Raw genomic sequence first — 72089 nt, forward strand, 5'->3', positions numbered from 1 at the left:
CATGGAGTTATATCTACTATGTTCAGTTGCTCTTGGTGTCTGTTTTATGTTCCAAAACCACTTTGTTTCAGATTTTTATTATTTGTATTTAAAGATTATCGCTTGAATGTTTATGTCATTGAACCTGTTGATTGATGACGCTTGGTAGGATGGCCATTTTCACAACATTAATTCTTCTCACCCATGAGCACGGGCGATCACCCTATATTCTACCATCAGCCTTAATTTCTCTTTTCATTATCTTAAAGTGTTTGTTTATCACATTCTTCAGTTTACTGCTGGGTATTTTGTTTATTTAGTTGCATATTTGTTTGCGCTTGTTGTGAATAGGATTATGTCAGTGATTTCTTTTCCCATGTGTTTATCATTGATATATGGGAAACTGCTGTTTTTCTGTTTGTTAAATTTCTGCCCTCCAACTTTACTGAAAGTGTTTATCGGCTCTGAGACTTTGTTGGTGGGGTCTTTGGGGGTCTCTCATTCATAGACTCATAAGGTCTGCAAAAAAAAGAAAGTTTTGATTTCTTCCTTTCCCATTAGTACTCCTGTATTTCCTTCTCCTATTTTATTGCTCTGCATATGGCCTGAAACACAATATACAGAGTGGAAAGAGTGGACATCCTCGTCTTGTTTTGGAGCTTAATGGGAAAGGCTTTGAGATTTCCTCAATTTAGGATAATGCTGGTTTAGGATTGGAATATACCGCCTGTATTAAGTTGAGGCCTGCTCCTTCCAGCCCTAGTTGCTCCATGATTTTCATCATATAAGGATATTGACTTCATTGAAGTCCTTTTGTCTACTGAGATGATCTTGTGATTTCTGATTTGGGATGCGTTTTCTAATTAGTGAATTGAGATCATTAGTGCTCAGAGTTATTACTGAAAAGTGTGTATAAATACCTGTCATTTTGATAAGTCTGTGGTATTTCTCAGTCATCTTTGATTCACTGTTTGATATTATTTATTTGGTTTTGGGTTTCCATTCTGTTTTGTGGCCTCTCCAGTGTGTTTGTCATTTTGTTCTGTCTAAACTGTTCAAAAGCTTTCCGCTGAGCTTCGGGTTGACTAATTGAAATTTGCATTTCCAGCTTCATTTTAGTTTGCATTTTCTTCACTATTTATATTGCTTCATTGAGTTTAGTTTTTCTATCCTAAATTGTCTTCCTTATTTTGTCCAGCTTGTGTTTTCTTGGGTTTCGTTCAGTTTATTTTTTTTTTCCTCAGTCCAGTGGGTGTTTGCTCATCTCTTCTTTAAGTCCTTTTAACTATTTAAACTTGTTTATAATTGTTCTTTCGAGTTTTGTGTCTTGAATTTCATCCAAGTAACTGTCCATGGAGACCATTGCTATGGGCTCAGTGCTTCTAGGAAGAGGCAAACTATACTAGCTTATCATGCTATTTGTGAATTTCCAATAAGACATGCGCATCTGGAGTTAAGCTGTTGGTTTTCTCTTTTGCTATATTTTTTTTCAACTCACAACATAGATGCTTTAAGTGAGTGCAGACGGGGATGCTTAGGGGAACCTAGAGAGAGGAAAGGTGCTTTGCAGTAATGGAGCTTCCTTACTGAGTCCCTCTTAGGCTTGGCCACTTATGACAAGTTGCCTAGAATAAGCTACCTAAGCTAGGAAAGAGACAAAGTCGTTTGTTTTACAAGAATTGCTTAACCATGTGAAGCTTGGCCTCGGGTAGTTGTTCAGCTGTGGTGGGATCCTTAAGTGGTGATGAAGGGAAAACTTGTAGAAGACTGTAATGGGCCAGGTTGTGTGTGATGGTGCAGCTAGAAAGAGCTCTCAGGCTAGAGGAAGTGTTTCAGATCGTCTAGACTAGGGGGCTGCCTGACGGAGTCTGTTACCCTGAGGGTAGCATGGAGTCAGAGCAGATGGATTGTGCGTCTTTTGCTCATATTTTCTTGAATATTAGCATCTTTTTAAATGCTCAGAGTTACATCCTAGGTGACTAAGAAATAGAGACTGTCTTTATTTCTGATGTGTCTCCCTGATTTGACCTGACTTATTCTGTTCTAGATATTTTGATACAAAAGTAAATGACTACTCCAGGCCCATCAAAGGTAGCTGAGAATTCACTATCACGCTCCTGTGAGGCTCCACCCTTCTGCAGTGTAGTACAACATTGTCCCAGTGATCTAGGAAATTGCCAGTGAACAGCAGTTCTCACAATTTTTCCAGCAAGCTCATTAGCTTTCTCTGTCCCATCCCTCTGTAACAGTCTTCATTCTTCTTTTTCTCTAAGAGTATCAGGGAAGGAATGGCCTTCTGGAGAAGGTAATGAATCCAGGCTTGCCAAGTGACAAGATAAAGTTTGTGATATAGCAAAAATCTTGCATACAATGCAGTATTGGTACTTTGTATTTTCAGGATATAAAAACATAGTCCTTTTTGTGTCTATATTCCTGGTTTCCTTTATTCATTTATTCAGAAAGCAGATATTTAAGGCTCTATGTCCTTGACCCCATATGTTACTGCTTACTAGCTCCCTTGATTTCTGGGTGAAAAGGGGAAGAGGAGTAGAAGTTGAAGCCAAGGTCTTACAGATCACTAATGCCAATCTATTCCTGCAGCCTCACTATGTATCATTTTTTTCATACTTACTTTTTTTAGTTAGTATATAAAACAGCGAGTTCTATTACTTCATTTTCACATTTATATTTGTACTTTGCTCATATTCACTCCTAATACTCTCTTGTAGCTGGTCTCCTCTCTCTACCAAAACAATCCCATTTCAACTTTCATGCCCTATATACATACTTAAATCCAGTCTCTACATAAGTTAGAGTATATTTGTTTTTCTTTTTTTCTCCTGCTGTTTTCCTTTCTCCTTGACCTTTCTCATGCTTCACCTTTAGACATCCCCCACATATTTCCTTTACATTTTTGTATCATGTGTGTGTATATGCTTATCTTAAAGTATGCCTATGAGAGAAAGCATGTGATATTTTCTTTCTAAGTATGGCTTATTTCACTTAACATAATGATCTCTAGCTCTATCCATTTCCTGAAAGTGATGCCACTGCATTTTTATGGCTGAAACATATATTCATACTAGATAATATAATATATATATACATTTCACCTGTTCATATTTATCCACCATCCATATATATGGGCACATAGACTGGCTCCATTTCTACATTAAAATTGTAGTAAACGTGCATATTATCTTGTGGTATGATGGCTGAAATTATGTCAGGCTCTTATTAAAGTGTGATCAAGTTTTTAGCCTTTGATTCTGTGCCCCATAATCTAAGCCCAGTGGTGACATTTTTCTAGTACTGTATAATTTAAACTACAGGGAATGGTCTGTTCTTCCCTCTCGTTGTTTTCTTTGGGTTTTGTCTTCACCCTGGTCTCCATCTGAAAGGCCATGGCACTCAAAAGTCTTTCAATAGCCTACCTTTAAGCAAATGCCAGCCTTTTGCTCATCTGTTTCCTGTTTACCAACTAAAACTTTGTTCTGGCTTCTCTCAGACCTAAAGCATTTTATCTCTCCTGTAAAGGTTTGCATTTTCTATTTCTGCACTTCAAAGTATCCAATGCATGAATTATTGGCTATTGTAAAATATCTGATCATTGAGCTCCGGGCTCATCACTGAGCATGGTTGCAGTTTAAAGGGGCTTCTACAAGGTCCTCTACTATAAAAACAGATGCATGTTTCAAATAGGAAAGCCCAATAAACCCTATACAAACATTGCAGAATCTCCTTCCCCTCTATTTTCCGAGTGTCTGGTCCTCAGTACACTTAAGCAAGTTTTACTCTACTAAAATCTCATGTATCTTCTAGAAAGATTTCTGTTAGACATATCTGTGGTGGTTTGAAAAGAATGGCTCTGTGTGCTCGTTGATTTGAATACCTGTCAACAGAGAGTGGTGCTATTTGAAAGGATTAGGAGGTGTGGTCTTGTTGGAGTAGGTGTGTCCCTGGGGTGGGATTTGAGACTCTTTCACTTCCTGTTGTCAGATGCAGAACACTCAGCTACTTCTCAAGCTCCATGCTTATCTACCTGCCACCATGCTTACTGCCATGATCATGAGGGACTAAACCTCTGAATTGTAATCAAGCCTGAAATAAATGCTTTTCTTTAGACATTTGCCATGGTCATGATAAGTCTTCACAACAGAACACTGACGAAGACAGTATCTTATTATATAAATTTTTTGGCACATGATATATAACATTATGAATGCATTTAAAGAAAAAATATCTGCTACAGTAAGCCAGATTCACACATCTACCCATCTATACCTTACTTATTTATCAAAAACTTCAGAACAAAACAATATGTTTACATTAGATTCATGGCTTTACTTTGTCTGCTACACTGTGTGCTCTCACCTACGTCTGCCCACTTTTTCTCCACCCTTGAATAGAGTGACAGTTTTACTAGAGAAGTTTCTGGGTAAATGGCAATAAATACAAATTAATTTTCCCATGTTTTGCAGCAATGCTACTGGGCAGATTTCTCTGCATTTGTGGGGGTGTTGTTGTTATTGTTGTTGTTGTTATTGTTGTTGTTGTTCTTTTGTTTTGTTTTGTTAAAAATTTATCTTGGAAATCTTCCCAAATCAACACATAATGTACTATATTTTACTATGTAAATATAACACAGATTTAAGGGTAATTAATGTTTTTTATAAACTTGTTACCATGATGAATATCATAATGAATAAGCTTGTATGCATAGCATTTTCTTATATGTGAACAAATATATAGATGTTGTGGGGTGTGTGTGTGTGTGTGTGTGTGTGTGTGTGTGTGTGTGTGTGTGTGTATCCCAAGAGCCAGAACTGGTTGCTCAAAGTTTATATGCCTTATAAGTTTTGATAGATAACTTAGAAGTGATATTCCCAGAGAATGTAGCAGTTTACAGTTTCAACAGCAAATGAATGAGATATCTTCCCCCCAAGGAATTAATAAATGTGTGTTAAAGCTCTCAGATTTCCGCCAAGCTGATGCTGAAACACACAATCTCAGTCTTGGCTGTGAGTCAAAACACCTGATGAGTTTCCAACCATCTTTTCTCAGGTTCATGCTAACCATCTCCATATTACTGCAATTTTTAGTAAAATTAGCCTAAGTGGGTACTCTGAGTTTAAATACATGTTTTCATATATTTAAAAACCATTTACTTTTTTGTTTCCCCATAATAACTTTTTTGTTGCTTCTCTCCAAAATCAATCTACAAGAAACCTTTATATCAGAGGAAGATATGCTATGCTGTATTCTTTTTCCAGTTTGCTATATCTTTTTTGGTATTTAATGGTGTGTGTTTAATATATGTTATGTATAAATGTGTGTATTTGGTAGCCAGAGGCTTATATAAAGTTCAGTGTCCTTTATTGCTCTCTTTATGTTCTAAGATAAGGTCTCTCATTGAAAATGGAATATGGACTCCAAGGGAGCATCGCCACAGCCAGATCTTTTACAGGTGTTGTAGGTCCAAGCAGGTCCTTTTATTGGTGAAACAAGAGCATTGCGAGCCATATCTCCAGTCCCCTTACCACAGTTATCTTACCATAGTCAGGTCATTTGTTTGTTTGTTCGTTGTTTTTTTTTTAATATACAAAATCTAAGATACAGTCTTTTGGGGTAGAAAAAGATAATCCTTTTTTTACTGAAGCCCTCACTCCAGGAAACAAAAACTCCCATGAAGGAAATACCAGAAACCCGACATTTTCTTTCTTTCTTTCTTTTTTTTCTTTTGTTTTGTTTTGTTTTTTTTTGTTTTGTTTTTTGGAGGTTACTTTTTTTATTAATTTATTCAGATTATATCTTAATTTTTATCCCCTTGCTTGTCTCCCAATGGCCAAGATCAAAAACTAAGGTGACAACACAGGCTGGCAAGGATGTAGAGAAAGGGGAACACTCCTTCATTGCTGGTGGGAGTGCAAACTTGTACAACCACTTTTGAAATAAATCTGGTGCTTTCTCGGAATACTGGCAATAGGACTACCTCAAGACCCAGCTACATCACTCCTTCGAATATACCCAGAAGGTTCTCCACCACACAACAAGGACATACGCTCAAGCATGTTCATAGCAACCTTATTCGTAATAGCCAGAACCTGGAAAAACCTAAATGTCCCTCAGTCCAAGAGTGGATAAAGAAACTGTGGTACATTTACACTATGGAATACTACTCAGCCATTAAAAACAAGGAAATCTTGAAATTTGTGGGCAAGTGGATGGAACCAGAAATGATCATACAGAGATGTACCCTGAAAGTCTTCACTTACCCGGAGATTGGGATAGATGCAGGGACATCCTATTGGGACTCTAGTGAGAGAAGTATGGGGGAATAGGGAAATAGAAGGATCCACAGGGTCCTAGAAACCTACAAAAAGAACATCATGATGGACAGATCTGGACCCAGGTGGATGGGGTCTGCTCAAGCTACTGCAGCAATCAAAGACAATACATACAGTCAACATTGAAGCCCTACTCAGATCTAGCTGAGGGACAGGACGTTATCCACAGTCACCACGTGGAGAGTGGAGACTGACTCTGAGGTGAGCTCTGGTGCCCCTATATTTGACCACATCCCCTTAATGGGGAGGCCTGGTGGCACCCAGAGAAAGAATAGGAAGGTTACCAAGATGAGAACTGATAGGCTGTGAGCATGTGGTAGGGGAGGAGGTCCCCTTCTGTCATAAAGACAAGCAAATTAGGTCATTTTTACCAGCGAGAAACACTTGTTTTGATGGACTCTGAATTTGAAGTCATAGAAAGGCCCCTTTCCCAGTGAGGCTGAAAGCGCTCCCCTGTGACTCCACTCACACTCAGCAGCTTTTACAAGCTCATCGCTTTGCGAGAACAGAGCCTACACAACAGTCAGAGCCCACGGAGTTCCTATATGCAGTCCATGGGTAGTCCAGTCTACTTGTCCCATAAGATACCAATACACAAGCACCAGTTACTAGTGTTTTATCACTATCACCATGGAATAAACTTTACCACGTATGAGGTTTAACAGCTTGCATCTGATGTTTGAAATTTTTAAGACTTATTTTATGTTTAATTATGTGTGTGGGAGGGGGTGGTATTTACATCTTGTTTCCTCCAAGTTCATTCTTTATGTTGAAGCTGTACTGACTCCACAGTGTCTCCCTCTTACAAAAGTAAACTTGGTTGGCTTCTGCTTCACATTCCCCGGTGTCCTTTCTGCTCCAGCCAAGCCAGTGAGTGGTCTTTGCATTTGTCAAACGCTCTATCTCCATTTGTCATCTTAGAAATCTACACATGCTTGTGCTCCTCTCTTCTTGGAAAAGATGGACCTTCTAATTCATTTATTACTAACTTCCCAGCTTAAATCCGTCCCCCAAGCCTACCTCCCACACAAGCTTTGTCTTATTAACTTTCCTTCGACCCTTGGTTAGCGCTCATCACTCCCTGAGTCAATTGAGTTCATGTAAATGTAATTAAATTCTGTGGTTATCTGCTGTGTAAGAATGCTGCCTCAGTGCAAGCCTCTGTGGAGTCTGCCACTCCGTCTCACATGCAACAAATGTACATACACAGCTCACAACATTAATACAAATTATCAAGAAAAGCAATATGTATTTGTAAATATTATGTCATGTCTCTTTATATACTAAAATTCCAGAACCAGTTTATTATTTGTCAAAGAGAATTAAAAGTCTAAAAGTCAATTCTAAGTTTAGTATTGCAACTTAAAAAGAATGATTACTTAACAACTCCTATGGGTACAACTATCTGAGCATTTGGACTCATAATAGTATAGATTTCCAGTTTATATCAAATTAGTTCTATATATATGCATTTACAGATTAATATTTTAATATTTGTATATAAAATTATGTACCAACACAAAACTCCTAAAATAAAGTATATACATAAAATAAAGTGTACACATTTATACAATCTTTATTTGAAATCAATACACAAAACTTTTATAACAATGATAGAAATAGCACCAAACCAAATGAAAAGTGATATGTTAATAAAGAAACATCTTTTTTAAAGTATGCATAATAAAAGATAAAAGAAGTTTAAAATGTGCAGTATTAATATACTTTGTATTACTATAATAAAATACATTAGGCAGACCATTTTATAAAGAAGAAAATTTAGTTTGACTCACATTTCTGGACCAAACGAGATAAAGGCTATAATAAGGATAGTGCTTTCAGCCCAAAGTGATACTGGGAGTCACCAAGCAAGAGAAAGAGTAAGTATATTCATAATGTCTTCTGATCGCTTTCCCTCTTATAAATCTATCAGTCATAGGCCTCCACCCTCATAGCACTATATTATCCTAATAACCCCCAAGATGCCCTGGCTCCAAGACACCACTGTCATGCAATATGCGCTCTCTTAATATCTAGCAGTGAAAATTAAATGATATTACATGATCTTGGATAAAGCATGTAACATATGTTATTGTATGGAGATAAAACAAGCAAATGTTCTTATGTATTATATAAAATCATTGCGATTTAAGAGATAGCCACTAAGAGAATGACAGATGTCTTACTTGTAGAAATAGTTATGATTTAGGAAAAAATTCATATAATATCACTGTAACATTCTGTGATCATTTTGACTGTTGTAATAGTCATATAAGTAAAACAAAATGATATATCACTTAACTGATTAACTATGGCTAAGCTAATAATATGAGACAGATTTTAAATAATATGTTAATAAAGTTACAGAACAACAAGAAATAGATTGTATGTGGAGAAATAGACATTTCATGCAACAGTGACTGAGTTATAAATTGAAATAACCTTTGCAAAGAGTGAGGTAGCATTATGAATTAACAGCATGCAGAAGGTCATACTCTACTCAGCTCTTCCTCTAGAGTAAAACCTAAAGCAGTTTTCAGGAGATGCAGATGGTATTTGATGTGAGCCCTTTTGTGACCTCCCTGCAGGAGTGACGACCTTGTGATCTAATTTAATAGGAGCCATGTTGATGGCATGTACTTCATTTCCTTTTCTCTTTGCCTTTTTATTTCTTGTGGCTTTTTAATTTTATAAGTCATGCTATATACTTACAAATGCTTCTAAAACAATGTAAAATGTAAATAAACATACATACCTCTTTAATATTTTTAGTCTGGGGAATGCAGAAATGGCTTCGTGAAAACAGTGCCTGCACAACAGTCAGAGCTCACAGAGTTCCTATATGCAGTCCATAAGATAGCAATACACAAGCCCCTTCCATTTGAAAAGAAAACTACAAAATGATATATTACCCAACAAAGCTGTCATCTTACTGCCCCTTACTGCCCTTTACTGCTTTACATTTCAGCTAATGTAAATCCAGATTTAGAATTCTATAGAATGAACACATTTTCAAACAATGAATCTGAGCATCCTAGGCTAGGTGAATGACTTGATTTGTGGAAGTTTCTGAATGAAATAATCAATATCACCTTATATGGTAAAGCAATTCAAATAAAACACATGTAATGTTTTGATTTTAGGGATTTTAAATAAATATGGTATTCTATTGCTTTGAACATTTTCATTCTATGTAAAGCAGATATTTTTAATAAGTCATAACTGTCAGCAGAGAGGTAACATAAATACATGAGAGTGAAGATTAAAATGAGCATTATCACTCTGCATAGGCCTGAAGAAGTTTACATACCGGAAATAGAGATGTTTGGCTGGCTTCATTCCATAAAACATGGAACATTCTGAAATCCTGGGCCAAATCACCAATATGCAGTAAAGACATCATGTTCAATGAAGCTCTCTCTGTGCCTGAAGAGACCAAGAAAATGCGGTACATTTATGCAATGGAGTACTATTCAGCTATTAATAACAAGGGCATCAATATATTTGCAGACAAATGGGTGGAACTAGAAAAGATCACCCTAAGTGAGGTAATCCAGACTTCAGAAAGACACACATAGTATATACTCACTTATAAGTGGATATAAGCCATAAAGTACAGGATGACCATGCTACAATTCACAGACTCAAAGAAGCCCGAAAGCCCAAGGGATGATGCTTGAATCTCACTCAGAAGGGGAAATAACATAGACATCTGCAGTAGACAGAGGGAGGGAACTGGATGAGAGACTGGGTGCAGAGGGAAACAGAGGTGGGGCTCAGGCAGGGCAAGAGCAGAGGTGAGGTAGGGAAGGCTAGGAGAAAAAACAGAAATGGGTGGCAGGGGATAGGGAAGCGGGCGTCTCTGGGAAGGAGGAAGATTGCTGTGAGTCTATGGGGGTGATCTTAGCTGAGACTTTAAACAGCATGGGGTGGGGGATTTGGAGCACTGAAGTGGCCACCCCCTGGAACCAGGTGGGATTTCCAGTAAAGTTAGGGGGACACCAACCCATCCACAATTGCTTTGACCCAAAATTTGTTCTGCTTACAAGAGGTGTAGGTGTAAAGATGGAGCAGAGATTGAGGGAGCTGGCCAACCAATGACTACCACAACTTTAGACTCACTGGAAGGATCAAAGACATAAGACCTACTGAGAAAACTAACCTAGGCTCATGGGGGCTCACAAAGACTGAAGCACCAACCAAAGAACATGAGTGGCAGATGTACAGCTTTGTCTCCATGTGGGTCTCCTGACAATTGGAGCTGGGCTGTCTCTAACTCCATTGCCTGCCTTAGCATTCCTTTACAATAGCTGGGATAACTTGTCTGGCCTCAGCGGGAAAGAAAGCTCAGTCCTGCTGCAACCTGGAGTGCCAGGATGGGTTGGGACCCTTCTCTGAAGAGAAAGGGGATGGGTAATGGGGGGAGGGAGATGTGAGGGTGGGACTAAAAGAAGAGAAGGGAGGGGGTTGGTATCAGGCTGTAAAATGATTAAAAATTTAATTAATAAATACATAAAAAGAGTTTTGTACTATAGGTTTGAGGACTATTGTAAGTTTGCTTTGTTGTTGTTAGTTAGTTAGTTAGTTAGTTAGTTAGTTTTGTTTGTTTGTTTGCAGGAGCTAAGTGTTCTATTTATTTTGAAAATTTAGAGTGCTGCAGCACCTGTTCCTTTTGAGTCTCACCCTTCCCCCGCCCACTCTTACAGAAGTTCTTATTTTTTTGTTGGTTTTCAAATTTTGTTCTTTCCTTTGATAGTTTTATATAGGTATCTAATACATTCTGGTTAATTTGAAGACCCTGAAATTTGCCTTTTCAAAGATTCATTGGTTGCTCGTGACTTTAACTGTTTTTGGAATTTACTTGGACAAATGTGACAATATCTGATAACTCTAAATTTCACTAGTTAATTCTAAAATTTATATGTAAGGTTAAATTAATAAAAAGAGCTAAGATACTTTTAAAGAATAATGGTTAGTAATTTATTTAGGCCATATTAATTAATAGTATATTATGAATGCTAAGGAAGACAAAGTCAAACCATTAAAGCAGAAAAACACAGAAATAGTCTTGGACAAAAAAATAAAAAAAAATGTGTAACATCAACCACTTTGGAAATAAATCTAGCACTTTCTCAGAAAATTGGAAATAGTGCTTTCACAAGACCCAGCCATACCACTCCTACGAATATATTGGAAAGATGTTCCACCACACAACAAGGATACTTGCTCAACTATGCTCATATCAGCTTTATTCATAATAGAAAGAAATTGGAAACAACCTAGATGTTCCCAAGTAAAGAATAGATAAAGAAACTATGGTACATTTACACAGTGGAATATTACTCAACTATTAAAAATATGAACACCATGCAATTTGCACCCAAATGGATGAAAGTAGAAAAAATGGTCCTGAGTGGGGTAACCCAGACCCAGAAAGACACACATGGTATATAATCACTTATAAGTGGATTTTAGTTATATAGTACAGGATAACCATACTACAATTTACAAATAGATTGCTTAATTTCTTTATAGTGGTACTGTAAATTAATACTGGTTTTCATCAAATTATGAAAGAGATGGTAAAATCAGACATATATGCACACACATGAGCTCACATACACATATACACACATACTACATGCTCACACTCCCACTTTTAGGTCCTTCGTAAAAATTCTCTATAACTGAAAGAGATTGAACACCTATGTGTTAGAAACTATGCACAGCATAGTTTAATAATAGCGTAGTATGGAAACCACTATAACTGCCTATATCTGAATAGGATTAAGCATCAAAACATGTTCAGGTGATGGAGGTCTACATAAGGGGTAATGAAAGAGAACTGCATGGGTCTATAAAGATACATTCTAAAAAATTATACCCTCACATACTCTGGTGCCTCACCTTTGACCATGTCCCCTAGAGGGGGAGACCTGGTGGCACTCAGAGGAAGGACAGCAGGTTACCAAGAAGAGACTTGATACCCTATGAACAGCTTTTTTATTAGAGAAGAAATGTTTTACTTTCCAAATTTTGGGGACTTAAACATTGCTTATGTTTTCTCATTTATCTTCTCCAAATACTGTTTTCAGAAAAGATCAGATCTGTTAACTCAGATTATAATACTTATATGAAAATATGATAGTTGTTGTTTTCTCTACCACTATCATTTGCATATTATAAGAAAAACCAAAGTTCTGAGCTGTAATAAAGGAATGGTAAGTATTCACAGAGAGGGATAGGCAGTGTCTTGGATGCTGCTAGTGTTGCACTATAGCTACGGAATCCTTATAATTAGTATTATGCATGTTAAGAAAACAACTACCTCACATACCTTAGGAATGAAGACAGAGGATGGTCATGGGGGTAAAGCAGAGACAGAAAGAGAACAAAACAAAAACCCCTCCAACAAATAGCATTATGGTGTTGTCTTGGTAAGTTTTTATGGATGATGTAGTACAAACTAGAGGTCATCTGGGAAAAGGATACAGCAATTCAAGAATCACCTCAGTCAAATGGGCTTGTGGCCAGTTCTGTGACGGATTGTCTTGACTGGTGATTGATATGTAAGGATTCATCCCACTGTGGGCAGCAGCATCCCTAGGCAGATCTCCCTGGGTTGTATATGGAAAACCAGCTGAGCATAAGGCAGGGAGGAAGCCGGTAAGCAGGTTCCTCCGTGATTTCTTCAGTTCCCTTTTGAGCTCTTGCCCTGACTTCCTTCCCTCGATAATGTTTTGTGTGTGACTTGGATGTAACACCTGTCCTTCCCAAGCTGTTTTTGGTCAGAGTGTTTTAGTATAGCAACAGGAAACAAACTAGAACAGAAATAGTATTGATATACTAATTTGCAGCCTCAAATTGCAAAAAATCAATTTGCAATTGATTTGTCAAAAACTAAGTCAACTTAATATCCACACAACATTGTTGTGATCTTGTTATTCTCTTGTACTTGGGAGCTATAGATTAGTAACTGTAATCTCTGTAGGCTTGGACAAATTACTTAATGAAAGGCACATTTGTTTTAGAAGTAAGCAGATGGTTTGTTTCCCTATACATTCACTTTCTACAGCTATTTAGGAACTCAAGGCTACTTTTGGAGCCATGAAATCTGTACAATGTTTATCCTGTTATGAAAATACACAACTTAACAGTTAGTTTATTATAAGTGAATCTTAATGTTTCTTTCTTTTGATATTAAGTTGATACTTTTCTTCTTTTCCTAACTTGACCCTGAATTTTTATGCAATAAGAAAAATTAAAAAGATAAGTTTGTATTTTATAATATTTTCAGCAAATTGCTGTCTTTCCCCTCACTTTCCTGCTTCTTCCTTCCCCACCATTTTGTGGTTTGTATGTAACTCATGCAGTCTCCCCAAAGATGAAATGTTCCTCAACTTCAAAACTGTTCACATACTAACATACAAAAGTATCTCACATTTACTAACTGAATTTATCAATTTATATAACTTGCCCTACTTCAGCCATGTCCAAATTGAGGCCCATGGGCTGCTTATGGCCTAGGATACCTGTATATGTGCCCCAACATGAAATCATGAGCTTACTTAAAACATTGAGTTTTTGTGTAAGTTTTGCTGAAACTAGTTAAGTTTCTTGAACATGAACAGTATAAATGATGTCACTTAGCAATATCAAGTGACAATAAATGTACACATGCCTTCATCACATGTAGAATAAACTACATTTTTGCCTATAATTTCATTTTTCTAATATGACATAATATATTTAATTAAAACTTTATTGATATGAGGCATTAATACATATGATGTTAAGTGTCCTTATATAATCTAATGTTTTGATTCAGATTGACTATTTTTCACAAGACCTCTCTTTTCCAAGTCTTTTTGTTCTTCATTATTTCTACTTTCCTTGCAAGACAGTCATGTATACAAATAAATGATAACAAAACATAAACAGTAAGGCAAACCTAGTGAGAATAATAGTATCAGAGGCAGATAATGTCAGTTATAATCAAAGTTCTGCTCGTTATAGCCTATGGACAGCGTTTAACATTCCTTCACTATTGGTGGGCTCACATATTTGTAACAGTGAGACTTATATAAAGAATATCATTTCATGCCTTTACTCATCCTATAACTGTGTCTGATTTTTACTTTTAGATTAATTTTGTTATCTGAACGTTTCACACATGTATATGGTATTTCCTAACTACCCTCCCTCACCCTAACCCTCTGGTATCTCCCTCCCATCTTTATCAACAGCATCCTTACCTCTCTCAGTCTTTTTCTCAGAGCATGACTTTTAAAGGTGTTTGTTGTTGTTGTTGTTGTTGTTGATGATGATGATGATGATGATGATGATGGTTTTTTGTTTTGTCTTGTTTTTTGAAGCATTGAGGTGTTATAGGGAGAACCAGTAGTTAGGAAAAGAGCAAGAAAGCTAAGCAGTGGAATACAAAGTAGCTAAACTCTTTCCTCTAGAGATTCTATAGGCTAAATGCTTATACTTCTGTGAAAGAGAAAGGTGGTAACCTGAGAAATATTGTTTGGGATTTTTTTTTTCTTTTCCAAGTCTCTTTCAGTGGGTGACACTGCTGATGTGGAACATGTGTTTCTTTGCTGCTCTTTCTCCAAGCACTACTGTTTCCTCTAAAGGGTGAGAAATGAGCAGACATTATTAGACAGCATGCCTTCACTAGTGCACCGAGGGAGCAAGATTTATAAACTCGTTATTTATAAATCTCACCAGGAAGAATATGTTAACAAAATGGTTTCATAACATTTTAGTATATTCATTTTATGTGTATAAGTGCTTTGCCTGCATGTATGTATGTGCACCATCTGTGTCTGGTGCCCACAGAGGACAGAAGAAGGTGTCTTATCTCCCAGAGACGGTTGTGAGTTGCCATGTGAGTGCTGAGAACTAAACCCAAGTCACCAGCAACAGCATCAAATGCTCTTCACTGCTGAGCCAGCTCTCCAGCACCCATGAACTAAGGAATTTTGACCACCCCTAAAAGTAAAGTTTTAGAACAGGAAAGTAACATGAAAATGGCTAGGGCATCTCTTTCATGGTGCCTTTTTGATGAAGATATAGTGAGAAGCATGCTGTGATTTCTATGATAAATACGAATAATGGCTTCTTTGATAGAATATATCTAATTATCTAGTAAACTTTTTTTTTTTTACTTTACATCTGTCCTGTTAAAAGTACTTTTAAAATCGCTTTCATTCCTTAACCCTGACTTTCATTCTTTTTGTTCTCAATAATGAGTTTAGCTTCGAAGATACTTCACTAATCTTGCCAAAGATGTAACGTCGGTTGTTATTGGTCCCCCTCCTCCCCCTGTAACAGGTGTCTTGCTGGAAAGGGCTTGGAGACTCACAGTGAGGCTTTGTAAATCCCAGGGTTGCTTTACTTCTACACGAAGTCACCCTCTGTCCCTTTACAGGCTGGCTTTCCCTTTCTTCTTTTTCCCAGGTAACTTAGCAACTGGTCAGCTCTCTGTAGACATACTTGCAGTCAAACAGTGTGGGTGAGCTCTCCCTTGACTCTCCTTGGAGCTGCTCTTGAGAACTGGATATCTATGGCACACAAAAGACTCCAAACCAAATGGGGCCCATTGGCTCATCGGCACTCTACAATCACTCTTCATATCCATCCCTCCCAAATGGTGTTAAATGCCTCACAGCAGTGGCTAGCCCTGTCAGTTAGGGATGCATCCCTGCCTTGTGCAGCAAGGGCACTCCCCTAACCTAATTCGTAGAAGAGAGTATGTTCACTATGACTATAGCATTCGGTTGTTCTTTCGTCTTTAGAGTTATTTCCATTTTCCAATAGAAGAGGGAAAATATGCACAATCTGGTTTGGTGTTTGGGATTTTTGTTTTTTTTTTTTTTTGGCACTTATATTCAGCATCTGAAGGTGGAGGTGTGAAGCAGCAGCTGAGAACCCATAAATGATGTCTGCCTCCCACTTCTCCTGAATTCTTGCTTTACTTGCTTCATCTTTCATCCTTTCCTTGATTACATTGCAGTCTGCTGCAGGAGATAATTAGCCCTGGGTGTTTATGGGAGTGTGTCGCTTTTCCTTACAGCTTTATGCCTATTTGGTAGTTAACCAAAATGGTGATGTGTAAGCATTGCTGTGTTCCCGTGGAGAGTTCTAATCCTCTGGGAATGTCCTCCTCTCCCAGACTCATGTGGCTCTCTTTCCACTGCTCTTCTGTATGGAGTTACTAGTATTATTTTGGAGGATGTTGCTTTTTTAATCCAACACTTAGTTCACTTTCTAACACCCACTAAACAGAGGTTGGAGTGACTTGGACTCTCCCAAGCCAAGCCAGGTTGATATTTGGAAAGTACTGTTCATATCATTTACTATCTTTTAATCATTTTCTATAATTAGGTGGTACAATGTTGCTGCACTTGTATTTGCAAACTGTTTCTTTAATCTTATCATTTAGCTTTATTGGTGGAAGTTAACTAACTAAAATTTAAAGTCTGGAAGAGATAACTTTCAAGATAACTAACTAAAACAAGTGAAAATTCCAGACTCAGAATGCCTGATGGTAGCCCTAGAGGGACTGCCCTTAGGAGCTACAATTTTGAGAAGGAAAAGTACACTATCTCATCAAGGGACAATTTATTCTTTCCATCTCTTTAACATGGCTTAAGGTAAATTCACTTTCATCTGGGATGATCTCTTGCCCATTGACCTGCCCAATTTGATTAACTCTTAAAGGGAGGCTACAGTGGCATATTTTCACATAGAAGAAGATGCCATTCTTTTTGTTAGAAAGAAGCAGTTTTCCTTAATGGAACTTCAGTACTACTGTAACCTCAGGAATGACAGTAATGCCCCACAAGAGACAAGTGCTCCCCTTTCTGTATAGTCTATCAAGCCTTTACCTTAAGTGGAATTAGGTAAGTAATTTTGGCTGGTTAGGGACCATTCCTGCATAGGATCTACAGTTGTTCATACTGTTAAGATTTCACTGTCAATACTACTTACATTTGGAAAGCAAATTATGTTATTATCCAATGTAACATGCACAAAAAAAGATCCTTAAACAGGAAGAACCATTGAAATTTAGTGAGGCTTGAAACCTATTATCTGAGAGGGCATTTTAAAGAAACAATACACAATTACATATACAAAATTAAGTAGAAATAACATTTGTTCAGAGAGAAAAGTAACTCAAAATCTAAAACTTTTAGTGTTGGCAAATAAACCTACAGGCTACAAGAGCCCATTATTTTGTCATACATTTGTTGGCTACGTCTCTAGGACAATTTTATTAACTATATATAGCAGAGTTGACTGAGCTCTTTTTATTAGTGGTGGTTTCACAAATTTATCAAAGCATCACAAATTGTTTCTGATGCCAAGGATACTTTTAAGTGTTAAATCAAAAAAGAGAAAGGAAAGAAGGAAGAGAGGGGGAGAGAAAAGAGAAAAAAATAAAAGAAAATCTCTGTCAAGTATTTAACATTTTAGGGAATTTATAGTTCAAATTCACTTAGCTACATTAATTTATGTTTTAAGGTACAATCAACTTCAGTAGACATCTAGAGTGCATTTTAAGACAATTAAGATGACTATTTAAATCAGGGTACTTCATTTCTTGGGAGAAAAAGACACATTAACAACACAAAAACAATACACTCTTTGTATGCCTTCTTTTTAAATTTTTCTTTTATTGAAAATAGATCATTTTCTCATACAACATATCCCGAGTTACAGTTTCTCCTCTTTCTACTTCCAGTTCCTCCTCTCCCCGCTGGATCCATTCTTTTACTGTCTCTAATTTTGAGAAAGAGCAGGTTTCTAAGAGATAATAACCTAACATGCCAGTCCCCACATGCCTCGAATCCATCCATAAAAATCTATTCTATTTCCTCCTCCCAGGGAGATCCATGTGTCCCTCTTAGTCCATTCCTCCATACCTAATGGCATTGTGTCTATGGACTGTAGGATGGTTATCACTTATATAATATCTAATGTTCACATGTAAATGAATATATATCTTATCTATCTTTCTGGGTCTGAGTTACCTCCCTTAGGATGATTTCTCCTGGTTCTGTTCTTTTGCCTGACTATTACATAATGTTTTTTAAACAACTGAGTAACATACCACTATATAAATGTTCCACATATGTGTTTTTTTTTTTCATTCTTTGCTTGAGGGAGATTAGGTTGTTTCCAGTTACTTGTTATTATAAATAGAGCAGCAATGAACATGGTTGAGCAAGCATCCTTATGGTAAGAGGGAGCAAGCATCTTTATGGTAAGAGGGAGCATGCATCCTTATGGTAAGAGGGACCAAGCATCCTTTGGATATATACCAAGAGTGGTATAGCTAGGTCTTGAGGTAGCTCACTTCCCAGCTTTCTGAGGAACCAGCCACAGTGGCTGTACAAGTTTTTACTCACACCAGCAATGAATGAACGTTCTCCTCATTCCACATCCTCGCCAGCATGGGCTGTCTATCATTTGTGTTATTGATCTTATTGGCTACAATAATTCAAATATTCTTTATGTTGTCAACATAGCTGGCATTGAGTTTTGTTGTCTTTGTTAACGTCAGCACTTTATGTCAACTTACAATCATACAAATAAGAAATTTAAATATTTTTCTCCTCTGTATGTCTCAACTGTATTATCAAATAACCTCAAGATTATGTTACATGTATGAGACATATATCTTTCTTCAGGACTGACTTCTTTAGTTATATGTATTACTATCTTATCCACACACCCAGGTTTGAAATAGTAAAGAGCTGTCAGATACACCAAGAGACGATCTGAAACATGGATGCCGAACACATTCAGCTTCACACAAATTGCTTACTGTTTAGTATTTCTGAAAATTTGTTTCCTACAAAATCAGAAATTTTAAAATCTCTATTTTCCTATATTCTCATGAAGAAGAAAGGAAGGAGTCTAGTTACTGTTGTGGCATAAAGACCGCCCCTGGCAGGCAGACATCTTTGCATTCATGCAGTGTCTGTGGAAGCAGTGTCCTCTGCTGACAATTTTTCCTGTCCCATCATTAGACATGCTGTTGGAGTACCAGTCATGGTATCTACTTTTCAAATGCTGCTTCGTATCCATTACCCTTCTTTTCCCAACCATGGCCATGTTATGATCCTGTCTAGCAGATACAAAGCTAGCATCCTGGCCCTGGGATTCTTACATTATCTCTACCTCCTCTTTCGTGATGCCTCTGAGTCTTAGGTGTAGGTGTAGGGGTATGTCAACTGAAAGGGGGCTCCCCCTAGTCACTTACTATCTGCATTTTTACCAATGTGGACCTTGGTAATAGCCTGTCTGCTATAAAAAGAAGCTTCTTCACTGAGGGGAAAGAGTTACATTTACCTGTCAGCATAAGGATAATTGTTCATAATACAGTTAGACATTATATTGTCTTAGGAAACTAGTAATAGTAAGTTCTCTTCTAGGGTCAATGATTTCTCTACCACAGGTACTTGTCTAGGTTTATAGTACCAGACATTAACACCCTCCTTTTGATCAATCTTTAACCCAATGAGACAGCTGTTGGTTATCTCCAAAATATTTGTGTCACATTGTGCCATATCTGTTATATCTTGCCAGGCCAGTCATTGTTCTGGTTCATAGGCCTTAGAGCTGAGTGGGACTATTGACTTTTCTTCTTCCCCTTGTGGCTTGAGTGCTTCCCAGTGGTCGGAGAGCTAGCCTGACCAAGGCATCAGGGACAAGGCTTCCAGGTAAGTGTGGGGTGTCTTCAACAAAAAGATCTTAGTTTCCAATTCTGGGAGGCAGCCAAAGGCAGCAGCAAAGCCTATACTGTTTTGGAGTCTCTTGGACAATTTGTAATAAAATAATTCAAAGTAAGATTTGTCTTGTTTGGCAGAAGGGTTTTTCTTAAAGAGTTATTGCTCTTGGTTTTGCTTTGTTGTTGTTGTTGTGTTTTATTTTGTTTTGTTTTTGTTCTGTTTTTCAACACAAGGTTTCTCTGTATAGCTTTGGCTGTCTTGGACTCACTTTCTAGACCAGGCTGGCCTTGAACTTACAGAGCTCTGTCTGTCTCTGCCTCCCCAAGTGCTGAGATTAAAGGAGTGTGCCACCACACCCAGCAGGTTTTGCTTGTTTTTGCTTGCATCATCCCAAGGGCCTTACCATGGAACCACCTCTCAAATTCAAGCTTGGTTTTTCTTTTTTTTTTTTCCTTTTAATTTTAGTCATAAAAGTTTTCAGTCATAGCAAACATTTTCAAACTAAGAGTTAAAAATACAGAAGATAACTTTTTGCAATTTTAAAGGACAAGATTGATTTTAAGACTCAATTGTCTTTGACATAATGTATCTGTGAGTATTTCTAAATGCATTAGGAATGATTGAGTAAAACCTGGCTACAGACTTTAGTTCAGCAATAAAAATTACATTTTGCATTATTTGTTTTTAATAAGCCATCAATCAAAAGTGGCTTTTGCTGGCAATCGCTTTCCTTTTCCATTAAAAAATAACCAGAAGTTATTTTCATCATATTCTTACTGCTACCATCTAGAAAATAGTTCTTCATACTGTTGCCATTATATTGTTAATTAAAATAAACTATCTTAAAGCAAATGTGGACAAGATATGCAGAAAAAGAAAGTGCAATAAGTGTTAGAAGAAAAACTCACCACTACTATATATTCATCAAAAATGTTACATTTTTCTGATCTTCCTATAATCCCAAGACATTCTAAAACATGATTAATTTTCATTCATTGAGTTTAATGTGATATAATAATATCATGTTCTAACATAAAATCCTCCAACACATTTCTCCATATTCTGTTATTTCCTACAAGCTACAAATTAACCAAGTTTCTACATGTTCTAAGACGTCAATGCCTAAAATTATATAAACTAGGGTGTATCATCATGTTCTCTAGTACCTAATAAGAAGTCAAGAAGCTTTAAGAAAAATGTTTACTGAAGAATAATTTACATAAGAAATATGGCAAATGGGCCACCACATTTGATTACTGTTTTACAAGCTAAACACACCCATGGACTAAACGTCTGAGCCAAGAAACAATTTTTCCAACCTGGAGCAAGTGCTCATTAGAGTGCCTGCAAAGCCTTGTTAGCACTGGTCCAAAAGCCCTTCTCACTTACATCATATATTGGGTTGGCTAACTCATTCCTTTAGGTAGAGTCTTAATACATAAAAAACTATTATTGGATTATCTTGCCAAGCACTACACTTGCAACACTAATCTGCATTATTGACAACAGACTTGTTTCATGTCATTGTCATTTCTAGACAGCATTTTTTGTTGAAATCATATCAAGTTATAACCCTCTGCACACTCATCCTGGTAGGTATTTGACACAATTCAATTTGGGATTATTATGAACTTTGAAAGAGCAAACATTTACCAAGTCATTTGGTGAATATATGTCCACATTTCTTTTGGGAAAGAGAGGTTTAGCTGATAATCCAGATAATTTTCCATAGGAATCTATTATCTCATTAATTTATACGTGCAGCCAACAGTAGGTATGACTTTTGATTATTCTGTTTTCTCGCCACACATAGCAGTGTGTGTCATCTTTCTCATTTTGTTGGATATGTTGGAAGAAGCTTGCTTTTCTGTCCAGTAAAGGTTCCTGTTAGTCATCACATTTCCAACATTTTCTTGTTCCATTGTGGCTGCTTCACTATCTGAAACCATTGTGTTCTCTCTGTCCAATGAAGAAGCCTATACATAACATTATACACACATAAAACTTGTTCTGTGATTCAAAACACTCGATGTTTACATGCAACCATAGCCTTTTAAATATTAGTCAACATTATTCTAGCAATCATCAGACAGATGCATTAAATTCTTAACCTTTTATCTACTTATGAAATTTCCCCTCATAAGCCACAACTATTTTTTAAACTGAATAGATTTAAATGAGGAAAATGTTTAGACCCTCCCAAAAGATGCATTTCCATACCTTATATAAACACATGTTTCAAGTTATCTAACAAAGTCCTCTTGGTTAATAGCTTTTGTCATGGCCAAAGATTGCCCTAGTTTGTCTCATATTGCTGCAGTAAACACCATGGCCAAAATCATCTTTTGGGATGAAGGGGTTTATCTCAACCTACAACTCCCAGATTACAGTTCATCATGGAAGGAAGTCAGGGCAAGAAGTCAAGCAGGACGGGAACCTGGAGGCTGGAACTGAGGCAGAGACCATGGAGGTGTGCTGCTTACTGGCTTGCTCCCCATGGCTTGCTCATCCTGCTTTCTTATACAACCCAGGCCCGCATCGCCAAGACTGACACTCACAACAGGACTTTGAACAACCACCTCCCGATAATGACACAGACACTATTATTATTTACTATAGCTTGGGTCTTAGCTTAGGCTATTTCCCAAGTAGTTCCTATACTTTAATTTACTAATTTATTCTATCCACATTTGGCACATAGCCAAACCTCTGCCCAGTCATTGTGTGTCTAATTTCCTCTATGTCTACCTGGAAAATCAACCACCTCTCAATTCTTCACACCATTCCTATATTTCCCAGAAGTCCTGCTTATCCTACCTTCCTAGCAATAGGACATCAGCTCTTTATTAAAGCAATCAGAAGGTGTTGGAGGTACATGTTTACAAAATACTCAGGCAGGTGATGACCCAATAAAAATAACAATACTAGGATAGTACTCAGCTCTTTGCTGGTACAGAAGTCAACATGTGAATAACACAAAGACAACATTTACACAATGTACAAAAAGATTATCCCAACAGACACCTCTCACAGTGGGCAGGGCCCTCCCACATCAATCATTAATCAAGGAAATGCCCTAATATGATGGAATCATTTTCTCACTTGAAGCTCTTTCTTATAAACTACTCTAGTCTGTTTCAAGTTGACAAAAAGCTAACCAGTACAAGCCCCCTTTTCAAAAGTCATGCTCTGCTTGGATGATACATCACATGAGCACGCAAACTCAAGCTGACTCCTATTATAATTATTTATGGGAGAAACCTATCCTACACAATTCCTCATAGCCTATATTTCTACTTGAGGCTTAACCAAGTCAGGTCATATTTAGTGAAATAAACATTGTCTTGAAAACAAAAAATTCTTCCATGTTTCCTACTAGTATGTGGCTTTAATGCAGGTTCCCCAAAACACACTCATACTTTTATGTTTGTCCCTTCTTCCACTCAAATCTGAAGTGACACTCTGAGGAGCTTCATAATGAATTCATGATTGCCTTGAAATTCCCACCACTTCTAAATAGAATGTGGTTTTTGGAGACTTCTCTCTTTAAAAAGAAATGAGAGAGAATAGTATTGAAAATATTTTATCATTAGATTTCCTTTCTCTGTTAAATTTTCTCTAAAAATAACACAAGTATTCTGTGTGCTTCCTAAAGTCAACCTTTATTACCATTTGAATGTTCTTTAAAGATAATTGGCAACATTTATTTGATGGCTTTCCACAATGCAATCAAGTATTAATGACACAAAATTAAACCAAATGAATGCACATAAAGAATGTCAGTGTTGGCTAAAAAGATCACTCAGAAGATGAAGCTCTTGTCAAGTAAACACAAGCATATGCTCTTGTCAGCACTGGCAAAAAAAGAAAAGTCATATGCATCCCTAGGCCTTGATAGCTAGCCAGTACAGCCTTGTTGGTGAGTTCTGGGCCAACAGGAGACCCTGTCTCAATTTTTAAATGTAGACATATCTGAGAATGATCTCTGAAGTTGGCCTCTGGCCTTTGCATGCATACACACACACACACACACACACTCACACACACACACACACAGAGAGAGAGAGAGAGAGAGAGAGAGAGAGAGAGAGAGAGAGAGAGAGAGAGAGAGAGCCCACAAACACAGGGGTCAGTTTTAAAATACAATTTTGGCCTTTGGTATTCTCACTTACTTGTTCACAATTATGGGGCACAGCATGGTAATTTGAATAAATGTATGTGTACTGATAAAATCAGAGAAACATTTCTACATTCTCGAATTTAAACATCTTTGTGTTAGGAATATTCAGAAATTTCTACTTGTTTATTTTGAAATGTATTATAGATAACCGTAGACTATAGTTACCCTATGGAGCTATAGAACACCACAATCAAATGCTTCTGCTAACAGTGTCCCCTGTGCTCTCAGACTCTACTGACTCTCTTCTGAGATATTAGTGGTTTTGTTTCTGCAGATGAGTAAGATCACTCCATATTTAGTTTTGTATACCTGGTTTAGTCAACTCAGTATGATGTTCTTATGCAAAATTCTTGGATTTGTGTCATGTAAAATATGAGGAATTTGACATGAATAGTTTGACTGTTATATCATAATAAATTAAATATAGGGACCTTATCAGCAAAGGAAAAATATGTCTTGAAAGCAGAGAAAATTAACCTTTCTTTAAAAATATGGATTTGATATTTCAAGGTTCAATTCACTTCTATTTGTCATAATAAAAATGGAGATCAGGGTTGTGGATGTAGCTCAGTTATTAAAGTACTTGCCTAAAATGCACCAGTCCTTGCCTTCAATCTTTAGCTCTCCATAAACTATACATGTTGGTAAGTGCCTGTAATCCCAGCCTTCCTATGAAGGCAGGAAGATTTAAGATCAATCTTGAATACATAGGGAGTTCAAGAGCAGCAGATATATATATATATATATATATATATATATATATATATATATATATATATATATATATATAGAGAGAGAGAGAGAGAGAGAGAGAGAGAGAGAGAGAGAGAGAGAGATTTAGAAATATTTATTATGTATACAGCACTGTGCTCTCTTGCCAGAAGAGGGCGCCAGATCCCATTATAGATGGTCATGAACCACCATGTGGTTGCTGGGAACTGAACTCAGGACCTCTGAAGAGCAGCTGGTGTTCCTACGCACTGAGTCATCTCTCCAGCCCCCGCCAGCAGATATTTTTAGAGTGAACCTATCTCAAAAAATAAATGAGCACCAGTGTAACTTGGTGGATCCTGTTGTTTATATAACCAATAGGGTTGTCATATTCTTGAGTAGTCTTCTACTAACTGTTGGTTCTCCCTCCAGTACAATCCCCATGAAGTTTCACAATCTGGTTGAATTTGTATCAAGCAAAGATGTGTGGTCTTAGGTCCATACTATGGATTAGATTAGAGCAGGATTGTATTACACCTGCACTTGCTTGCTCATGTCCAAGACCTCATTCTGCTACATGGATGAAACAGAGGATAACTCCACCCTAAAGACCAGTGTTCACAGGGCATCTCAGCAATAAGGACCTGAAGATAAGATGAGTAAAAACTGGGAATTGTTACCAAGAAATCTAATAGATGTAATGTAAGCCATGATAAAGGGAAAAGCTACTTACAGATTTAATGTTTCAATAATCACCAACAAAATCACCTGAAGCTGCCTTCATTGAATCTGCTATCAAGTAAATATACCAAAAAATTATTATTTTCTACATAGCCTGTTTTATTTATGCATGGCATGACATCTGTGGAAATGATGGGACTTAAAATTCAAATTAAATTCATTTGGAATCTATGTAACCAAGGATGTTCTATTGTCTCTCCCAGTCTTGTCTATTCAAAGACAATATGGAGATCATAATAGGAAGTACTGTTCTATAATTTTTCCATCCATATTTATTGAAATGATTACATAAAACATGTATAGCCTTCCATAGTACATGACAATTATATCAAGTTCCAGCCACAAATTTATATATATATATATCTTTGTGCTTATGCTAAACACGGCATTCCCAAAAAATCTGTGTCCCTCAAAAATGCCCTAAGAAATCTCTATTAATTTTATTTACCAAATTCTAATTACTTGTATCTAGGCATTTCAGAGAACAACAGAATTATTCACTGTAAATAGTTAAAGCCCAACTTGGGCATATAGTGACAGAAATTTATATACAGCAAATAAAGTTAACTAATGCTGTGAGGGCAGGATTCCTGATAACCTTTCCTCCCTTATAGATTGCCGAAATGCCCAGCCCAGCAGGACTGAGCATCCAATTCTGATCCAGGTTTTCTCCGTCAGTACATCAGATAAGCCTCAAACATAGTTTTACTGTTAAAAGTACTTTCATGTGCCAAGGATGTCATGATGGTAATTTTCCTTGATTCTGGTTAAAAACAAAAAGCCAAAAACCAAAGAAATAAACAAGTTATTTTTCCCCATTTAGTGGAACAGTATAAATAAGCAAACAGCAAAAAGTCATGTTAACTTCCAACATCCCCTGATATCCCATGGAACATTCCCAAGAAAGGACCAAGTATAAACTGACAAATGAGAAGGACTCACTGCCAAGAGTCCTCAACATGTACCCACAAACAAGAGACCAGTAAGTAATGGAGATGGGGGAGACTAGAAATGACTGGGTCCAAGTAGAAAAAAATTAAATCAGCAAACGTCCTTATAAAGACGTCTTCTTAGAATCACTACAGGCTCTACATAGGAGACAACCAAACATACGCAGATGTACCTCAGTTTGGAACACAGATACACACCAGATACACACACTTGAGCAGGACCAAGCATAGAGTTCCAGGCCTTTGCAACTCTCTGCAGAAAGCTACAACATAGAGTGCCCATGAGATCTCTGAGGAGAAGTCAGACTCTATATGAAGCCTGCCACACAGATTCTGGTAGCTGCCATAGTCAGACCTGAAACATCACATATAAGACTTAGACCTGGAGCCAGTCACCTCCCTGGCACATATTGATTATTGAATGAATGAGAATGGTTAGATTAATAACTCTACTCCTTTTTTATTAATTTACTTATTTATTCACTTTGTATTCTAGGTCATACCTGTTTCCCCCCTCCTTTCAATCCTGCCCTCCTTCCCTCATCCTCCTTCCCCTATTCCTCGGAAAAGAGGAGACCCACCCCCGTCCACCCACTCCCGATCATCATGTTCCATCAGGATTGAGTTCATCATTTTCATTTGTGGCCTGGCAAAGCAACCACTTCAGGGTAAAGTAGGCAACAGAGTCCATGTCAGGGACAGCCCCCACTCCCCTTACTAGGGGACCCACATGAAGCCTGAGCTGACCATCAGCTACATCTGTGTAGAGGACCTAGGTCCAGTCCTTGCATGGTCCTTGGCTGGTGCTTCAGACTCCACATTCCCTCTGGGCGCTGGTTAGTTGGCTCTGTTGGTCTTCTTGTGGAGCTCTTGTCACCTCTAGGTCCTTCTATACTTTCCTCCAAGTTTTCACTAGACTCCCTACGCTTCACCCAATGTTTGGCTGTAAGTCTCAGCACCTGTTTCAAACTGCTGCTCAGAGGACAACTCTGATAGGTTCCTGTCTGCAAGCATAGTAAAAGTATGCCTAATAGTATCAAAGGTTGGCTCTCTTCCATGGGGTGGGTCTGGGGTTGGGCTAGATATTGGATGGACATTCCCTCAATCTCTGCTCTATCTGTCCTATATTTATCCCTGTACTTATTGTAGGCAGTGTGACTTTTAGATCAAAGTTTTTGTTGATTGGTTGGTGATCTCCCTTCACTAGGCCTCTAGACTAGTTAGAGGGTGTCCTGTCCAGTCTCCATGTCCCCTGCTACTAAGAGTCTCAGCTATAGTCCCCCTCATATCTTCTATGGGTGGAGGAACCCTGTTACAAGCTGGAGAGCTAAGTCAGAATAATTCTAACTCTTAATGAGTGATAATGGCCATGAAGGAAGAGGAAGAAGGGGAATAACACAAAGGAGTTAAATCTCGAAGACAAACTTCATCTTTTTCCTCCAAATAATCCTGAGTGGATTTTATTACAGCCAGTATATATATGACTGTGTGTGTATGTATATATACATATATACATATATATGTAATGTACGTATATATTAATTGGGTGAAAGAAAACCGAGTCAGCACAAAGTAGAAATAAAATTACAAAACAGGCTGTCAATCTATATTTTTTCCATTACATATGAGCAGAACAAATGAGAATTAATCACTTAAATCAAAGTTACCCTAATGGAAGAGCTACATCCAGAATGTTGAAATGTTGAATCTTTCTTTTAGGAAAAAACTTTAAAAGCTACTACAAATTTATTTGCTATTATCAGCAAGATTTTAATCACTAGCTGCATAATTTATGTCTACTTTGTGAACTGTTTGATAAATAATGAATACTTTGAAATAAATAAAATCTTTTCCTGGTTTCATAATGTGCTATTGATAGTAAGCATGAGATAATGTGACAAATAAAAGTTGAAAGTAAATTAGAAAAACAATATTAAACATATTTAGTTTAAAGTACATAGTTAGATGTCAAATAGTCCTCCAAATAGTGACACATTAGCCTATCCTGCTTTTTATATCCAAGCATGTATTCTAAAATTTCAAGCAGTCATGAGTGTGTAAATTTATATTTTGCAATAAAATTTATAAAACCTAGTCAACCCAAGTAAAACTTGCAAAGCCTCAAGGCATAAAAACTAATTCTAAATTCTATATTAATATTATCTAGGTTCTCACACAAGTAAAAGCGTCAAACTAAGAAGAATTAAACGCTAAATGTAATAATTATGTCCGAGCTTCTAGGCATATCCATTAAAACATACAAATGTACATATCAGAAGGAAGGTAATCATTTTAAAGAATGAATATGAAAACATTAAAAATAGAAAGATCTTAAATTCTTGAAAGATATTTAAAATTTGAATGTGAAAGAACATTAATATAGTTTGAACATGCTGTCATCAATTAGTTCTTAGAGTAAAATAAATGGAAGTCTGAGTATTTGGTATTTAGGAAGATATGAGATTAGACAGAATTATTATTTTGGTTCAAACAAAGTACCATCAATAAATGATATTAAGTTTTTGCATGAATTTTGTCCCTTTTAACAAAACTCTGATCCAAGATGACAATCTCTTCCAGTAAACTACAATTTATTGTTTTTACTTTAATCTGTTTTCTTCTAGATATTTCCTGGTTTGCTAGGTATATACATGGATTTCCTAAATTGTAGGATTATTGAAATTACTTTTCTCCTTCCCCTGAAAAAAAACCCAGATTTTATTCTCATGCATAAAAATGAATTATCTAAGAGATTTTAATGAATTCTAATGGAGGCTAAACTTACAGTACATAGTAAATTAAAAATAATTTATCAAGTAATTAATATATTTATTTTTTCATTCCACAAAGTGTATAGCAAAACATCATATTGTATACCATAAATATGTAAAGCCTATGTTTATCAATGAAAGGTCAGTCATTTCATAATAGCTTTGATAAGTTTTAAACAAGATGAAATAAAAACTGAATATTGAAATTCATTTTAGATTACATTTGCACGTAAAACATTTAGAAAACAATTAAATTTAATATTGCATCTGGGTATACAAAACAGTTTCTGGGTCTTGGGTGATAAAGATAGCTACATTAATATATTTTTCTATTACTGTTAGATCTTACTGCTTAAAATATTAATAATATAAACAGGCTACAGAGTGCATGTTCTTTATTACATGATACAATATTAATGGTAGATCTTGCTCTATATAGAATATCTAATTAAAATAATACTGCATAATCATTGAGTACATCAAATTAAATATAGATTAAAATCACAAAGGTAGAAGAAAACATATTTTTAAAAAATCAGATTTCATATATTCAAAGATCAGTCTTCCTAGTGGCAAATTCAGACAGGAAACAAGAAATTATTTCTAGTCCCCCAAAATGGTGGACCAGACAAAACCTTTCCATGATATACTTTTCAGTTTTGTTTAGTAACATTTCTGGGCTTGGGTCTGTGCTAGGTCAGTAATTTATGTCAGAGACCCTAGTACCTCTGAAAAGCGATCTCTTCAACCTCAACTTCTTTACTATCTCTTCATCAGTGTGGGACCATATTTATGACATAAACAATGAGATGAAAACACCGGTCTTAGAAGCCAAATGCATACAAATTTCATATTAAAAAGGAAACAGGGTGCTCCCCTTACCATGGAGGGAAAGGCGACCTGTGCAACCCCAGAATGTGGAAGGAAACCGGGGGATTCAAGATTCATTTTGCCTGTATGTGACAAAAGCACAATTTTATAAACATGCTGCACCAAACCTTAGGGGATCCTTCTTTGCCAATTGACAGTTCTGTCCTATACATTTACCAAAATTATTTTCTCAGTTTTCTGTTTACTTATTCTTAGATTTGTTAATATGTAATTTCCTAAAAGTCAAATGTTCCTATAAGAAAGAACCAAAATCATATGGATTTTTAATCCTTACAGTTGTACTCAAATTATTTGACATTTTACACACATATGAATTTATCTTGCTCACAGTAGGCATTTTTAGACATTGGAAGACACTAACACTATGTAATTTACTGGAGTGGTAAGTTGTTAAAATTTTTAAATTATAGATTGAATGAAAGGAACAAACACGAGCAGAGCAGGAGTTAGATATTACAGAAAATAAACTCATAATTAATTTAATTCTAAAATTATAATTGCAGATGATACATTTCTTCCAACAAAATATCATTCCTTCTAAAGCCAAATAAATATTTGCAAAATTACAGTGGGAATGGGACCCTCAGATGCCTGAGGTTAAGCAATACCATAAATAAAGTACTTCAGAAACTACATTGAAACATTTTAGATAACAAACATAACAAGAGATCCATTGGGGAGTATTACTTGAGCACATAAGTTCAAGACTGCTATCGCAAAAGATTTTTCAGACATTTCCTACTAAACTAATAGGATTTTTTTTCTATCTTGACAAAAATTTTAAAGTGGTGTCAGTTGCCTTGAGAAATGGGCCACAGGTTATTAGAGGTACATAACACACTGAACATGGTGGGGATCCTCAGAAGCATGAGTTTCGGGTCAGACTGAACTCCATAATGACAGACTTTCAGAAAAAGAGCGAGGGCACCTGCAATACTTGTAAATTTCCACAAAATTATCTCTCTGGTACAAGCCTGTGTGTTCAATCCTATTCCCTAGAGCTAAGAGCCATACCTCTTGGGCTGGTTTTATATGAGGTAATGGGCTTATGATTAGACCACACAGATCACATATCTTTAATTCAGAAGAACTTTTACACTTTTTTTCTCCTCTTAAAACTGGTTGTTAAACACATTATTTATCAAAAAACTCTTTCATATACTTAAGTGTGTGTGTGTGTGTGTGTGTGTGTGTGTGTGTGTGTGTGTGTGTGTGTGTGTACCTCTATATCTACTTTAAGGCAATCAGTCCTTACAGCCTGGCTCTAAAAAAATTCTCTATTTCATTATTGTCACTACTATGACCAGCTCCCAGGTTACAGAATAATCACATGGCTCACTTAGCATATAGACATTGATTAAACCTTTCACATATGTGGGAACTTGATGACAAATATTTAGAAATAGGAAAGTTAGTCACTGGCCTTTAAAAAAGAAAGGAGAAAACAGATACATACCCATTATTAATAAATAAGATATTTACGGCTAGAGAAATGGCTTAGAGATCTCTTTATTTTTCTTCAGGAAGACCCAGGTTCAATTCCTAGCACCTACACAGTAGCTAACAACCACCTGCAACTCAATTTTAGTTCCAAAGAATCAGACTCCCTCTCTGGCCTCCTCAGACAAGAACTGTACACATGTTACACAGAAATGCATGCAAGAAAAACACCTATACACCTACACCTACACACATAAAGTAATTTTTAAAAATAAATAAATACCAAAATTTTGGACACTGATTCACATAAACAGATTTTCAAAAGGAGCTTTTTACTGAGGTATGCACTAAGGTATGCAGTTACCATAAAATATCTTGGAATGATATTAACCAAATAAATTGAACTCTTATAAAAATACATATGTATTAGTTACTCTATTATATTCCTTAGAAAACTAAAATGTACATTTAAAATTAAACATGCACACTCATTCACACTGAATTAGTCATATGTAACATTTGAAGCAATTCTCTGACATTTCAGAACTTCTAGAAATATAGCCTGATGATAAATAGTAAAAGTAAAATGAGTCCAGTTCTAAAATAAAATGTCCACCGGCAGATATGACTTCAAAGATTGCCACTTCATAACATGGAAGCAAAGCAAAAAATAAATAACAATGAGAAGTCCTCAAAGGGATGTGAGCCAGTGTGAGCCAAGCAAGGCCCAGTGACTCGAGGGCAGAGCTCGGGTCCTGTGTGCTGAAGTCCAGGAGTCTAATGAGGTACAGTAAGTAGAGCATGACACTGGAGCTTCTGACTACAGCTCTGTTCAACTTGGCATTAAATAAACTCCATCTCATCCAAGTGGGACCTCCCAGTTGTCTGAAAACAGTAGTGAGATGTAATTTCCTATTTCTTCCACTTTTGTTCCTAATGCATGTCTTATGTTTGAGTAATAACTAAAATGTAAAGTATGAGTGCTCAGGACGAGCACTCGGTAAGAATTGTAGGCCACTGTTGTGGACTACAGAGGCATCTATAGTAATTGCACCAGAGTTTTGAGATCATTATGCTGTGCTGGTTATCATGTACTAATCAGTTTATCTTGCAAACATTAGTGGAGGCATGGTAAAAACATGTGTCACCTGCTTTTTGCTAAAAATGTATATTATCTTAAAATTATCATATTAAATAACCAATATTTTTAAAAATGTTTTTTCTCAAACATTAACTTTAAAATTCTTCTAACCTAGGCTGATTTTTGTCAATTTTCTTCAACTTAGAGAATTTTATACATGTACACAATGAAATATGATCATATATATATCAACATTTTCACCCTCCAAATCCCCATGTCCCTCCAAAGATGCTTCCCTAGCTCCATATATTTTTCATTTTGAATGCTCACTAAATCCTGTCAGTTCTGACCATCGTGCATAAGTAGGGCATCATATATGAGAGCATGGCAAATCTGCCAGTGGTCTCAGTCAAATGATTCTCCAACCCCAGCAACTTCTCATTGCTAATGGCTCCTCAATCATGAAGGGACCTGAAGCTCCTCCACCCATCTGTGCTTTCTGCAGGTAACGACAGCTGCTGTGAGTTCGCGATGTGCAGCAGCCTTGTCACCTCCATGAGGCGGCATTTCACAGCAATCCTCCCCATCCTTTGGTTGCTACATTGTTTCACATCCTTTTCTGCAATGTTCCTTGAGCCTTGGTGACAATGGAGAGAATGCAGTTGCCCTACTAGGCATGGGCACTCATAAACCAAAGTTTTTGATATTTTACAACTAATCTTTTCCTACTCTGAAATATGAGATCCCATCACAGAGATGTAAGAAGAGCCAAGAAAAGTTTGCTGAGGTGAGAAGTTCAAAAGATGGGAAAGGATGTAGAATTGGAAGACAAAGCCAAGAGGAGCGAGACAATATAAAGTCATATGGGATGCATTTAAATAGGATAAACGCAGTCCTACTTTGAAGCAAGGCATATCTCAAGTGAATAGGAAAGGGGAATGCAGTAAAATAACTTAAACTTCATTCTAATTTGAATAGAAAATTATTTTTTCATTTTCCCTAGATCTGAAAATAAGTCTCATTTCTTTAATTCTTAAGATTCTTTAAGTCTGAGTGTGTATGTCACAAGTCTAAGGTAATCTTTATAAGGGTGTGCAAGTGTGCAGCTTATTAATTGCAAAGAACAAATGTGAATACATGTTATATATGACAGTCACCTTGAATTTTCTGGGAATCCATGGCCCAAATCATTTGTGGGGGGTCTGGGTCACTGATAATTGGTGAGTATAAATTGACAGAGGTGTAAAAGAGTAGATCTTGGAAACAGTTCAGTTAAAATTACGGTGGCAGTAGTTGTGGTGGTGGTGAAGATGATGATGATATTTACATTGATACTTACAAGGTAAATATTTATTTTAAAAATAATCTGTCTTCGCAGTATGTGTTTGAATCCACCATGATAGTTGTCAAAAGAAGAAAGGACGGTGCATATAGATGGATTGTAACAAAGTTTCTAATTCTCTTCCTAAACACAGTCCATGTTGATGCTTGCTTTATTCTTTCTCTGGACCACATTTACAGACTTTGAGAAAAAAGAATAGAGCAATGACGTAGAATATATATTCTCAACAAATAAAATTATGCTTAAGGACCTGTTGGTGGGGCAGAACCAAAACACAACACAACCAACCAAATATTCGTTTTATTCCAGGTTATATGTTGGATAAATGACTCTTGTCCTAGGCCAGATGTGGTGGCAATGGAGACTGTGTCACTTCAGAAAGTACATGTTGGTTAGCAAACGTTTACTCTGTCAGGTGGCAGCCTTGCTCCTCATTTGCCATTGCCAAGACATCACATGTCCCCCAGGGCTGTTTAGATGACGGATGCTTTTTGCATGGATGCCCTAGGTTATCTACCTTCCTGGAGATTCATTTCCACACAAAGTTGGGATTACAAAATCCATTCAGCAAATGAGCACTGACTGGACCAGCTGTTCCTCTGTAGCATACTGAGGCTCTTCAACTCGGCTGAAACCTTGTACAATTGATCTGCACAGGTGCTGTGGTGGAAAGCTATTAAATTTTCATTTATCTTGGCAATTCACTAGAGGCATTCAGACCTCCCAGACTAGAAAGTGATGGACTCTTACACAACAGAAATCAAGTCTTCTGGAGAGAAACAGGAACATGCAAGCAATGACCCTGGTGCTTGTAATGACTCTTTGGGTCTGAACTCATTTGGTCTCTGCCTTTCCAGATGCTACTGTCCTGGCTACAGTAACTGATAACCATATTTTCAAACATTTTTATACCATAAAAACAAACACTTATCTCTCTGTTGAGCTACTGTCCTTGGTCATTTAGCTTGTTTTCAACCTGCCAGTTAGTTTAGCTTAAGTCCTCAAAACTCACATGAAGACACCATTTTGTAGAAACATGTTTAAAAGCCTCTTTAAAGATAGCCCAAAAGGCTGTACTATTATCAATGGGTGTTTTTTCATCCAACTATAACTGGAAGAGATTTAAATAGGATAAATGCAGTCCTACTTTGAAGCAAGGTATATCTCAAGCGAATAGGAAAAGAGAATGCAGGAAAATAAACTTAAACTTCATTCTAATTTGTATAGAAAATTATTTCTCATTTTCCCTAAGTCTGAAAATAATTCTTATTTTCTTAAATCTTAAGATTCTTTAAGTCTGAGTGTGTATGTCACAAGTCCAAGGTAAATACAATAGATCCCCTTGGAAAATGGAGTTGGGGCCCATATAGTACTTTCTATATTATATGGATTAATATAATAGAGGCAAGTAAATTAGGTATAAATTATGCCTCAATTAGAAAGGACATTACAACAGTGGCTACATATTTTAGGAAACCTGTGAAGTCCGTTAACTGTGCTTTGATACTTTTCATTTTCATTTTCTTCCCCATCTTCTCCTCCTTAGAAAATATAAAGGAACTCAAATCAAAGTTTGTAAATGTTCCTAAAGTCCTTTTACTCTAATCTTTAGTTATAATTTATTCAGTGTTCTACTAATCACAGAGATTCAATACACTACTTACATACACCCAACAATTAGGAGAGGTAAGCATTATTAGGATACTCTTGGACACAGGAAGCTGAGCTCAGAAAAGTGAAGAAATGGCTGCAAAGTCCAGTAGCCAGTGTACCCTACTGCAGAAGGCATCACTCCACAGCATGTACCTGCAACAATTCTAAACCATGTGGCTGTTTTTCATTTTTAGAGTTTTTCTAATCAATGTTATAAGGAGTCTTAGACTTGAACTTCAAAACCCATTAAATTTAACAAAATAAGAAATAATATAGAAATGAGTAGGCATTTTTAGGAAATGAGGCAGCTGTTGTCCCCGTAGTCCTGTGTATTTTTCATCAAATATGAGTTGGTTATTTTTTTAATAAGAAAAGATCATTAAGACCTAATGCTGAAAAGTATCTGCAATGTTACATTATGAGCATCATTTCTAACATTCCTAGGAGACACACTCTCACAGCAAACTCTGTGTGTCTCTAGCTCATACAGTCATTCTGCTCCCTTTCAACATTGATCCCCGAGCTTTGGGTGCAGGCGTTGTATTTCATTCCTGTTGATATGACTTTCATATATCAGTTGGAATGGAGCACCACAACTGTGTATTTTGATTTGTGGTGGTTTTCTGTAATGGTCTCCATCTGTCACAAGAAGTGTCCTAGATGAGAGGTTGAGGAATATGTTTATCTTTGGGTATAAGGACAAATATTCAGGATACAGTTAGAAACTATACTGGTTTAGTAAAGGATCGTTGTATATTCACCTCCAAGGTCTATAGGTTTACTAGTTCTGGGTCATTGGCTGTCTCCAGTTTCAAGCATGATTTCCCTCTTGTTGAGTGTCATAAGTCCAACTAGAGAGTTGTATGAGTGTGCATGCTACCACTTCAGTCTTAGGGTTATTGTGCCATGATGGTCATTGTTGTGGTTTGGAGGTGCTACATGGGTGGGTAGGACTGCTAGTTGCTTCCCTCCTTCAGAAGCTTTCACGGCACTTTCTGGTACAAGGAAAACTAATCCTCAGAGAGAAGGCTTTCAGGTTAATTCCAACTCAAGGACTGGGCCCTGTGCTGAAGTGTCCAGTGTCTTCAGCAGTGGGAACTTACCAAGGATAGTATCAATAGCCTATAATATTGTGGAGTCTCTTGAACGACCCTGACCAAAAACTCAAAAGAACACTTCTCAGAAAGCAGAAAGGTGGGCTGACCCTACAGAAGCTCATGGTGAACCTGAAATAAATTATCTCATTAAGGGCTAATTAGTCTTCATAGCTTTTTAGTATAGCTTACAGTGAATGCACCTTCCTGCCTGAGGGTGCCCTTCATCCACATAACTGCCAGCTGAACTGGATTATATCTTTGAAAAGAGATAGAAATAGGATAGGGATAGGCTTTTTTTTTTCTAGGAAGCCATAGCTTTCCTTTAATGGGATTTCAATGCTACTGTAACAAAATCACTGCAGGGTTTTTTTTTTCAGCACATGTACATATAGATTGTCTGGTTACTACTGCTTGACCCTTTGAACCTTCCTATTGATTTAATTCAGATCATATTTCTAGCCTACTGCTAAGGATGTCACACCTGACATGGAATAGAACCACTAGGGTCTAATGGTTCTCTTTCTCCTGAGAGGACAACAAGAAAAAGATAATGAGTATCATTGTAATCATGAGGTATACCTTGTATGGGTTTCCTAGCAATGTTGCTGTTGAATATTTTCTCTTTAGATATATCTACAAGTCTCACTGTGAAAGCCTGCAAAGATTTGGTGAATAAAAGAACAATTCATTTGGTTTGGCTTAAGCAAGATTCACAAACTCAATTCAGGAATACTATAGGAAGTTCAGGAACTTCCTGTAATATTACAGAATTATTCATGAATTACAGAAGTGTTTAGGAAAATACAGAACGTTCTGGAATGATCATATTGCTACCAATGTTGTTGTTAGGGTCAGAGCCTAGGTACTGGTAGCACTAACAACCTAGGCTCAACCACCAGTCCTCAATAGACCAATTAAAGTAATAGCGAAAAAGGAAGGAAAACTATACGTTCTATTGAGGTTCTTATATGTGGTTACCTGACACTAACTAAATGTGCTCAGCCTTGACTCCTACTTGTATCCTATTTATGATACCTGGTTCAGACACAGTCATGTTTCACCTCAAGCTATTAAAGACACAATGGAGAGATGCAACAATTATAGCAGGAATGAATATGTTCTGAAAAGACATGTGTGCCCTTCCTTTGGCTATCTGACTTACTAAATCAATGGTCCCCAAGAGTTAGAATTTCCCCAGGAATCTTGTGCTTGGGGGGGGGTGGCAAAGAAGGTGCCAACTCTTAAAAGGAACATGCTTCTTGAAAGTAGATTTCACACAGTTCTAACAACTTATCAGAACACTTTGCTGGAGAAACTAGAGCAGAGATGAGGATGGGCAGGAATATTCTTTGAGCCTAGGAACAGCCCTTAAGCAGGACCATTTGTCTTTGCATCTCTCTGGCCCTCTATCTAAACCTAAAGCTAATTTGAGGACCATGAAGATGGGCTTTGGGAGGTGGGTGTCACTGGACATCCTTTTCCTTCTTCCCAAATTAGGCACATGGAATCAATGTCCTTTCCCTGATTTGTCTCTTCAATTGGCTCATTGAAGATGATTGGCTAAGCATGCCTTGTTAGGACTGCCACAGCCCAGGCTCTAAATAACTCTGGTAACAAACCATAATCCAGATTTATACAGTGATTCTCAGAGCTCAATTGTAACTTTCATCTTAGGAAGATGCCTGACTCATGTGAGAAAGTCTAGTGACAAGACAAAAAAGTCTTACACAAACTCAAGTATGTAAGAATATAAAGGGGGAGTGATATAAAAACTTAAGACATAGTTGATCAGTATCCTAAGAAATGTGCGCTATACAGAGTGGATGTCATTGAGTATGCTGAGGCAGAAGCCAAGTGGTAGCCCTGGTTCACTGTGACCTCACTTCAACTTTGAGCTTTGTTCTCCCCAGGGGAATAGGAAAATAATATCTTCAGGGAGATGAGGTGAGAGTTTAGTTCACGTATGCGAAAGTTATTTCAAGATTACAAATGCAATGAAACCATAAAGAATTATTGATGTATTCATTCCGAGGTTATTGATAAAAGTTGTAGCCTAAAAGGGAAACGTGTTAGCTGGTGGCACTGGCCATGAAGCAAGAATGGAACAAAAAGAATCTTCTTTACTTTCCAGAGGAGGTGGTGAGAGGCAGTCCTAAAGTGTACACGACTGTCACTATGTTTAACTGTACATGGGACTGGATAGTGCTGTGTGCTTCAGGGCCTGTCCTTCAGACTCGCTATGTTGGACACTCAGTGTCTGATCAACAGTCCCCAGCACCTATATATTCAACCTGTAATCTGGAGACTCCATTCCCACAAGTTGTATGGGTTAGCTGTCATTTCTTTTATAATATGTAATTCACCCTACATCATTCCTTGTCTCTCCCTCCCCTGGGTCAGAGTCCCTGTGATTAGCACTTCCATAGGAAGTACAACCAAAATGCTGTTGCCCTTGATGGACCACAACTTCCCATATCTACCACATGAACTGTGAAGAAATGGTAGAGGGAAAGTATGTTAAGTTCATCTGGCTGCAACTCATGACATATGGGGTTAGTATGCTTTCATGATCTTCATATCGTAGTCTTTAAAAGATAACTTTAAAAACTTCTGGCAAAACACATATACCAAGACATTCAATCTTTTTTTTTTAAGAGTATGGTTTGGTGGCATGAAGAATATTCACAGAGGTGCGGATGTCACCACCACCTGTTTTCAAGTTCTTTTCATTTATAAAACTAAATACCTAGTGAAGATGACTCCTTGTTTTTCCCTTGCTGCAGTCCATAGCCGACCCACTTCACTTTCTATGGTTGTCCATCTTTTGTCAGTGTCCCAAGCAACTGGAATCTCACACTGTTTGTCTTTATGACTAGAGTTGTTTTTCCACTTTACATAATATTTTCTAGCTTCATCCATATTATAGCACACATCAGAATAACAGAGAAATAATATCCCATTCATGGATTTCCCTCACTCTGCTTATTCGTTCATTTTTTGTTGTTGTTGTTGTTGTTGGTACTTACGTTACACTACCCTTTGGCTGTTGTGAATAACAATATATTATGGAAATGTATATACAAATGTCCATTTTGAGATCTCCTGTCTACTCTTTAGGGTATATTCACTGAGTTTCCTGGATTGTATAGTAATTCTATTTTTAAGGTTTTGGGGGAGTGTAAATGCTATTTTACACAGTAGTTGAACTATTTTACACTCTCACAAAACAAAAAAATACCCACAAGATTTCCAAAATATCTGCACTCTTGCCAACAACTACTTTCTGGTTTTTAAATAACAGCCATTTGATGTTTGTGAAGTGGCATCTCATGGTGGTTTTTATTTGTGTTTCTCTAATGGTTAGTAATGTAGAACATCTTTGCATGTGTTTATTCGCCATTTACATATCTTCTCTAGAGCTAAGGTTAGTGATTTGCCTATATTTTAATTGTTTTGCTGTTGAATTATAAGAGTCTTTATTATTCTGTGATATTAACCTTTATCTTATATAAATGTTGAAAATATTCCTCCCTTCCCAGGCATGGTTTGGTCACTCCATTAATTATATCATTTTAAATGCTAAAGTTTTAATTTTTGATACAGCCATTTGTACCTATTCTTTTGCCTCCTGTGTAGCCTTTATTTTTTATATCAAGTCTCTCCTCAATGTTTTATGATGATGGAATAACCTTGATTGCCCCACTCTTAGCTCAGTTTCATGTTTTATAGTTTTATTAACCTCATCGCAGTGTGTACTTCCCACCCACGTAGACTCTGATACATAGCCTGGAGTGAGGCTACACATCGAGAGCCAGCAAGCAGGCTGTGGAACTGGGGAATTGAGTGTGTTCTGCTGGCTTCTATTTACATGATTTTCTTATCTGGAAGTCTATTGTAAGCAGCAACATCCTATTTGGTTTGCTCAATAGCCACGGGAAACCACGTTCTTTCTGTATCTATTTATTCACTGTTTCCTAGTGGTTATACATTCTATCTGTGCAGTCTATTTTATCTCTACTGGTATCATCTGAAAACTAAAAAGTAATGATCATTTATCTCCTCCAATCTAGGGCAGGTGGAATGCTCAGTAGGAGCTGTGGCTGCTATTGGGTCAGGGTTGATGGTTTTTGCCTTCCCACCTTCAGTTCTTTAAACTTTTTCTTTGAATGAAGAAAGGGGCTTTGTGGGAGGTATTTGGGACAAAAAAAAACCCACACTGCTGGGGTGGGATTTGAAAGTGTGTGCTGGGAAGTGATTGTAGCTATGGCATCTAAGCTGGGTAATGAGGGAAGCGAGAACATAAAGTCAGCTAGAAGCACTGAGAAAGCGTTGGGCTTCATTAGCTCTAGAGACCAGCATGGTTTATTTAGTAGAAGAACAAGATGGTTCTCGGGCAAATGGATGCTTGGAAAAGTGACTGTAGGGTTGGTTGTAAATGGTAATGACAAGGTCAAGAGATAAGGAAGAGTGAATCATATTCTTGCCCTCCTTGGGAAAATGTTACACAATAAGTATATTTTTTAATTGATATCAGAAAGCACTAGTCTCATAAGCCAAACTAATAAATATCTCTTGAATTTACTAAAGATTGGGATTATGTGTCTTGAAACTTTGGTAGAGCCTCTGAGACCATTTAAATCCAAAGCGCTTTTTTTCCTGATGGGGTATATGCGTCAGAGGGGAAGAAAGATTTAAAATAGCCAATCAATTTCTTTAATTATTACAGGATTATTTTCATTTTAGAAAATTATATCATTCTAATACTATACCAATATTCAAAATTAATTGCATATACTTGCAGGTCTTTCTCTACTGACTTTTTAAATTTCTACCTATAACTTGTTTCCTTTTCATCTAGTGTGTGTGTGTATGTGTGTGTGTGTGTGTGTTCATGGGTGCACATGTGCATTCGCATGTGCGTGTGTGCAGGTGTGCTCATGGGAAGTTATGAGTTCCCTCCTCCTCTTATATGGATCCCAGAGAACAACTCAGGCTCTCAGAATCCAGAGCCCAGTGTTTTCCTTCCAAAGCCTAGATCTCTCCACTTTATACTAGATTCATTTTCCCAGAAGTTTCTCAAAACAACTTTGTTTTAGTGCCCACTGTTGTATTTTTTGTTTGAATATTTCACACTTATCTCCCTGAATTTTAATAGTTATTTAATTCAAATTTTCTTACAATTATTTTGGTGTACCTCTCCTACTTCACTTTTTGAGGGGTTCTGGGGTAAATACAATTAGCCATTGTGAGATTTTGAGCATAGAACATCAAATTAGGAGGCTTCTTAGATCACAGACCCAGAAGAGTATTTAGAGAAACAAAAAGTACATGAGGTACTCTTGATTCCTGATCTTAAGAGAGTCTGCTGAGAGTGTGTGGTATACACCCAAACCTATATCTTTTATATATTTTGAATCATCAAATTATTTCATCATGACATATATTACTTTTGGGTCAGTTATATCACAGAACCATGTTTATTTTTAGTTACTTTAGGTTTTAATTAATTATCAGAAGTTATTAGAATTACAAATCTGGCTTAAAAAACAGTTTGAATGTTGCTGTACATGACTTTCTTTTACCAATTAATTAACCATCATTAATGCCTTTCGCAGGATCTTGCCTCTGATCTATATACACTCTGACATTTTGTTGGCCTAGTGTAAGCTACAACTCAATGGTATCACAAATGGCTGTCAAGTGTGTTTGTTATAATGAGGCTGCCTGCCAAGACAGCTGAGTATAAACACAGAGCAAAATAAAAACTAGAACCTGGATATTCTCCAGCTCTTCCTTGTTCTTCCAACCGCAGGCAATACCTAGTTTTTCAGAAGTATTCTCACTTCTCTCCTCCTTTTCTTGTTTTTTTATTTATTAATTTATTCATATTACATCTTGATGGTTAGTCCTTCCCCTGTTTCCTCTCATTCCTCCCTCCCTCCCACTTCCCCCATTCTCCCCTCCCCTATGTCTGTGATTGAGGTAATCTCCTCTCCCTATATATGCTCTTAGGATATCGAGTCTCTTCTTGGTAACTTGCTATCCCTCCTCTGAGTGCCGTCAGGCCTCCCCATCCAGGGGACATGGTCAGAAAAGGGGCACCAGAGTTCGTGTGAGAGTCAGATCTCACTATCCACTCAACACTGGAGAATATCATGTTCGTCGGCTAGGTCTTGGTAGGGGTTCGAATTTTGCTGCCTATATTCTCCTTGGCTGGTGCCTTAGTTTGAGGAGGACCCCAGGACCCAAATCTGCCTGTCATAAAGTTCTTCTTGTAGGTTTCCAGGACCCTGTGGGTCCTATTATTTCCCCATTCTTCCATGCTACTCTCGCCTAACTGTGGTACATTTACACTATGGAATACTACTCAGCTATTAAAAACAAGGAATTCCCGAAATTTGTGGACAAATGGATTGATCTAGAAATTATCATAATGAGTGAGTTCACCCAGAAGCAAAAAGAGACAAATGGTATATACTCACTTATATCAAAACACTAGTCCAAGGGATACGTCCCATGAAAAACTTTACTTACCAGAAAAGTGGGTCAGAGAAGAGGATCTCCTCCTCTTCTTATGTCTCCTCCATGGCCTGACTCTGTCACCTAAGTCCTATGCAGTGGAATACTGATTTCTTTTTTTTTTTCCTTTGTTTTATTAATTTATTCTTGTTACATCTCAATGGTTATCCCATCCCTTGTATCCTCCCATTCTTCCCTCCCTCCCATTTTCCCCTTATTCCCCTCACCTATGACTGTTCCTGAAGGGGATTACCTCCCCCTGTATATGCTCATAGAGTATCAAGTCTTTTCTTGGTAACCTGCTGTCCTTCCTCTGAGGGCCACCTGGTCTCCCCCTCCAGGGAACATGGTCACCAGAGTACGTGAGAAAGTCTTATCTCACTCTCCATTCAACTGTGGAGAATGTTCTGACCATTGGCTAGATCTGGGTAGGGGTTTAAAGTTTACTGCCTGTATTGTCCTTGGCTGGTGCCTTAGTTTGTGCGGGACCCCTGGGCCCAAATCTGCCTACCATAATGTTCTACTTGTAGGTTTCTAGGACCCTCTGGATCCTTCTACTTTGCTATTCTCCCATGCTTCTCTCATCTAGAGTCCCAATAGGATGTCTTCCCCTTTGTCCCAGTTTCCTGGTAAGTGAAGGCTTTCGTGGGACATGCCCGTTGGGCTAATATGCAGATATAAGTAAGTATATACCATTTGAGTCTTTCTGCTTCTGGGTTAACTCACTGATTATGATCATTTCTAGCTCAATCCATTTATCCACAAATTTCGGGAATTCCTTGTTTTTAATAGCTGAATAGTATTCCATAGTGTATATGTACCACAGTTTCTTTATCCATTCTTCTATTGAGGGACACTTAGGCTGTTTCCATGTTCTGGCTATTATGAATAATGCTGCTATGAACATGGTTGAGCAAATTTTCTTGTTGTGTGCTGGAGCATCTTCTGAGTATATTCCAAGGAGTGGAATAGCTGGGTCTTGAAGAAGCCCTATTCCCATTTTTCTGAGATAGCATCAGATAGATTTCCAAAGTGGCTGTACTAGTTTGCATTCCCACCAGCAATGAAGGAGTGTTCCTCTCTCCCCACATCCTTGCCAACATGTGGTGTCGCTTGAATTTTTGATCTTAGCCATTCTGATGAGTGTAAGATGGAATCTCAGAGTAGTTTTGATTTGCATTTCCCTGATGACTAAGGAGGTTGAGCATTTCTTTAAGTGTTTCTCAGCCATTTGATATTCCTCTGTTGAGAGTTCTGTATTTAGGTCCAAGCCCCATTTCGCAATTGGGTTATTTGGTTTGGTGGTGTTTAATTTCTTGAGTCCTTTATATATTTTGGATATTAGACCTTTGTCAGATGTAGGGTTGGTGAAGATCTTTTCCCAGTCTGTAGGCTGTCGCTTTGTTCTCTTTACCGTGTCACCTGCCTTACAGAAGCTTCTCAGCCTCATGAGGTCCCATTTATTAATTGTTGACATTAAGGCCTGGGCTGTTGGTGTTCTGTTCAGGAAGTTGTCTCCTGGGCCAATATGTTCCAAGCTCTTCCCCACTTTTTTTTCTAAGTGACTTAGTGTCTCTGGTTTTATGTTGAGGTCTTTAATCCACTTGGATCTCAATTTTGTGCAAGGTGACAAATATGGGCACAGTTGCATTTTTTTACCTATAGACATCCAGTTAGACCAGCACCATTTGTTGAAGATGCTATCCTTTTTCCATTGAATGGATTTGGCTTCTTTGTCAAAAATCAAGTGACCATATGTGTGTGGATTCATGTCTGGGTCTTCGATTCGAGTCCACTGATCAACCAGCCTGTTGCTGTGCCAGTACCATGCTGTTTTAATTACTATTGCTTTATAGTACAGTTTGAGATCAGGTATGGAGACTCCTCCGGAGCACCTTTTATTGTACAAGATTGTTTTAGCTATTCTGGGTTTTTTGTTTTTCCATATGAAGTTCAGAATTGAACTTTCAATGTCTTTAAAAAATTGTGTAGGTATTTTGATAGGGATTGCATTGAATCTGTAGATTGCTTTTGGTAGGATGGCCATTTTTACTGTGTTAATTCTCCCGATCCATGAGCAAGGAAGATCATTTCATCTTCTCATGTCATCTTCAATCTTTTTCTTCAGAGTTTTGAAATTTTTTTCAAACAAGTCCTTCACTTGCTTAGTTAGAGTAACTCCTAAATATTTTATATTGCTTGTGGCTAATGTAAAGGGTGTGGCTTTCCTAATTTCTTCCTCTGCAAGCTTTTCATTTGTGTATAGGAAGGCTACAGACTTTTTTGAGTTAATTTTGTATCCAGCCAATTTGCTGAAGGTGTTTATCAGCTGTAGGAGTTCTCTGGTGGAATTTTGAGGGTCACTTATGTACACTATCATATCATCTGCAAATAGGGATAATTTGACTTCCTCTTTTCCCATTTGAATACCCTTGATCCTCTTTTGTTGTCTTATTGCTCTGGCTAGAACTTCGAGTACTATATTCAAGAGATATGGATAAAGTGGGCAGCCTTGCCTTGTTCCTGATTTTAGAGGAATTTCCTTGAGTATCTCACCATTTACTTTGATTTTGGCTATTGGCTTGCTGTATATTGCCTTTATTATGTTGAGGAAAGTGCCTTGTATCCCCGATCTCTCTAAAACTTTAAACATGAATGGGTGTTGGATTTTATCAAATGCTTTCTCTGCATCCAAAGAGATGATCATGTGGTTTTTTATTTTCAGTTTGTTTATATGGTGGATTACATTGATGGATTTCCGTATATTAAACCAACCCTGCATGCCTGGAATGAAGCCTACTTGGTCATGATGAATGATATCTTTGATGTGTTCTTGTATTCGTTTTGCAAGTATTTTATTTAGTATTTTTGCATCAATGTTCATAAGAGAAATTGGTCTGAAATTCTCTTTCTTTGTTGAGTCTTTGTGAGGTTTAGGTATCAATGAGACTATGGCCTCATAGAATGAATTTGGTAATGTTCCATCCATTTTTATCTTTTGGAGTAGCTTCAAGAGTATCGGTATTAGCTCGCTCTTGAAGGACTGGTAGAATTCTGCACTGAAACCATCTGGCCCTGGGCTTTTTTTGGTTGGGAGACTATCAATGATTGCATCTATTTCTGTAGGGGAAATGGGACTATTTAGCTTGTTTATCTGTTCTTCATTCAACTTTGGCAAGTGAAATTGATCAAGAAAATCGTCCATTTCCCTTAGATTTTCAAATTTTGTGGCATATATACCTTCAAAGTAGGATCGTATGATTCTTTGTATTTCTTCAGTGTCTGTTGTTATGTCTCCCTTTTCATTTCTGATTTTGATTTCAATACTGTCTCTCTGCCTTTTAGTTAGTTTGGCTAACGGTCTACCTCTCTTGTTGATTTTCTCAAAGAACCAGCTCTTGGTTTTGTTGATTCTTTGGACTGTTTTCTTAGTTTCTAATTTGTTTCTAATAGCCCTGAGTTTGATTATTTTCAGACATCTACTCCTTTTGGGTGTTTCTGCTTCTTTTTTTTCTAGGGCTTCCAGTTGTGTCGTTAAGATTCTTATGTGCGATGTTTCCAATTTCTTTTTAAAGGCACTTAGTGCTATGAATTTTCCTCTTAGCACTGCTTTCAATGTATCCCACAAATTTGGGTATGCTGTTCCTTCATTTTCATTGAATTTCAGAAACTCCTTGATTTCTTTCTTTATTTCTTCCCTGGCCCAGGTGTCATTTAGCAGAGAGTTGTTTAGTTTCCATGTACATGTAGGCTTTTTGTTATTTCTGTTGTTGTTGAATTACAGCCTAAGAGCATAGTGATCTGATAGGATACAAGGTATTATTTCAATCCTCTTGTATCTTTTGAGGCTTTCTTTGTGAACTACGATGTGATCAATTTTGGAGAAGGTTCCATGGGGTGCAGAGAAGAAGGTATATTCTTTCTTGTTTGGGTGAAAGGTTCTATAGATATCTGTTAGATCCATTTGACCCATGGCATTGGTTAATGATGTTATTTCTCGGCTTAGTTTCTGTTTCAATGACTTATCCTTCCGTGAGAGTGGGGTGTTGAAGTCTCCCACTATTATTGTGTGGGGATCGATGTGTGGTTTAAGCCTGGAATACTGATTTCTAAGTGTGTTCTTTGAGCCTTCCCACCTTGTGTTCACACAGTGCTCCTTGGGTTGGCACAGTTGTCCCTGTCTTATTCCTTCCCTTCCTCTCTTCTTCCTCCCTTTCTTCACTGGCAGAAGACTTGGAGTAGTTGAGAGTACTGGATTCAAGTCTTAGTATAAGGTTAGAAAAGTTACTTGTTATCCTTGTTTAGCTGAGATCACGAAAGTAAATTTTTCCAGGTTCACTACCTCATTTGAACAACAAACAGAGGACTAACTAACTATTGGGTCAGGTCATGGTGAAGGGTTACCATGTCCCAGCTTCTCAGAGTCTCTTTCTATAGCTCTATCCATACCAACTGATTACAGAGCATCTGTGTAGACCAACGTTGAATTCTTCTTACATTACTCCTGCAACAAAGACCAGAAAGCCCTTCAGACAAGCACGAGAAGCTGTGCTTTAATATAAGACTATAGATTATCATAACTTTAAAAGATATTTGAATTCTAAAGTGTCATCAAAGTTCTGTATTTGTCATTTATCATCATCAATCCAACAAGGCTTATTGGTTTTTCCAGAAAGGCTTGAAGAAACTTTTTGTGATAAGTTAATTCATTCCAAATTCAGATGCTTTTAGTCCTTCACCAAAATGCTACCAAATGTTTCCTCCAGGATTTAATGTCATTGAAAACTGGTTTCAGAAAAAAAAAATTTTTTTAAAGAAAACTGGTTTCACCCTCTATTTTGCATTATTGAAATATTTTATAATCATATTTTCTCTTATGTGCTGTATTCTCAAGTTTAGTGGTATGTTCTTATAACAAAATGAAATGTGAGGTTAACTAGAAGATAGAAATTTGTGACTAAGAAGACTTATATGATATTTTTATTTAGTGTGATTATATATAAATGAATATTACCTTAGGATTTGGTGCTAACTGTTCAAGTTATAATATACACAAAGAGAAATAATTTTAAATTCAATGAATTATTGAATTCAGAACATGGTAACACCTATTAAAAATAATCAAAGATCAAAGTTTTGTAACTGAAAGTAGAAACCTTGTTCCCGATATTAATCTGTACTCATTCCTGGACTGATTCTATGGATTATAGGTATCAATCACTCAAGAATACTGCATTTTGCAGAGCTTTTATTGACTGTGATGTAATGAATTTCTGTATACTTTATAAGTGTGTTTTGGTTTAGGTATGGGGTGCTTTAAAAATCACCCCATTATATCCAATAACTCCTAATTATATCCAATAACTCACTTTCAAGGATGAAGGGCTTCATTTGCACAATGTTTGCTTTTCTGTGTTTATTTCACAATCTTAGAGATTAAGACTCCACTGATGTGTTCATTTCTAATACACTGTGTAGTCACATGGATTGCTTTATGCTACTTTTAGCAAGGAAGAATATATATTAGCAGCAACAGCAAATAGTTTGAATCTTCATCCACCCATATGTGATTTGCTTTTGCTTATCCTCTACCTCTCCTAAAAACTTAGCTTGCTTTTAAATAATAAATGAGAAGCCACAAGGTTGGAAACATGGGTATTTTAGCCATTGTTTTCCTTCTTGGCTTTGGCTACATTACACTCTCGCCTCTGACAGTCACTCATCAATTTGTTCATGGCTATGCTCTCATTTTCAGGCAGTCTCCAGCTTTCTTTCTTTTTTTTTTCTTTTTTCTTTTTTTTTTTTTTTTTTTTTTTGTCCTAACATTTATTTATTTATTTTTCCTTTTTTTTTTACTTTATTAATTTATTCTTGTTACATCTCAATGGTTATCCCATCCCTTGTATCCTCCCATTCTTCCCTCACTCCCATTTTCCCCTTATTCCCCTCCCCTATGACTGTTCCTGAGGGGGATTACCTCCCCCTGTATATGTTCATAGCTTTCTTTTGCTTTTATTTCTTATGTGTGTCATTAACACACACAGAGGCCGACTTAAGAATTTGAAAAACAATGATTGTCTAGTTACCTTGTTCCAAGTTGTTTCTGTCCTAACAGCATTCAGAATGCATTTGGTCTGGCACCATTATCCATCCTCTGTGCAGAGCTCTGTGTCGTGCTAACAAAACTCTTCCTCTAGAATTCTGCATCCTGTTTCCTGGATTGGGAAAGGCATGCTAAACAGGCAGATGGTGCCTTTGGTGTGTCACCTATGTGAGATCATTGGTGTTCTGAAGGAAATTTCTGTCATTTTATGTCCTTGGAACAACAAATATCCAGGGATCATTTTATTCTTACCTGAGAGCTTATCAGAACTGCAAAGTCTCAGACCTCACCTCAAACTCACAGAATTCCAATAAGATCTCCAAGAAAATCTGTATGCACATTAAAGTTGAAGTAGAGCTGGGTTAAGTCGCTAGCAACTTTGGCACCTTTTAAAAGCATTCTGAATTTGGAACTCATTCTTTGGTAATGGTAATTCTTTGGTCCTACTGATATGACTAGGGGTAGGGGTGTGGGGATACAGTGCTGCTGCTGGTGGTGCTGCTGCTTCTGCTGCTTCTGCTGCTGCTGCTGCTTCTGCTGCTTCTGCTGCTGCTGCTGCTGCTGCTGCTGCTGCTGCTGCTGCTGCTGGTGCTGGTAGAGAAAGGTGATGTAGAGAAGTGGAGCTAAATATAAATGAGTATGCTGCTTTAGGACAACATATTCCCACATAGTAGGTCTTTCACCTCTGAAGTGACTTCAACTTCTATTTAGAATGTTTCTTTAGGTAATGTAATTCTACAATTAAGAAATAAGTTATAGCCGCCATGGTTGCGCACACCTGTAATCCCAGCACTCAGGGAGGCAGAGGCAGGCAGATCGCTGTGAGTTTGAGTCCAACCTGGTCTACAAAGGGAGGCCAGGACAGCCAAGGTCACACAGAGAAACCTTGTCTCAAAAAAAAAAAAAAAAACCAGAAAGAAAAGAAAGAAAGTTATGCAAGCATCATTCTCACCTGTTAGCAGCATGCATTTCAGGAACACAGAACAAGTCTAAGCAGCACATAATTGGATAGCTATCAAAGCTTCCAGAAGGACAGCTTTCATCACCCCTGAAAGTTCCCTGCCAGACACTGTAGCCACGGTTAGTCTTTTTCATGTGGTAGGGATGAGTCACACCTGGTGAGTAGGTATCCTCTAAGCTGGCTGCCTGCTGGGCACATCCATGGTATCTCTGTTTGGTGACCTAGCTTTTGACCCTAGAAGCTAGCTACTCTCTTAGACCCCCTGCTTAGCTTTGATACCAATCATTGCTTTGCTTGGATGGCTGTTAACATGTTACTATCTTGTATTGGGTTTTGCAGGTAAACATTTACTGTTTGAATTCTAGTAAATTGAACTTCTCAACACTAAATGGTTCTGTCTCTAAGCTAGAGTGTTTCTACCAAGTAGGCATTCTTATACTTAGGTTTGTCCTCATGTAAAACTCTCTTTTTTTTTTTTTTCAGTAACACTCATGATTAATTCATCAGAGAAAACCTTTTAAGTCTTTTTAGGTCTATTCTGTAGAAGAATGAGATAAAAGATGAGAAATGATCTCACAAAATGCTTTATATGTAAGAACTCGAGGCCAGCTGAGCTGGTGAGATGGATTTAATAGGTTTGGGCACTGGTAGATATTGGAATACAAAGTGTCCTGAGACATATTCTGGATGGCTTTGGTGATGATAGGTGAAGAGCTAGCATGCCAACTTGAAGAGATATATACATTCAAGTATCTCTAAGCAAGAAGCGGAAGTTTGTTTAGACCTATACCTATCAACAAAAAGTGAAGAGTCACTTAAAGGAAATGGAAAACCTATGATAATTTTAGATTCTGTTCCAAGAGTGTTCTCCTCACGTGGTGTTCAAAGTGCCCCGCTCTTAAGAACTAGATTTCTATAATGTTGGAGCATCATCTTCAGTCTTCTGGCCCAATATTTGTGAGGTCAGAACTATTGAGGACTTGCTTACCCTATCTTGACAGAGTTTGGCCATCGACTCTCCCTGCATCCAAGCTTGTCCATTTTTAGGCAGAATTTCTGTCTGTGGCAGAAATGAGTGCCCAGTGTGCCCAGTGGCTTGTCTGCCAAATTTGAAGCCATCTCCATAAGGAGGTTCTTTGATGTTCATCATCTTCTTTGAGGCAGACTGCGTGTTGCCAGGAGTTAACCTGTCTGATTGTCAAAGAATCTTTAAATTAATAAAAAAATCTTCAAATGCCATATTTTATAGGTCTTTTGAAGACCTTATCTAACAATTTTACCTTATCTACCTATAGAATCATATCTATCTGTTAAACCTAGGATGTATATTCTTGTGATAAAAATAGACTAGTAAATGCCATGACCATGATTTCATCAACTAACAATTAACTTGTATTGCTTAATTATCCTAGCAGCCTGCAATAGCACTTTCAAAATATTGGAAGTAAATCTTGTATTATAGTTGAGTTGTATGGGTACAATACTTCATATTAGAGAGAGAGAGAGAGAGAGAGAGAGAGAGAGAGAGAGAGAGAGAGAGAGAGAGAGTATGTGTGTGTGTGTGTAATGTATGTGAAGAATAATCTTAAATTTGAGTCTTATACCAATGTATCAAAATTAAACTTATTTTGCATTTTTGGGTGACTGTTCAGGCAGCAACTGTCTCTGTCATTTTCTCATTTTCAAAGCTTCTAACCTGCACTCCTTGTCTACTCAGTTAACTAATTTTATTCCTTCTCAAGTCTCTGATGAGGTTGAAGATAAGATAGTTTAGTTTTACAATTAAGCATAGTTATTTAGGGATTAAGATGTTTTTAGGTCTAGATAGATGTTCTAAGTCGATAAAGATGATATATGATATATATTGAGTTACATTCAGAATTTTAGATGCACCAAGAAAAGAAAGATGTTTTCTTCAAGGTTGCCAAATATGAATAGCCAAAACACAATGAATGTAACATTTATAGGATTTCTGATTGTTTTTTGGTTCTTCTTGCTATAGTTAGTTTATTGTATATATGTGTAATAATATACATGTATATGCAAAGAATAAAAATAACTAAAAATTACAAAAAAGAACTATTTCATTACAATTTTGAAATACTGTACAAATCAAGTGATTAAAAACAGAAAATATGATGTTTCATAGTGTTTAATGGAAGAATCTATTTTTGAGTTGACTAAAGTCAAAAGCAACATAACGCTAAATTGTGGACAAACTGTATCATTATCCCTGAGACAGATTGGTATTTACTATGAGACTAACACTTCCCAAGATATAGGATATGAGTACCTTGGGTATTAGGGAAATCTACGTACCATTTTTCCAGGTACTAGAAAATCCTATGAGGCATTAAAGATTTACTTGTTTTAATTATTCATTTGAATTGAGTAATAAACAAAAATATAAATTCTTCAGATGGTGTGAGATTTCAGTGTAAGATAGGTATATATTGAAAGTCTCTTGACATGCAGTTTATTTTTTATTAATTGACTATTATCCACAAACCAGAACAGGCAACTGATCACCATTAGAATAAAATTACTGCAAATACTAGACAGGTCAATGTACCAACCAATTTTTAAAGATTCTTCCTTAAAAGAAATTAAATTGCATATTTAAATATGTCTGAGAATATTTCTCTATTAAGGAATACCTACCATATGATGTTACAGGAACTCATATGTGCTTCATTCTAAAGAAAGGTCAAAGTATAATTGATATCACTTTCCTTAAACTTAGGATAATTTAGTGTTGCCCAAGGAGACATAGCATGTCCCTTTTGACACTCAGCATAATATCAACAGACTCCTTCATAATAATTATCAGCCATTCAGAAGCCTTCCCAATCAATAGTCACTCAACCATCTATACCAAATACTCTTCCACACTGACAAAGACATACAGACTATTGGTAGACATTTTCTTGGCTGTTGTGGAAAATAGAGTAATCAGAGAAGGTGTCATGTACCTTAATTAAGATTCTCTCTGGGATTCTTTGGAATATGAAAATTACACTCAGCAGTTATAATGAGAAAGGTTAACATGAACCCTTTAACATTCAGAATATTAATTGTAAGAGAAGATATTTTCAGTAAATGAAAGAAAGTGTTTGTTTAGTTTATTTGTTGGATTGCATTCACTACCAATTGTGTTTAACACCCTCCTAAATAGAAAATAGTGCTGAGAGATCTTTTGGGTCATTCCTCCAGATTGTAGAAAGTTCCCTGTTCATGTATTGAAGGAACTGATAAACACTATGCATATACACATATTCTGGAGTGTTTTGTCCCAAACTCTACACCTAACATTTATCTAGTGAAATTCTGAAGGGAACATCATTAAAATAAACTGTCTCTGACATTTCTCATGCTGATCTGTCAATGGTTTTGCAATTGAGAAAAATGAGGTTTGAAGGGAAGAAATGGGAAAAGTTGAAGCAGATGATTGGGAGCCATGAAGAAAAGAAAGATAAAGCAGTAGCAAGTCAGAGTGATAGAAGGGCAGAAACCAAAGGGAGAAGGAGTAGACAAACAATGATTTATCAACAGAAAGGAGTATTCACTGCCATTTTTTTTCATCAGGATTCAATTTCATTTTTCATTTATGATTTTTTTGTTGGTAATGTTTGTGACAATTTTCTGTCTACTAGATGCTATATGAAATGCTTATTCTTTTTCTTTTACTGTCACAAACCTATAATTTATCAAGCATTGAATCAGAAGCACTGAAGTGGATGAACCCCAGAGTATGGTTATGTGGGTTGGAACACTGAAGTGACACTCCCTGGTTCTGTGATTTGGACATAAAGCCACTCTCTCATCTATAATGCAATTATAGCATGTAGCTCATGAGCTTATGTTGAAGATTAATGGATCAGCATGTACTTTAAAGCATCAAAACACAGTCTATATTTAAAAGTATTCAGTAAGATTAATGATTGTTATTGCCATTGTTTTTATTTTAAAGTTTTGGTTTATAAAAGTCAAGATAGATAGATAGATAGATAGATAGATAGATAGATAGATGATAGATAGATAGATATAGGTATTGATATTCTTAGTGTCAGTTAATGTCAAATACAGGTTAATTTGTCTTAAGTACTTATGATTTTAGTTTATATACCTTAAGAAGGTAAAAGACCTAGTTGGTAATTCTTTTATTAACACAAATTGTTTGTTCCCTAAATGTTCTGCCTTGGCTTTAATTTCTTCCTAAAGACAACCTACCACAAAGAGTTGATGACTAGTTACCATGAAACTTTTATTGACTTAAATGTTGACTATTTATTAATGACTACAGCCATATATAATAAAGCAGATTGATCATGAATAATTGAGAAGTATGAAATAGGAAGAAAGATGCTCATCAAGAATGCATTGTTACCAGGATATTAAGGGACAAGTGAGACTCAGGGCCCCACTGGATCTGTACAAAATCTGTATCCTTCAGAGCCATCTTTTTGGAACAGAGAAAATACATTCCAGTTCCCAGTAGTTCAAGGATTGATTCAGGGCTGCTAGTGCTCCTGCAGTGCCAATTTTTCATGTGACACAGATGAACCAAACATTACTGCTCCAAATATTAAGAGCAGCCAAGAGCAAAGCTCAGGTGAGAGACAGTACACCTGAGGTGTTATTTTGTCACGTGTAAGAGATACCGCTGGTTGCCAGAAATAGCACAAGTAAAGTAGTAGGCCAAGAGGAATTAAAAGTATTTAACATGCTCCCTAAGCATGAGCCCTGCTTGAACATAATAGAGGCTGTATACACATGCAAGGGAATTTTCTATCAAGAACACTGAATTAGTAAAGAAATTAAATTTTATCAATATGAAAAGTACCCTGAAAAATTAAGACTCATATAAATATTTTATGCTGTACATGATACCATGAAATCTTGAAAAGTGAAGATGAAAAAATAAGTTGAATACATTTTTTACTCCCTTCTGACTGCTTTGGACATCAATGCCTCTGTTATCTCACTCTGTGGTAAACTATATCTGAGTTCCAACAGAAAAAAAAAATTATTTCCCTTGAGACCCCAGCAAGATGGTCATGACTGAATTTCATTTTTTTTAACAGAAGTACAAAAACCTTGTCTAGCCAGTGTCTAGTTATTGGGATATTTGTATTCGCAGAGGCTCAACCTTTCATATTTTAAGGTAAATTTAAATAGAGTAGAATAAAACTTTATTCTGATTAAACTGAGAGAAAGCTAGGCATTTCCTAGGTTTTAGCAAAAATTAACCTGTGCTCTTTTTTTTATAACTAAAATATGCAGCTTTGAAATGAGTTTTCAGCATTGTCTCCTTATCTAATATTTAAATTATTACTCCTTATCCACTATAGGATGTGATAAAAAAGTGGTTTAACCTTCTGCTTATCAAGTTCCTCGTTTCAGAATTAGAATAACACTATTAATATTAATAAATTTTTATGGGAATGATTGTGATATAGTTGGAAGAGCTACTGGTACTTAAAAACACATGAGTGCTAGATTCCATTATTATTGTTATTATCGTAATTACTTTTATGAAGATCTACAGACTTACATTCCGAGTACTTACATGTAATGGCTATTTCTATTAAATTTAGTGATGAGGTATTGTAATCTAACATTTCCTATGAACTATAAAGGCTCTAATAGTCATCTTAATGTCCTGACTGACAGATGAATTTAAAGTCTTGACCTTCTGGTGAACCTCTGACATCACAAGAGCACGTGGCCTTTACATAGCTGATTTTATAAACAGGAAAATGAAAGCCCGGTCCATAACTGATTTAGACGCAATGTGAATATGTCAAGTACCTTGGAAGAGACTAATGGCTTGGATGGAAATGTTGTATATGTATAGGGATTATATTCCTTCTAGAAAGCCTAACATTTTTGTGTTCTTATTCAATATATTTAGCATGTTCCCTGTGAGGGAACACATAGCACCTGTGTCCCATGAAGTAATGATTATAAATGTAGGCCAGTTTGACTCTGTTTTTGTTGTTTGCTGACATTGGACGCACTCCCATTTCCCACTTCTCCACACAGGCCAATGAAAATTTTCCACACTGCTAGTAGAAAGTTCAAATCACACAAGCCCCTGTGTATGTTGTGCAATCCCCATCCCATGATCTACCCTCTAGCACTATAGTACTGTACATCGGTCTCCTTTACCTGGTCACGTTCAGAACAGCTTGAGAGAACTTCTATGCTACCCCCCAAAGTCTTGCTGTGCAGGGTGTAAACCCTTTCACTCTTGGAGTGGGTTAGTCTTGATAGTCCAACCAAATTCAGTGTTTATTCAGAGTCTGGAGTGGAGATGTTAGTTTATACTTCAAGGGAATAATCAGGATTACTGGGAGATATGACTGACTCCAGATTCATTGCAAGAAAACCCAAAGTAAGGAAGGAATATTTTGTCAAGCCCTACAGCAGGATAGTTTAGTAAGACTAATGGGGTCATGTCAAAAGAATAACAGAAGCTGGCATGAAAAGGCTTCTACCTGCCAAAACGGGACAGTTTGAACATTGAAATGAATAATGGCAGTAATAGACAATACCACATTGAATATACATCCATAAAGGGGAAGTAGAATGAAAGGGTGGGAGAAAGCTCTTTCTTACTGTTCATTAATATAAGAAAATATATAGGTTTAAATTACTAATCTGTAACTAAAGGTGACTCCTGGTGACATCATCTATGAATACTAAAGCTTTTGAGTAAAATGCTATTGAGGAAACAAGAAATTCATGTGACAGCAGACTATTCTTCCTCTGCCTATGAACTTTCAATCCCAAGGATAATAAACATTTAGTGCTCATGCATGATGCAGTGATGTACATTACCCACACAGTGCGCATGCCACAGTCTGTAACCTGGATCTAATACTGCAAGACAGTTGAACACAGAGTGTAGCACAGGAGGAAAAACAGATGCCCTAAGGTTGCTACTATGCTCAAAACAAATACAAAACACAGGAGTACTCCTCTCTCAAAGATAAGAGATGCTGAAGACATGGGTACAACACATGCCTGCCTCTGCATTGAAGAGTTAAGATAACTCACAAAATAATTCAGAGCATTGGAGGATATTTGAATGTGATATATGAAAGTGACTTCAGATTTATAGAGGAGAAAAGCCTTATTGTTAGAAGGTGATCTAAGAACAAGTGACTATTTAAGGATGAAGTTATCATGAGGTCTGTTACTTATTTTCAAAAGGTTCATTAAAACAATGTATTTGTACATATAAAAAATGAAATTAGCAAGGGGAAGGGAGAAATAAAATCAAGCTTGGCAAATCCATGCTTTTAGTGAATCTAGATGGTGGCTGGTTTTTTTGTTTTTGTTTTTGTTTCTTTTTTTCTCCTCTTTCAACATTTTGTGTATATTTTTAAATTCTTAAATAAAACGTAAAGCAAAGGCCCCAAAATGAACGATCAGAGAAACAGCAAATGACCTACAGAGCCCTACTGAGGCTGGCAAAATGCCTATGTTCACTTCCTCCAGAAGTTTAATAGATATGAACTGAATATGATGTTTGTGAAATTATTCTTAATATACAAAATAAATATAAAGTATCATTGTGTCAAAAGGGCTACTGCATGCCCATGCCTGTTCATGAATCAGTGTTATCTTCCTCTGCTTCTGGCATCTATTTGAATTACTTTGCCCTGAAAGCAGCGAAAATATGTGCTCTCCACCGACAAGGACAAATAGACAACTAACTGAGTTGAGAATCAAAAGAGATTTATGGCTACAGCCAATATCCTTATTGTGGGGCCTCGTTAATATCGGATTTGATGTGAGAGCCTCGTGCTTGAACTGCGAACGAACTCTGACTTCACTTATTGGAGAGCCATTGGCAAGACTCACCTGTGATTGACTTCCCTGTGCTCAAATAAGAGCAACTACTGGAGAAGGAAGGCATCTCTGAGCTGTTCAGCGTGTCGTTATTACATCTGAAAACAGCAGTAATTCCTTGTTCTACTCCTGTGCCCTGAAAAAAGATAATTGGCATACTCATTATCTCTTCTGAGCCTGAAGGGATTTATCCTATTAAGACTGTGGGCAAATGAACAGTTACCCAGTCTTTTTGATTTTGCAATGCCTTTGCACAATGTGTTCATATGCTGCCCTTCACCAAGATTTTTTTCTTCTTGTGGTACTTTTTTTTTTCTTGATGACAAATTATTTTTCTTTTCTTCTGCTTGAGGACTCTGCATAAAGAGAGATTACCAGCCAGTAGAGTATTATAATGTCAGGCTGAAACCATCTCGCTCCATCCTTGGCCCTTGCAAGACTTGACTATTACCATCACGGTCTTCTGTTTGTTGACATTTATAACACAGCATTTCTATGCTTTCTCACATGTCAGTTTGCTTTTATCGTTCTAATATTTAAAACCTAAGACTTTGTGATGTCGTTTCTCCATGATAGGAAACATTTCTCCGCAAACTCAACATAAAAATGAGAATTCCAGAGGCAGTTTAATGTAATCAGTGAATTTAAGCAATATAAATTTGGGAGTAAGTGAAATTCTTTTATAAAATACTTGTCTAAAAAAAATCTTTAAAATTTACTTTTAAATGAACAGACAGTTATCTCAACACTACATAAATAATACCACACATTTGAAAGAGAGCAGCCTTGGTGGAACTGGTAACCTGTGCCTGTCATCCAGCACTGTAGAAGTTACGGCAGAAAGATTGTGTCACAACAGAGGCCGGTCTGTATTTCAGGAAGAGAACCTGTCTCAAACACTGCAAAATAATAATAAATAAAAATGTCCTCTTCACTTTACTGTGAACTTTACATAGGGTGGATAAACCTTTGGGCTTCATTGAGAACTTCAGGTTTGAGAAGCAGGGAAGTCACTCCAACCACACAAAAATATTTTAGGGTTAAATTATGATAATCTCTATCAGCAACTATCTCTGTAGTGTCCCTATCCAGTATACCTAGAGGCTGAATTATAAGAATTACTAAGATCCCTATTCCCATTTTTCTGAGATAGCACCAGATAGATTTCCAAAGTGGTTGTACTAGTTTGCATTCCCACCAGCAATGAAGGAGTGTTCTTCTCTCCCCACATCCTCGCCAGCGTGTGGTGTCGCTTGAATTTTTGATCTTAGCCATCCTGATGGGTGTAAGATGGGATCTCAGAGTTGTTTTGATTTGCATTTCCCTGATGACTAAGGAGGTTGAGCATTTCTTTAAGTGTTTCTCAGCCATTTGACATTCCTCTGTTGAGAATTCTCTGTTTAGTTCCAAGCCCCATTTCTCAATTGGGTTATTTGGTTTGGTGGTGTTTAATTTCTTGAGTTCTTTATATATTTTGGATATTAGACCGGAGGTAATCCCCCCTCAGGAACAGTCATAGGGGAGGGGAATAAGGGGAAAATGGGAGGGAGGGAAGAATGGGAGGATACAAGGGATGGGATAACCATTGAGATGTAACAAGAATAAATTAATAAAGGAAAAAAAATAATTACCAACTGGACAAACCCCAAAAAAAAGAATTACTAAGATTCAAATAATTTATTTGAAAGGCAAACCAACATTTTAATAGACTAGGGCTAAACAAGTAACTTCACCTTCACCTAAGAGAAGCCAGGATGCAGGTTCGCGTTTTGTCACCATCATCAGGCTTTGAAGCATTACAGAGGCTTTTGTTCTCTTCATAGTCACAAGGCAGAGCTCTGTCTCCTCTCAGCAAGTCTGAGTTTCGGGGAGAACGAAGAGTGACTCACACTGGTCCCTTTGATCAAGGGAACAGATTTCCTACAGGCCCCTGCTGACTCAGGGCTAGGCTTCTCCTCGGACCAGAACAGTGTCCTGTGCCTCGTTCCAGCTGCTATGGAGGCTCTCAAAGGAGAGTTCAATTCCCAAAGCCTGTGCTTTAGGTAAAGCATGGAAGCAAATGGCTAAGGATTAGAAACAAATAAAAACTGGCATCTACTGCACAGGGCCCTCTGTAGAAGGTAAAGACAGGATGAGCTCACGAGCTTCTTATAGTTTTGGTCACATTTTCCTGTTTTGCCCTGGTGCTCTTAAATGATCTTTGTGTCTCTGCTTTACCTAGCTTATGGGATTAATAACAGTCATCTTCTGAAGTAGCTGTAAAGGCTATAATACACATTTTTAACAAATTATTTTCCAGTGATGAGTTGGATCACACATTATCAGGTTTGTTTGATTTAAGAGGATGCCCATTTTCTTATCATATTTATTTTTTATATTTTTATTTAATTTTTAATATTTCATACATTGCATTTTGATGTTCATTCCTTCCCCTCAAAGATTCACCTGCATTCCATAACCAAACAAATTTGTACCCTCATTTTCTTCTAAAACCAACTGTGTCCCATTAGTGTAGCTCATATGCTTTTTTGTATATGGCCATCCACTGGACTGTGGTCTACCTGTATGGGAATGCACCGTTAAACAAAATTAACCCTCCCATTCACAGCAACAATCAATTATCAATAACTCCTCTGCTAGGAGTGGGGCTAAAAGCAATGGCAATTTATAATACTTGGGAAATGGGCTCTATTGAACCTCACTGGCCAACAACATCAAAAGATGTAAGCCATTCCTAGCACCAGGCTTTTCATTTGCTAGGCTGTGGTATCTAATAGGAGTATTACCATCCTGTTAGAGAATCACTCCACTTAAACTCCATGTGTGTACATATATGTGTAAATATATATGAGTTTTAATGTTATAAAACTACAGTAGTGGTTTTATATGACTTTAGCTCGGTTGGATTTTATTTTTGGAAATTAAATGACTGAAGCCTTTCAGTTATTGGTTGTGAAAGATATTTGCAATTAATATCTTTATTCTTTATGTGTTTTAGAATATCTATCAGTATTTTGAAATAATATCTACTGATAAATAACAACTACATATTTTACATCATTTGAGCTACAATAGCTTAGTAATAAAATTTCCTATAAATGAGCTACTTTACTCTAAGTGAACAAATGTTCATTTTGAGCCAAGGCTGGCCAGAGAAAACACTGAATATCCACTTGAATTTTCAGGTAACAACCACTTTATTATAAACATGTCTCGAAAATGCCATGGACCATATTTGTACTAAAATAACCTTTGCTATATGTCCAAACTTAAGTTTGAATGCGTAAGTACATTTATTTTCTCATCCTGACAACCCCTTCTCAAACAGTTCTTTAACATTTCTTAAGTCAATGGCAGGAGCCTGGCCAAGGTCACTGACAAATAGTCGGATTTTGTATTGCATAGTAGCAAATTGTTCTCCCTTTCTGAACTCACGTATGGGGGAAACCAACCCTGTATGAGAATAGATTCACTGTACACTGGGAAATAATTATTTAGTGTGATCAATTTTATTTTTTGTGGTATTTTAGAAAGAATTAAATAGGGAAACCATCATGTAGGATGAATAGCAAAATGCAAAATTTCAGCTGTGGACTTGAAGTGTAACTCATGTGAAACAATTATGCAAAAGAGTGGAAAAGACTTGTTAGATCAAGTCAAAAAGCAACAAATAGACAGGAAAAAATACTTCAAACACACAAGCATAGGGAAAATATTCTTGAGATGCAAGAGCTATCTTGTCTGCAGGAAGATCTTACATAAACAACGGAACCCACTTGTGTGTTTACTTCCCCAACTGGGAACAGTGTATAGTAATGACATTCAGTGCTGATGGAGATGTGGGAAAATAAACACTGTGTAACATTGTGGGTACGAATTTAATTCCTGAGGTGCTGGAAAGGTGAGACAGCATTGCTGCTCTTACAGGGGAGACAAGTTTGAGGTTCCAGGACCCACACCAGGCAACTTACACCTGCCTGTAACTCCAGCTCTAGGGGACCCTATGCTTTCTATAGGAACTACATATCACACACACACACACACACACACACACACACACACACACACACACAACCACCCTATGCACACACACATAATTAAAAACAAAAAATAAAACTTTAAAAATAATATAAATTTCCAATATCTTTTTGAAAAGACAAATGTGATTTTATATTTAAAAATCAGAATCTACACAACTTTGACACCAATATTGAATCTTCTGTCACTTGTTATTAGGTAAGATGGAATTAAGTTAATATAGAAGTAAAAAAAAAAACAGATGATATGTATGTGTGTTTGATTGGCTTTATTATGTCATGTGGCAGAGGAAAATACCTAGGCTAAGTGTCAGTAAAGTTTATCTGTAAAGAATAAGAAAGAAAAATGTTAAACTTGTAAGGCTATATAATTTCTGTAGTAGTTTATCTCAGGAACTGTATGACAAACTACCATTAATGTGTAAATGAGTATTGTAGTTATATTCTAATAAAACGTTTTACATAAAAATGGGAAAGAGGCTGTATTTACTAGCCCCTTTCCTTTAAGTCATTAAAATTTATACTCATCAGCAGGAGTATGGTTAAATTATAAACATATTTGTGCCATTGAAAAGAATTAAATTTGCATCTATCTGTTTATACAGCCAAAAATTCATCTGAATTTTTAAAGAAAACATAGTTAAGAATAATAACATTACTTTTTGTTACAAAAAAAATTAGCAACAAAAACATAAACTCTGTGTGTATAAGAGAGAAAGTGATCAGGAGAGAAAGACAGAAACGTGAGAAGATATACATCAAGCAGTTATTTTTTATTATCGTGGAGGTGGGTGGATATAAAGTGTTAATATTTCAATATGGCTTTTTAATGGTTTGTATTATACAGTTCAAAAACAACAAATAAAACAAAAACAGTTAGGTTGGGTTTTTAAATATACATGATCCTGGAGAGACACTGCAGAAGCTTTTAATTCAAGTATGGTATTGCTAATCATAATTTTAAAAGTTTTTTTTATTTTGCTCAAAGGAGGCCCAAGGAAGCTCAACTGTCCATCCGCTCCAGGAGGTTTCATCTAACCTCCTCGAGGTTACTCTTCTTCTGACTTTAGCTTGTTTGTTACAAATCAGTAAGTGTGTTAAATGAGAAAAGAACGTAAAGTGGGCTGGAGAGATGGCTCCACTGCTAATGGCGAGGCTAACAAGCAAAAAGACAAAGACAGTAAAGCAAGAGTTTAAATACTAGCAGAACAGCAGGACTAAATGATGTTTGCACTTCAGTTCAGTTCTTCTGACTCCTTGTCAAGTAATCTGAACTTTTCTTGCGTCTGAAGTTAGTGAAACTTCCTGAAAATCACAAGATATTCAAGGCACACTTTTCGTAAAGATCCAGTTCCAACAAGCATGGCTTCACATAGTGTTCTCATCCGTCATGTCTTTGTTTTCTGCAATTCACAAAACATGTTATACCTCATATGGGTTAAATTAATAACAAATGAAGGTTTGCTCACAGTATTACACTTACCATCTGTCTATCTATTGTCTACCTACCAATCTACCTACCTACCTGAGTTTGGGAGGTGACCCATGCATACCACAGTACATATTGAGGTCATAGGACAACTTGTAAGACTCAACTCTCTACCACTACCGTATTGATGCCAGAGATCAAATATCAGGTGATCAGATATGATTGAAAATGCCTTAACTGATGAGCCATCTCATCAGTCCACAAATGGCATTTTTGAAACTATTTTATTACCATCAATAGGAATTTGACTTATGCCTAAACCCAAGAGAATTTGTTATCTATAAAATCAGGTGTAATGTTGGCATTTAACATTTTTCTATAATGCTGTGCCTTTCATCTGACTTTTCAAGTTCCTTAATCTACAGTTCAGGGCCCTTCCTAAGTTGTTGACACAATGCCTTTCTACCTGACAGTGCCAATAGAATTCAGAGATGACAAAGTGGAACCAATATAGTAGTATAGCAAAGGTGATAATGACACCATTGAACTTGATGGTTACCAGGATCAATAGTATTTATCTTCATCAGCAGCAACCAGAAAGCTAGTATGCTATTTCTAATCACAAGAAAAATGATAAAGTACACAGGAGTTAAAGCAACATCTATGTAAGACCTATGTAAAAAAAATTGCTGAAAAGTAATTTTCAAAACACAGTCATGACTTTTGGGCAAATATAAAAACAGAAACTTGTTCAAAATTAAAAAAAAACTTGTAAATGAACATGATGAATCAAGTCAAAGCAAATTTAAGAAGTCAGGGATGTAAACATTGTTCAACAGAGAATGGTTGTAGTAAACCTGTCAGATCTGTGGCTGGGAATTATCTGTCCCAGTAGACACAAAAATCTCTCATATAGTTTCATGAATCTGGGACATTACATCTGTTGCAAACAAAGTGCATTTCATAGCAGGCCTGCACAGCCTTTGTTTCCATGTGCTATTGAAAGAATGCCCCATCCTCCATTCTGACATTCTCTATGCATATGATAAAGTTATAGTAAGGGCACAAAAGATTATGTAAATAAAAATATGGCACTTATGCTTTTTGATGTGATAACCTTATAATACAAGATGCAGGGAGTTTTTTTTTTTTTCAGTTTGGTGTATAAATGTCATATAATGTCACTCAAAATTTCAGGTAGATATTTTGAAAAATCCGATGAGTCTGCAGCCACCAATCATCTGATGGAATGTCATAGAGAAAGCCTTCCTTGTTTGCCAGGTATTAAAGCATGCTGCAAGACTACAGTGATCAAAGCCATGTGCTGGTGGTGCTAGGTAAATGGAAGAAAAACCATATGCCCCCAAATCCCTGTTCATACATGGGAATTTAATAAAAAAAAAAAAAACTTAGATGGATTACCACAAAAATCAATGAAAAATTTTTAAGTGCTATGTTTTTGGAAAATTGCCTGATGATATGGAGAAAAATGAAATTGGAGCCCTACATAACATAACCCTGGTAAAGAGTGCCCTCCAGATAGATCAGAGACGAAGCAGAAGGGGGGAAAAGTCATAAAGCTAATACAAGTAGATTTATGAGACAATCTTTATGATCTAGGGATGGAGAACACTTCAAAAACTTAAAGGAAAACCTATAAAGGAAAAGGTTGAGAAATACGAGTACATCAAAATTAAGGCTTTCCATTCCATGAAGAATACCGCAAGCCAAGGGAATGGATGACTGCTGGGCGAGCACATTCAAAGCCATCCACAGCATAGTATTACCCTCCCCCACACCCAGGTGAGAGCCTCCAATTTTAAGCTTAATTCTTCCTGTTCTACACCCTTCTCCAAGGCAATCATTATGTGATACCTATTCCTTTGCTAAACTGCTTATAAATGTGATTTATGTTAGTGTTGACATTTGCTTTAAACTTTGAAAATCCTTATAGATCCAGTTCAGTTCTTTAATTATTTTACTAAAATCTTGCTTTTTTTTTTTTTTAAACTGGCAAGAAAGGAACTTCCATGAAAGGACAAGTTAGTCACAGTAAGCAAATGGGTAAAATGTCTGAATAAGGAAGTTGCAGAAACCGCCAAGCCAGCAAGTGACTGAAAGCATGGCGAAGATAAAAATATTAACACGGCAAAAATTATAAGGTCATATAATGCAGATTGTTGTCTCAGACAACCAAGCAAGAAGCTTAATGATATCGGCGTTCTGAAGGGCAGCCTAGCATGGTAGAACTAATGCTGAGTATTTATCTCAAAAACATTCTCCAGGTGTGTTTGTAACGTTAACTAGTTAAAGACATTCATCACAATATAGTAGCCATTTGGACAGACTACATAGGGATACTTGGGAAAATATATCCCATAGGGCATTGGGTAGCAATTAGATGAAATCCCTCTGATGCATACACAGATAACAGGTAACACATAAACAGCATCTAATTAAAAGTTAGTGCTTGGATCAAAACAATGAGAAACTGGTGGATATCTATGTGGATTTTCACACTTTAAAGTACGTCACATTTGTGAGCCCTTTACAATCGAAAGGAGTAAATGGTTCCTTTGGGAACAGGAATAAAACACAACAAATAAAGGCTAACATGATAGGATCTCACATGGATCGGTGATGATGATGTGACCATAAATGATTATTAATAATTCCTCCTCATGTGGCTGATGAACAGAACTAACAATGGAGCAGAAGCACGTGAGCATCACTCTTCCTAAAGAGTGCCTCACTCACTCTGCGTCTCTGTCAACTTTGCCACTGTGACTCACCTACGGACTGTGCCTGCTGTGGACTGATATGGGCTTTTCACTGGCTTTGAGATCAAAGACCAGCAAGAGAACTCTAGCAAAGAACGAAAATAGGAAAGATCAAAGCAATTCTGGCCTCTGCTTTTATGCATATCATCTTCCTGAGGAAATTCTGGGCACTGTCTTTGTTGTCATGCACCCAGTAATTCTGCATAGCTCCCTTATTTGTTTCACAAATCATCTTCCTGTTTAATAACAAGTTCCTATAGTTTTCCAGTTTGCAAATCGCTTTGATGGAACACCTCTTACATAATCACTGCTCAACTGGGGGCCTCATTATACTTCCTTTGCAGTTCAGAAACCAAAGTCTAGAGAGACCAAATAGCTGTCAAAATGTCGTCTCTCTGAGGAGTGATAAGCACAGAACTAAAATCAGCTTTTCTGCCTCCAAACCTCACTTTTAATCCATTCTTTCAGGTTACTTTAGTGGAAGGAAATCTCTAGTGCTAATTGAATTTCAAGTAATTGAAAATTTTAATGAAATTCTCATAGAGATTTCTGTTGCTATTTATGAAGAAATTAGCTAAGAATTAATTGGTAAAGAGTTAGTAGATATGACAAACAGAGAAAGGCTGTGTTCAGATGGAAGTCTGAAAAGAAGTGATAAATAACCCAAGTCCTGGTCATCCGCTACTGCTTGGAAAGCACAATGCATTTTTATAATAAATTCCAATTTTGGGGATGTTTCAGCTTGTCCAAATGCATTAGGCTGTGAACTCCAAACATTGTGCAGCATCATCCCAGGCTCCCCAAAAGAGAAGCATTTCTTGTATTAAGCTTCTCAGAAATCATAAACTAATGTTTAGGCATGCGCATGGTTCAACTGTGCAACATAACGGCTATGAAAAAGAGGTTAAAGCAGAACCTAAACACTGCAGAAAGGATGACAGAACCCATTTCAAAGTGACCCCAACTTTCCTCACTGCCATCTGCCATTGGCCCACAGAGTGCACATGGTCTCCTAGTGCAGACTGAACACATCAAAGAACAAATTGGGATATCTCAGAGTTCTCCCTCACACCCCTTCCACGTCCACTCAAGACGAAAACGCGGCGTCATCTCTGATCTTGCTCCCTCCACTGTTTTAATTTATTTACTCTCCTGTCTCCCAGCTCTCTGACCTAAACCTAGAATGGCATGCCTAGATCCTTCCACTTTCTCAAATGTACTGAGTCCCCTTTCCTCACAGACCAGGAGCACACACGGTTTCTCCCGCTACAAGGAACTCTGTTCAGTGTTGAACTTCTATTCTTTCCTCACATCTCAAATCTGTCATAGTTGCCTCATAAAGCCTCTTCTCCATCTTCAATGTGTGTCAATTCCTGTTGGTACAGACCTCCAGGGATCTGAATTGCTCTCCTCTGGGTTACACCAATTTTAAATATGAAATATGTGCCACAACAGATATACTATGGAGACATTTATTATATGTGAATGGAAGAGCAGGGAAGTGGGAGGTGCACCCTAGAGAGAGAGGGAGGGGAGAGAGGGGCGGGGAACAGATGGAGAGGGAGAGGGGGGTAGAGATAGCAAGAGAGGAGAAAGAGATAAGAAGTAAGAGAGGTAAGAGAGAGAGATGGGTTTGTCCTTTTATATACTGAGTAGCTGGCCTACCAAATGGCAGACAGGTAATGATGTCATAGGTTGCTAGGCAGACTGGGGCCAGTATGCTAACATTCCATGCCACACACAAAGTTGATAATTGCATATATCATATGCTGACTTCAAATTCTGTCCTACTTATTAACCAAGCTACAAGGTCCATAAGATTGTGTGTCTTAAGCCGTGGTTTTTCTTTTTCCTCACCCTTCTTTGCTCTAGATTGCTTAGCTAATAGTTGCAGGATTTAGACACTTACTTTTGCTCTTCCGTACCTTTGAATACTTCTGGATTGAGAGAACTACCTACAAACTTACCTCTCATATTAGCAGAGCCTCAAAACTTAGCTCTCACTATTGCCATCTTCTACCGCCGGATGAAGACACGTTGTCTGGACTCAGCTGACCACATATACCATCCCATAGAATCTTGCTCTGGGGGATAGTGGGCTGGAATGCAAGTCCTGGGTGTAATCCACTCTGCTGAGGGGATGCAATGAAAGCCTTCCAGGGGCACAACACAGAGGACTACAGGAGTCACTGCAGTGCAAGCTGTGGTTTTATTCCTCATGGTTTTTCTGGCACTAGCACACTCTTTCACCATTTAGAGATTGTCCCAGAGAGAATGACCTTCAAGTTTGTCTCTGAAGCTCTCTCAGAGATTCTGAGACTTACAGGCTTTAATGAAGTATATTTTCTGCTTTGAGGAGATAGAACAGTTTCCTTTGTTTGCAACTAAGAACATCTGAATGGAGGGATAATGGAATTTCTTTGCTGCCAACACAGGCTGGGTATTTTGGTGTCTATGTTATTGTCTGAAGTTATTGAAAGTAGGGACTTAAATTACAGAAGTGATCTGGGTGTTGTGTAAGGCTTGTTATGGCCCTGTATATTTAGCTGCAGGAAGCTACAAAGTGATCCGCAGATTCATGTAAATATATGCATTGCCTGGCTAATCTGTTGCTCAAAATCTTCTGACAAGTCGTTGGAAATTCTATGTGACCAATTTCAGAATAATTCAGCTTTCAGTGCTCTGTCTGTAGTTTTATTGTGCATTGCTAAGCTGAAACAAAAATATTAGATACTTTTGTGTCAGGATTTCTAAGTACTTCATCTATTATGCTATGCTGAAGGGAGGTATTTCAAATTAAGCAAATAAATTGAAAACAGATGGATATATGCTATAATATCATGAATCACACAGAAAAGATTCTGTGAATTTTCATAACTTATAAGAAAAAGCAATCATGGCTTTATAGTTTTGTGGTATTGAATTTGCAATAGTGAATATCAGGCCTGGAAGAGCATAAAATACATTTTGCTTTTTTATTAGATGTGTTAATGGGACACAGGCATGGTGGCCTACCCAGTTAATTGGCCTTTCCTTGAACCCTGTGTGTCTGGACCTCCCTGGTACTCTCTTGCATAGCAGGAGCTTTCAAACTCAAATACCAATGAAACACAATGATGTGGAGACACAGCTTGCTAAAAGAGTCAGGAGCGTGGGGAGGTGAGGCAAGCTTGCCTACCCTAAGGATCTTCCAAATCAAATGTAAAATGCTATTCTCACCAACAGCGTGGCATCTATGGCTAGTGGGGCCAAGAGACAATTTATATATGACTTCTGATATGCACAGGGTACCATCAGGGTAGTTTCCCACGAAGAGTAACTTGAGAAACTTAGGGAAATAATGTTTGAAGAATTTGTTAGTAGGTTAGCCTTGCTAGTGGCTCTACAGACAGAAAGATGATGCAGTTATAAAAACCTACATTAAAGCCATTCTATGTGCAGAGGCGTTTTTTTTTTCTTTCTTAAAAAGAAGAATGAGTGTTCCTAAGAATGAAACAAAAGGCCTGGCCTCACGGTGGCCACAGGCTGCCCGAGCTGGGAGGACTTGAACAGCAGCGTGTCCGTTAGGTGTCATTTCACCCGGCCTTCCAAGTCTATCCATCGCCATTATGCCTTTGCTAACTGAGGGTGTGTTATTCGTTCTCTTTCACGTGCTCCAGTGAAGGCAGGTGATATGAAGCTGTATTTCACAGAATATTCTTAAAGGAAGAACCTCCTATCCCAGCTTCTGGGTGGCTGTGAGCACATGACCTTCAGCAGTCATCCCTTTCCCAGGGCTGCCTGGAATCTAGATAGCCATTTTACTGGCGTACCCTTCCAAAGCGATTTGCAATATATCTATTGCAAACTCTCACAAGCTCAGGTTATTCTTCGCATCACTAAGCAGGCTGCCACTGGTAGAAAGCTCGACTACGTTGGTCTCAGGTCCTCAAATCGATCTCACAAGGTGAGACCCAGAGTGCATGGTTCTGATTATGACTGCCCGTTTTCTATCTTCAGTCCTGACTTCATCTTTGATTGACATTAAGAACGTTCTTCTTCTTTCTCAACATGAGATCCCCACTGTGGGGGATCTGCTGGAAAGGTAGAGGTCTGGGGTATCCGATAGGCAGCTGAGCTTGGTCTTTTAGGACAGTCTCCCTTTCTCAGCAGGGTTGTCACTTTGCCTGATCTGGGGAAGCCCTGATCTTGTAAGGAGCAACACATAGCCCTCAGGGAAGATTACAGGCCTAACATTTCCAGATAGAACCTGTTCAGCAAGCACCTGGGGATTCGTGGAATTACCCCTACCCTGTGCTAAGAAGATTCTAGCCTTCAGCAAATGACCTTTAATCATATCTGGAAGTTCTTTCCCCCACAGAATAATTAAGTACTGTGCTCCCCATCTTGTGATTGGACCCCATGCTACTGCGTGTAAATGAGGTTCTGTACTGCTGCGTGTAGATTAAGCATCCTTGCTCCCTAGACCCCAGCAACAGACACATTCACCCTCAAACTCCTCCTCACTGCCCACGGTTTACACATCCCTGATTCATGAAAATAAAGGTTGACTGGCTTGCTCTTTCTTATGCTTATGCCATTCCTCTACCACGACCACCTGAAACTTTATTTATTCTGAGAAAGAATCAGCATTGGATGCCTGGGACTTGACTGGCAGTCAAGGCAGCAGTGGTAGGGCTGCCTTAGCAGCCACTGAAACCTGCTTCATCACCATTACTAGCTTGGTGTTGACTGCCAGAGACAGCTACTAGACCTGCGTCTTGCTGGACCTGCTTTCCTGCCGGGTAGGGACATCAGACTGCCCACATCCTCTGCTGTGCTTAGCACAGCAGCTTAACCAAGGAGCTCTCACACGCTGGTATCACCACAGGCCTTTGGAACACCCAAGTTTCCACTGCCATCTGATTCCAGCATTTCATTCTAAAAGAGCTAGCTCACTGTAACACTCAATGGAAAATTCTTTCCACACCCTGGTCTGGCACACAAGCCTCAACCTGAAGTGCTCTCACTAAAAGAAATGGGACCATTGAACTTGAGGTCTGTCCAGAAGCAAACAGCACTTGGACCGACCCACTAGACATGAAACCTAAGCTGCCTGCCAGACACTGGGCAATATGCCACAATAACTTCTTCCAAACACTACTTGTAAATATTTCCAAACATCACTGTCCCTTATTCTCCTTCTCCATCTTAGTTTCAAAATCCTTGTGACAGTGCTCATTATTTTATCACCTACCTATTCCTTATGTAGCTGCTTGATCGTGGCTCCCTCACCAGCATAACAGGTAATCAGTTTTCTTCGATCAGTTCCCCAGAATGTCCAACAATGGTAGAGAAAGGTACCACTTTAATTTGCCTTTGAATCATCTCTGTGTTAGAACTGAGAGTCTAACTAGTGCTCACTTTATTTTATGAGAGACTCTTTCTAGGGAAATGCAATGTTGACTCACCCCAGAGAGAGAACTCCTGGCA

The sequence above is a fragment of the Acomys minous genome (genome assembly GCF_964271855.1).
Source record: "Acomys minous genome assembly, chromosome: 4".
In the NCBI taxonomy this organism is placed as follows: domain Eukaryota; kingdom Metazoa; phylum Chordata; class Mammalia; order Rodentia; family Muridae; genus Acomys; species Acomys minous.